This window comes from Semicossyphus pulcher, unplaced genomic scaffold, assembly GCF_022749685.1.
Source record: "Semicossyphus pulcher isolate SPU_LCO1_2020_fin unplaced genomic scaffold, fSemPul1.0.p SCAF_18, whole genome shotgun sequence".
Taxonomy (NCBI): domain Eukaryota; kingdom Metazoa; phylum Chordata; class Actinopteri; order Labriformes; family Labridae; genus Semicossyphus; species Semicossyphus pulcher.
The window spans coordinates 14,969,694-15,040,543 of record NW_027211691.1 but is presented as its reverse complement, the minus strand read 5'-3'; the positions used below and the strand labels follow the sequence as shown (position 1 = coordinate 15,040,543).

General features: G+C 42.3%; 4 protein-coding genes and 2 non-coding genes across 8 annotated transcripts in view; 3 read left to right on the top strand and 3 right to left on the bottom strand.

Moving 5' to 3' along the window:
- Positions 1-20,328: 20,328 nt before the first annotated feature.
- Positions 20,329-29,181, bottom strand: armc1 (armadillo repeat containing 1). Of its 2 annotated transcripts, none has more exons than XM_069667254.1 (7): positions 28,997-29,181; positions 27,161-27,372; positions 26,509-26,600; positions 24,803-24,995; positions 24,168-24,284; positions 23,121-23,195; positions 20,329-22,530 (listed from the first exon to the last, which is right to left on the bottom strand). In XM_069667254.1, exons 2-7 carry the CDS (start codon positions 27,320-27,322, stop codon positions 22,339-22,341), a joined length of 831 nt encoding a protein of 276 aa, XP_069523355.1. In that variant the 5' UTR covers positions 27,323-27,372; positions 28,997-29,181; the 3' UTR covers positions 20,329-22,338. The 2 variants fall into 2 exon arrangements, with proteins under 2 accessions (XP_069523355.1, XP_069523357.1); XM_069667256.1 differs by having other exon boundaries at positions 28,912-29,000.
- Positions 29,182-29,540: 359 nt separating this feature from the next.
- Positions 29,541-34,719, top strand: mtfr1 (mitochondrial fission regulator 1). Its single transcript, XM_069667411.1, has 8 exons — positions 29,541-29,623; positions 30,985-31,093; positions 31,372-31,470; positions 32,214-32,347; positions 32,434-32,663; positions 32,807-33,071; positions 33,165-33,345; positions 33,437-34,719. Exons 2-8 carry the CDS (start codon positions 31,046-31,048, stop codon positions 33,482-33,484), a joined length of 1,005 nt encoding a protein of 334 aa, XP_069523512.1. The 5' UTR covers positions 29,541-29,623; positions 30,985-31,045; the 3' UTR covers positions 33,485-34,719.
- Positions 34,720-35,915: 1,196 nt separating this feature from the next.
- Positions 35,916-54,850, bottom strand: pde7a (phosphodiesterase 7A). Of its 2 annotated transcripts, none has more exons than XM_069667507.1 (12): positions 53,841-54,850; positions 44,044-44,104; positions 40,455-40,544; positions 39,703-39,866; positions 39,547-39,610; positions 38,936-39,132; positions 38,705-38,836; positions 38,524-38,615; positions 38,295-38,439; positions 38,110-38,206; positions 37,917-37,997; positions 35,916-37,827 (listed from the first exon to the last, which is right to left on the bottom strand). In XM_069667507.1, exons 1-12 carry the CDS (start codon positions 53,976-53,978, stop codon positions 37,559-37,561), a joined length of 1,530 nt encoding a protein of 509 aa, XP_069523608.1. In that variant the 5' UTR covers positions 53,979-54,850; the 3' UTR covers positions 35,916-37,558. The 2 variants fall into 2 exon arrangements, with proteins under 2 accessions (XP_069523608.1, XP_069523609.1); XM_069667508.1 differs by having other exon boundaries at positions 40,455-40,541.
- A 7,843-nt stretch (positions 54,851-62,693) lies between these two features.
- trnay-gua (transfer RNA tyrosine (anticodon GUA)) lies at positions 62,694-62,779 on the bottom strand. Its single transcript is given in 2 exon segments — positions 62,694-62,729; positions 62,743-62,779. It is a non-coding gene; the product is annotated as a tRNA-Tyr (tRNA).
- A 560-nt stretch (positions 62,780-63,339) lies between these two features.
- On the top strand, positions 63,340-63,412 carry trnaa-agc (transfer RNA alanine (anticodon AGC)). Its single transcript has one exon. It is a non-coding gene; the product is annotated as a tRNA-Ala (tRNA).
- Positions 63,413-64,413: 1,001 nt separating this feature from the next.
- trim55b (tripartite motif containing 55b) overlaps positions 64,414-70,850 on the top strand; it is a 6,507-nt gene continuing 70 nt past the window's right edge. Inside the window, exons 1-8 of the mRNA XM_069667304.1 lie at positions 64,414-65,151; positions 65,683-65,852; positions 66,237-66,414; positions 67,880-67,975; positions 68,590-68,823; positions 68,913-68,935; positions 69,943-70,067; positions 70,148-70,850. The exon at positions 70,148-70,850 is cut by the window's right edge and continues 70 nt beyond it. Of these exons, the coding sequence (XP_069523405.1) occupies positions 65,023-65,151; positions 65,683-65,852; positions 66,237-66,414; positions 67,880-67,975; positions 68,590-68,823; positions 68,913-68,935; positions 69,943-70,067; positions 70,148-70,320 (1,128 nt within the window). The 5' untranslated portion in view covers positions 64,414-65,022 and the 3' untranslated portion in view covers positions 70,321-70,850. The remainder of the gene's footprint in view (positions 65,152-65,682; positions 65,853-66,236; positions 66,415-67,879; positions 67,976-68,589; positions 68,824-68,912; positions 68,936-69,942; positions 70,068-70,147) is intronic.

The following is a 70,850-nucleotide window of genomic DNA, read 5'->3' as shown; positions in this document are numbered from 1 at the left end:
AAGCCTTGGTGGAACAATGCTGGGATGCTTTTAGTAGGCTAAGGTGAGTTTGATATGGAGTTAATCAGGAAGTAACTTATTGGATCACATTGTTTTGTAAAGGAAGGCCATAAAGAAGGATGTATACAACTCAATAACTATTTAAATTAACAAGTTTAAGTACAAATTTTACAGAAAAGTAGAAAAACAGGCAAAAAAAAACGTAAAAATGTAAGCAAATGGAAAGAAAAAATACAAAAGACAGTCAAACTAATACATGGAGCATCATTTCAAGTAGGTACATATTATAAAATGTGTTGCTCAATCTACTCTAACAGGATTTAAGACAGGCAGCTACAGAGGTCACCCTTCAGTCATGGTGCAGCATTTCAAACCTCCAGGCCTCGCTGACGTGTAAATTTGACATAAAACATCCAATAACAGCCAATTTTATATGAATGAGCTCCAATCAAAGTGAAAATGATGAAATCCACATTCCTCACAATGCATCAAATATCTGTTTTAGAGGGGATTTGGTGGCCAAACCTGCCTGTAATTGAAGAGGCTATGCTAGACCCCACAGGAGAAATAGCATCGGAGCACAGCAGAGCTGAGTTACTTAGATGAAGCTTCCTCTTGTTTGCCTTGGAATTAGCTCGGAGATCACATACACACACACACACACGTTTCAGCACACACATACACTCACTCTCAGCCTTTTTCACCCTTCTGCATCAATCTGTTCCCAAGCTGTTCCCACATTTTGGTGAATTTCCCAGGCTTATTCCTTGGCACAAGTGGATAGTGGGGCTGATTACTTTAGCGTGAACCCATCAAGTCTGTCCAGCGTGTGCACGCGGAAAAACAACCTACCTTCTTCTGTTTGCTTCTCGAAAAAAATCGGAACGCTGTGAGTGCAAGGTCGCAAAACACAACATTAGCATTCGTTTAGTGATCATTAACATAACACGCAGACAGATATAAGTGATAATCGTCTCTTCCCAGATGCACCAAGACACCGCAGCTTCCACGTCGATCTTTGATACGAAACAACCGGCAGCAACAAATCCAAACCTCATTAAAGAATATAAATTCAAACTCCATTCTGGCACTCAATCCGATGCAGATTTTCTCCCTCTTTCTGTCTCATAAATTACAGTTCTGGTGCACTGTGCAAATATTACCAAGCTGTAAGACAGCTGTGGCCCATTAAAATGTGTTATGGTTGCTGATTTCCTACAGCACATGGTCATCTTGCCAAATCTACAGCCAGCAATTAGCGGAGATGAAATGTTTAATTGTGCCTTAATTTTGATAAAATTTATCTGTCACCCGTCCTATAATCAGGCATTATGCTCACAAATCAACGTCAGCTGATTCAGGCGGGGAGACATCCACTATAACCTGACAGACATGTGGAGATGTCACTGCCCTGCCTGCCTGCTCGGAGCCTGAAAACAGGACGATATGCTAATACTGATGAGACTACAGAGAGGGTGAGACAGACAGAAAGAACGATGGTTAACAGTTTCAAACGATCCTGTGTGCTCGGTTTGCCTCCATCTGAACGGACAACAAGATGGCAGCATGTGGGTGATCTTGTCACAATCACAGGACAACAGGAAGAAAGCGTTCTCCGACAGATGGACGACAGGAGCGCAGGAGTGGGAGAAGGTCAAGATGGGAGACACACAAAGCCTTCCACACTGACTGGGAGAGAGTGTGCGATTTTTCTCAGGGTGCTAAACCGCGCAGGCCTGCCAAAGCACGGCCCGGGCAGGCTGAGAGGGGCCGCTGGCTCTCCAGGGGAATACCCAGACTGGAGATGAGGCTGTGGAGAGGGGGCACTTATTAGCTCTGACAACAAGAGGACCACTGAGGCTGGGAGTGATGGGTAATGGTAATAATGCAGATTCATTAAAGGCTGGATTTCTGGGTAAACTGCTATATCAGGTTAGGATCCTTATTCTGCACGAAATCTTGTGCATCCTTGAGTTAGATCATCTGATTTTCAATAACGAGAAATTTGAGTCTCATCTGGTATCAAATGATCAACTTCTGTATCCTTTCAAATATGTGTTTAAGTGTACAGTGAGAGCAACCTTGAACGGAAACAAAGCGTGTTTGTGCAGTAAGGACAGCAGCCGTTTTGCATATTTATGACTAATGTTGTCCCCGAGAGAGGCCGCCCCCCTCCCTCGGGGCATTATGGGTGATTATTGTCATCTCAGTGCAGCCAGTTATTCACCAACATGCACCGCATAAAACACATCATTACAAAGGGCCTCGACAGGAAATGAGATGTGGGGCAGGGCTCCAGGAGCAGCCCTTTTCTAATCACAATGGCCAACTGTCACCTTCTGCATCCTCTCGTCTGCCGAGGCTTTGAGCAGTGTGGAAGGATTTCTCTGCAAACTTTTGAGTGGATCTGCAGTGGTAGGACATCCTGCATAACATGTGGCACCCATGATAATTACGGCAGAATTAACACAGGCGGGTTTATGGCCCTTCTGCCGCCAGGAGCCGGCTGCCAGATAGACACAGGCCTCGTGTTTGATCAGCATACTTGGGTCCAGACGCCCACCCGTCTCTAACACTTCTCACTACAACAACTGTTCTGGAGGAGAGGACCACTTTCTGCAGAGCTGCCTGTCACAAACCCTCTCATCCTCACAGCACAGTCTGAATAAATTGAGGACAGTTCTAGGAAGCTGGCAAATTACAAACACAGAGTGGCCAAATGAATATTGTTAGTGCTAGACTTATAGGCTACATTTCAACTCAATATTGAACCATACCGGGGACGAGGAGGCATTCGTATTTAGGGTCTCAGTGCCAACGCAAATCAAGATGTGAGACACAAAAATGTAAAACTTTTCTTTATACGGATTCTTTTTTATTTCAGAGACAACCTGTGAGACAATTTGGAAAGCAGCCTGACCCTCTGAACAAAGAACAGAGAGGTATCTGCAACAGATGAGTTAGTATCATTAGTTTCATGTATATATGGTGACTGAACTTGATAACCAGGCCCATCAAAGCGTATTCGTATCCCCACATATGGAAACTCTGCTATGAAGCGCCACTACAAGGGAGGAGACATCAATAAAGAAAAGCCGGCCACCCTCTCGTCCTTGATTTCTCGGGGTTTTGTTCTCGGATTAAAGACGAACATTCGCCATTTGCATTTTAAAACATCATGATCAAAAACAATTACCCTCCTCCGTCTGCATCTTCCTCACAACAAATGATTGGGATTACAGGCCTTGGTGAGCACCGGCTTCTTACGGCCTTGTTGCACTGACAATATTTGAAGTTTCCTGCAGTAACTTCATTAGGCGTATTTTGTCCAGAATTAGCGGAGCGTGCTGAAAATTGCTAATGACAGATGTTTCTCCACACTGTCACACTCCTTGTATCATTTGATTTGGAAAGCAACATACGGTGTTCTGCTCCATCAGTATGTCACAGACTGTCTGCAAACAGCTGGTCATAACTCAGTTCAGTGAAAACCATTACTTTCCAATGAAGTGCTGGACACGTTCCAAATTGGGTTTTGGCATGGCCTCAGCAGCACCCATGATGCAGTGCAGCCCAGTGCTGCAGGTACACATGGAGGAGAGGAGGAGGAGGAGGGGTGAAGGGAGCAGGTGAGGAGGTTTTCTGTCTCTGTGCTCTGCAGCCGGACACAGCGCTCTGATAGAGGATGAAAACTGACAAAGAGGAGACAAAAGCTTAATTAGGAGCTAAACGCTGTGAGGTTAAAACATCCTGTGTCTTCTTCCTCCTAAGCAGCATGTGAAGAGCAATCTCTCATTTTATGACAATGTAAATTGTTAAACCCTTGCTGAGCTTATCCAGTTAGCTAAGTGAACATACAGTACGTATTTGTAGCAATTAAGCTAACGTGTGTCAAAATTACATATACTTTATTTTCTTTTAAAAATTACTTTAAAATACATCCACCTTCAGGTACTTAAATGTATATCCTTGAATCAGGATCACGCTAACTTGCCTTATTTCTGTGTTCAGATAGAACATAAGCAAATTTAGAGGTCAAATGCGTCTAAAGACTAATATCACGAATTTAAAACATTGCGTGAGAAATATTTGCATGTGTATGGGGTTTTATGAATCTGGGGAATAAAATAAAATAATATTTTTTAATTAGTTGTGAGATCTTTTGGAGGCTAAGTTGAACAAAAACAAACAGAAAGAGAATGTTGGTGCATCAGTTGCTAGCTAGCTTGCAACTAACATCCATAGAGTCTGTAGGCTACATTGGCTGTTTGCGGTGAATCGACATGAACTGCAAAAACAGGCAAAAAGTTGCGCTGCTTTCTGTTTCAACACAATATTAGATTCATAGGCTACTGCTCTCACATATATAGGTTAAACATTAAGCTGTAGGGTTAGCCTAGTTTAGCGCGAAACAGTAAGCTAGCTCTGCTAGAAGAAAACAAATACTAGCATTAAACCTTCAAAGTTAACTCACTCTAGCCGTTTGTTTAATCCGTAATAACCACTAGTTGTGGTTTTATGTTGGTTAGTTGTCGGACAACTTCTTGAATCAAATTTAACTCTAAATTGAACTAAGGATGTCACTGCACATTTTAACAACCAAGCTAGCTCTGTGTTTTTAAGTCTTAAGGAAAGGTGAGGCTATCTGTTTCCTTCCATTAGTTTCATATTTATCAAATATGACATCTTTATATCTCCTCTCTCTCTGCATGAACATTTTCCTTAAGGTTTTATTTTTGCAGTTCTTCAAGAAATAAGAAACTAAAATGCACAAAAAGTTTAGAGGCTCTCAATAATTCAGTAAGATATAATTAAACCAGTGTCCAGTCTTAAATGGGACAAATTGCATCATATGCTGGCTCTGAATATTCCTGTAATTAAAAGGTAAAGATTCTGGGTGTCTGGCTACAAAGACTGCGCTGTGTGCCAGGACATCTCACAGCTCAGCTGCTGCCTGCATGCAGCAGAAGTGTCATCGACACCTCGCTTCTTCTCTAAAGATAAGGCAGTAATGACGTTCTGTAATCCTGGGCCTGTCGAGTCTGGGTGTTAGTCACTATTTGGCCCGAGTGCTAAAGATCTCAACAGCAAAATAGCACGCTGACAGCATATGCTAAATTAATCTAAAATCATTCATTTCTGACTCGTGCTCCTGTCTTCTAACGTGAAGGTCAAGAAAAAATAGATGGAGGATTGAACCCTTGAGGACATGGGCATTAAAAATAATCCTGAAAGGTTGACTCTTTTAATAAACCGTGTTCTAAATCAATTCCTTCAGCGATCAATCAATAGGTGACTCATTTAATTTAATGTCACTATCATGACAGAATTAGTGTTAAAAGGGTCAGAAACACCAGCACCCGAGGGACCTTCTCTCCTGCAACATGAAGCACTTCTATTTACTGTATCACTTCTGTGACCTCTGGCGATATCTGGTTCCTTTATCTCCCCGCTGACTGCATAACTGTGTAACTGTTTGGTAGCAAAACTGACAAAACAGAACAGAATCGCATTAATGAAGACAAATGTGTGAACTCGGTTGTATGAATGTGGCCTTTCTAGTCCCTTTGGATGGTATTTGTGCTGCAAAGGCCTGTTCTCTCAATCATTGTAATAAGGCTGAGGCCAGTCACAGCTCTGACAGCTCGGAGGCGAGGCTCTGCCCTCGTTCTGCAGCGCTAACAAACACAGATCTGTAGTCGCAAGTGAATGCACCGTAACCGTACACAAGCAGGGTTAAATTTAGGTTGCTATGAGCAGCATCGCCTGAAACAAACACCTAATTTTAGGTTCAAATTTTTAGGAATTTAAGTCAGATTTTTTCTATAATTCCTTATGAGGTCTGAAAAGTAGAACAAATATTTGTGTTGTAGATATTTTAATGAATAATTTGTTGACGAAAAGAGATGACAGTGTGCATTGTTTTCCTCTTACCAAACACATCATTTAAAGAGTGTCATGGCTTTTATGCACAACAGTGTACTCTCATTATTTCCACTCACATTACAAACCACATCAGCAGTACAGTGAAGTACACACAGAGTATTTGTGAGGAATATTGTCCCATTAAGCTGCTCAGATATCCCCCACGAGGCTCAAGCCTTTTACTTCTTGTCTTAACGTCGGCTTCTGTGAAGTGTAGTGTAATGTGTTGTTGTTTATCCAACAGGAAGTGAAAAACGAACCATCCATTGTGTTTTCATGGCTGCATAAGCATCGAGCACACTATCCACGAAGCATGTTACATCCCTGCTTTTAATGGGATGTTGCTTATTTGTAAGGAGTCGCGTCTAATCGAGCTTTACTTCACATTACACCGTGTGTGTGTGTGTGTGTGTGTGTGTGTGTGTGTGTGTGGTGCAGAGATACTGTACCTCCCTTGTTTTATAGGCTTTATGTTAAGTGACAGCACTAATACCGCTAACACAACTAATTACCTTTAATAAAGGAGATATTTTAACGTTTTAGTGTGCCTATCCTCGTCCGCTTTACTCCCTGACCCAAAACTGACAATTGTGTTAATTGGATCTGATGAGGTTAGTTGACACAAATTTACGTTTAACTGCATTAAAGTGAAAGGAGGAAGACATCGCCCTCAGAGTCATCATCTCAATCAGCGCTAATGACTCTAATGCTTCTTTGGGTTTAATACTTATCACACACTTAATCGAGGCTCAGAGGAGGATAGGTGGAGACGCAGGATTATGTGCATCGTTTAGATTTTTATATGTGAGACAGCTTTAGAATAAGTTTTATTTTACAGACATCCTTTCAGAATAAAAGATAAAAAAGAGTGTTTATCTCTTGACCTTTACATCGTCTCATCTAAAGCTTTTACTGATCACATTTCCATGTACAGCATCTCCCCTCTGACTCCTCCTCAAGGATCCTCCATGAAACAAAAAGTCACATTTATCTCTATAATTGGCCTCGGCGTTTAAGTGGATAATGCTGTTATTACTGCATTCTTTGTTTCATCTCTTCCCCTCCACCGCTCCTTCCTTCCTTCCCCACATTCTCCCTCTTTTCCTCTCTGTTATTTTTTTTTCTGAAGCTGTTGAGCTGGTAAGTTCAATGCAGAGGCACGTACGCACTCTGGAAAGGTAATCTAGAAGCCAGTTGAGCCATGACAAATAGGGACAGCTGGCCTAATTGAATCATTTGAGCTAAGACAGCTCAACTTGGTTATCCTCTCTGCAGCCCACACTGATATTAGTGCGGGAATCATTAGCCATGAAATCATGTCTGCTCTCTCTGACTGCATCCTTTATGACATGACAGCCAGCCCAGCCTGTCTCTTTCACTCTCACACCCAAAAGAGCCCTTCATCACAAACAGGCAGAGGTGGAAGTGGGATGTCTTTTGCTGGACACTTGTTCTCGTGAAACGATTTCATCAAACACCGTGTTCAGAGTTCTTTTGGTTACATGAAAGCATTACTGTACTGCTAAATCACAAACATGTACTGCAGCTTTGTTATCCTCTCCAAAAAACAATGTTTCTAAAAATAGACTCAGCTCCAGGATGCACCACATGTGTTGCTTTTGAAGACATTTCCCAGTGCTCCTTTGCAAATATTCAAACCTTTTAATGGCTTCCTGTCACACTTCATAGCCCTTAATGAGACACAATTACATTTATTCCTAAAGACCATTTGTGAATAATGCAATCAGGTGCTCCTGATGGGCTCCAGCAGAGGATCGAGAAGCCTTAAGGTGGAGGAAAAGAGGGGCGCCACATGGTCTGAGACCCCTGGTGCCTTGCAGACTGACTCTCTGCAGGATAACCCAGAGTGCCAGACGGTGACGACTACGTGCGCAACTTATCCAAAGCGTTTTAAGTGGGTTTTATTTGTTTAATAATTCAAATAGTGGCAAAGGAACTCCTTTTATGGAAACGACAGGTTCATTATTCTCTCCTCTGGCCTCAGTGTGCTGATGTAGAGACCATGAGCTCAATGGATGGCCCTGGTGCTCTGCGTAATAATGGACATCCATCCCATAGTAAGGGCCGCCTAGCTTAATGGAGCTCAGACTGGGGATACTGTGCAATGTTCAGGCCCATTTCCTTTTGACTCACATTCCACTGGGGTGGCATGACCCCAATGAGACGCCTGCTTTCCCCAGGTGGCAGTGAGCGATGCTCCTCCACAGCGCCGGGGACGCAGGGGAGCGAGGAGACCCTTCTCTGCCCAATGGGCTGAGCTGGAAAAACAGACGCCCACACACACACTCTTACGCACACATTCACTCACTTGCACCCTTTACACCCCTCGGGGTCCCTGAGCACACTTTCAAGGAAATTTGGACATGAGCAATTATTGAGGGTTAGGGAGTGACAGGTCTATTCCAGGTTTCAACAGGCGCACAGAAGAGGAGCGGGCCGACAATCGTCTGGAATCACCGCTCGGGTCGGACTAAGTGAGCTGCATGTCTGTCTGCCTCTCTCATCCTCCCTCGGGGCTTTTTAGACGAGCGCTCAGCCTCTCCCTGGATGTTTACACATCATTAAGGTTCCTCTGTCTCATCTCTGCTCCGTCTTTTTAAAGAAGAGGGCCGCTTTGGGAGAAAAGACAGTTTCTGGTCAAGCGTGAGAGAATGAAAGGAGAGCTGCAGAGGAGGCCGCAGAATCATGCAGTGAGAAAACACTTGAGTTCATGTCAAGAGGAGCTGTTTCTGGAGTTTTTCACACAAACTTGATCCCCAGACTTTCAAACTATTATTTCATTATATAACCAAAACTATTGTTTGTGCATCATTCCATCATGTATGTGTATTTTTGTGTAATTAATCATATTTGCAGTTTTTGCAAATGCGCATATTAAAGCTAATCAGTTATTATCAAAAGTGAAGTAATCAGCAATTGTTTCCCTGAACGCATCATCAGCACAGCTTTAACAAGAACTTCACAAATCCGACTTCTGCAAGAAAAAAGCAGCAGCAGAAAAAGTGTGCTGTGCGGCAGACACGTTAGACAACACTGGTAATGAAGCATTGGCAGAAAGTGATAATTATTTTAATTAATGATAATGGTTTTAATGATTCAACATTTTGGCTAATTGATTATGATTGATTGCACATTACTAAACAAGGAAAGTGAATCAGGGAGGTAATCAGGGAGATGACAGCACAGGTCAACACTACAGCGTGACGGAACATACACTACACATGCTAATCAGACCCGGAGAGACGCGGAGAGGGAGAGAGGCGGGCAGATGGAGGGATGGAGGAGGAAAAAAGGGAGAGTTTGAGCAGTAAAGAAATAAAATAAAGGATTGGAAAAGATTGTGCAGAGAAAAATGTCATAAAAAGAGCAGGATATTGTTAAAACTAGACTGCTTCATTTGTATGAAGTAAAAATATGCAAATGTAAGATTGCTTTCTGCAAAAAGTGCATGTTTCATTCAGAAAATTGTGAAGTTATTTTGCAAGTTATAAGCAAGAAGTGTCTAAAAAACTGTTTTTTTGCTGCTGTCTTGGCACTTTTAAGTTTAAGACACCATAAAATAACTAACTCATCTGAATTTCACTGTGTGGATAATATTGCCAACCTAATTTCAGAGGCTGAAAAATGACATTAAAAAGGGCCTTGAGCTGCATTCTAGGCGCATTTCCTCGTCTAAGAGGTATCAGTGACACTCCTCAAAGCCTCTTGAAGTGTGTTTGTGTCAGGGGGAAGACATGGCACCCTCTGCATCCTCTTCCTATCACCCTGTGACCCGGGCCGTGATTATCTTTTAAGAAGGGAGTCTGTCTTTCCGCTCTTCTCCTCTCTATCTCCTACTCCTGCACTCGCCCACTCCACCTCCATCATCAGCTGCTATTGTCTCAGCCTCCAGTCGTACCCCACCCAGCGCCCATGACATGCAAATCCGTCCCCTTGATTTCACTTTGGAGAGACGGTGAGTGGAGTGGTGGAGCGTCCTGCCCTCTGCCACCTTCCTCCCCCTTCTCCTCCTCCTCCTCCATCCCAGCCCACCTCCATCTCCAGCCCTCTCTCCCTCTGAATGACTCCTCAGAGTGGATGGATTGGGTTCGAGTTTAATTAATGAAATGTATGATAATGTGATTTCTTTAATAGAATGACATAGTCTAATGGTGTTGTGTGATTATGATTAATATAGTACTTTGGGGGGGAGAGAACAGCAGCCAAAGGCTAAATGAGGAACTTCTCCCTCCAGTTCCAGTGCTGGACACGTTTCAGATCTGCTCTGGACCTCTAAACAGGAAATGTGTCCGTCTCTAAGCTGCGATAAACATTAATAACTTATATTTACAGTTTCTGCATTAAAACACAGAATCTGTTGGTGCAAGACCAGATTTTGATATCTGTTCTAATGCGTTTGTAGTCCATATTGACCAGTTACGTATCTGCAGGCTTTGGTTGCTTTCAGAAAAAAACAGTCCATGTGGAGAGCAAAAGAGGCGAAAATCAATTAGCTGTAATGCTATCCCGGCTCACATCCGTGGTCATTAGCTTGTTATTTATCTCTATAAACAGATATTTGCATGCTAGTACAGCTAACAATCCGTTCTCAGATGTATCTCTATTCTAACTCCGTTCATGTGTCTCAAGTTACGAGTCGGACTGTAAACAATGCAGCGCACGGAACAGGAAGTCTTGGCCGGAAGTCTTTTTTGCTAACCGCTGGCTACACCAAAAGCCCCGTAAAGTTAGCCGTCGCTCCCTATATTGTCGTCATAAGACAGCAGATAGCTTTCAGGGATTGTACTTTGAGTCGAAATATGCTTTATAGTTTCTTGCCAAAAAGTAGACAAGAAGATGAATACCACTTTTACTGTGTAGCTTTACTGTAAATAAGAAGCAGCAAGCAGTAGCTGGTTAGCTTAGCTTAGCCTCAAGAGTACAATGACAAGGAACCTGCTCTCCTTGTCTTTTCAAGAACTAACAGAATTAGCTTACCAAAAAACACATCAACAGCTCGCTAACTAAGGCTGCAATATGAGATTTTTTTGGCTACTCAGGGGCAGTAGAAGTTTACAAATTAAGACCTGGTGAAAATGTTAGCTTATTAAGACACCCAGCAGACACAGATCATTAGCGTTAATTTCAAGTCATGCTTCTAGTCACCTCTCAAATTTTAGTTTCACTGTGTTCACCAGCTAGTTGCTAACTTGTCGTGTGATCGGTTGCTTTAAAGGAAATATTGATTTTAGCCACAATTTGGACAATGTGGGTTAAATCAATACAAAAACAGAAGTTTGAGGTCTTACTGGAGGTCATGTTTAGGGACTACTTCTCGGCCGGGCGCATTCACTTCTTTAAGTCTTTTACAGTGACAGGGATTTTGATACATTGAAGCTCAGCTTGCAGTTTCCCCCTTATTTCCAGTATTTATGCTAGGCTGAGCTAGGCTAATTAGCTTAATATATTAATAAGAGCCTTTTGAGCCCTTTGATCCAACCCCGAGCAGGAAAGCAGAGTATTTCCAAATATTCCTCTTACTATAAACGCATGACTGTGTGAGCTGTAGCGTCGACCTTATAAAAACAAGTTAAAGATTAATGTCTTAAACTGATCACTGATGGCTCTATATGTCTTCTATTTGTAATGATTCCAGGGGTCAAAGGTTACTATTGTCTCTTTCAGATGTAGACTGCTGAAGTGGCAGTCAAGCATGAATCATATTATCCTTGAAGAGATGAATGCAGCAGACTGAATGAAGAGGGTAATGATGTGGACAAAGGCCACTTATTCTCCCTTAACAATGGGAGTTAGTGCTTTGATTCCTGCGAGGTGTTTCCTTTGTTTTCTAAATATTCAGGCTAATTTAACCATATGGCAAGATGGCTTTTCATTAGATGTTGTTCTGTGTGGACGCATGAGAAGTTAACACCCATAACATTTTAGCTCTGAGCGATATAAGTGACACCTTTGGCAGCGAGTTGAAGGAGATAAATGAAGGGAGATGCTTCTCCTTCAGAAACAAAGCCTTCCATCACATCCACCTGTCTGAAGGTTGTTTGAAGGACACAAGTGAAGCCATCGTCTGCAGAAACAGGAGGTTTGAGGGAAGTGCTTCTCTGTAACCGTTTGTCACTCTGATATTTGGTAAATGTGATAATTAATACTGTAATTTGACTAAACCCACTCTGCGAGGCCTGTAATTAAAACTGATGTACCTACTTAGCACACCAAGCATCACAGGTGGGCCCAAATTAATCTGCAAATAGAGCTAAATTGCCTGTGCTTAGCGTTTTCGTCAACGTCACTCACTTTGGGGGGAAATACGTGTAATTAATTCTGATATAACAAAGTCATAAATTTGAGGTTAAACGCAGCCTTGACAACAGACGCGGTGACAGCGAGAGACCTCATCGAGCCGCCCCAGATGGGATCCAAGACTCTGCTTTTCCTCCCAAGAACTTGGCTGAGACTTCCTCTGACAACAAGAGCAGATATTCAAAGATAGACTCGTCTTTTCTCGCACACCCTCGCAGTCTTTTTCAATTCTGAGTAAATCGAAATGAACCGGAGTGAAAGCCGACTTCCAGGCCACAGAACGGAAAATGAAATGATTAGTTCTGGATGGGAGCCAAATGAATGAATGCATTTTTGATTTTGACTCGCAATGAAATGAAGCTGCAGCCGCAAGATGATTTACAAGAGTTTTTTCTCTTCACTATCATTTTTGTGCTCATATAGATCCAAAAATAATAGTTTACTATATGTTTTATACACTCAGTATGCTCTTTTAGTACATCAAAGTGAAATAATATGATGTCAGCAGAGATTTTTTTCCATGTTACGTAGGTTTTAAATACTTAAAAACGACAGTATATTTCAATGACACCAGAAGTTAAAGGAGAAGTTCTATGTTTTTAAACCTGGGCCCTATTTTTACAAATTAAAGTCGAGCTGAAACGGCATTTCGAGAGTATCTAGCTTCCGTATCGTGACGTATTTCCGAGTGAAACATGACGTGCACGTGGGACATATCATTGGAGGGATATGATTTGATCGTTGAGAAGTGGGCGTAGACAGACGATCTCCACAGCGCAGTAGCTAGCTAACTGACCGAACGTTCTTGGTGCTCTGCGGCTAAATGTTGCAGATTGATTGGTTGAAATTGTTTGGTGCTAGCCTGCGTAAGCACACAGGATTTTTTTTTTTTACAGGAAGAAAAAATGATCGGATTTTGATATATTTTGAAGAACACGAAGAAATTGATTTTCTGTATTTCTTTTGGCCTATATTGTCAAATAGATGCACAAAATTACCGGGGATGTGATCTAAAAGGATTAAAATTACATTTTTCATTTCACCTCGACTTTAAGGGTTCGAAATGACTCACAGGAACAAGAACTTTTGGAATCGGTCCAGTAGGTAGCCTCCACTGTAGCCGCGATACAGCTGCAATGGTTGCAACATAATCATCTGGGGCACTGGCTCGAAGTACGTCCACTAAAATTGCTTGTTTTTGCCACTGACAGGCTCAGATTTTTGTGTGTCCGACAACATTACGGAAATGATCCCGACAAAGATCGTCCTTTTTTTAAAGAGTAAGATTCTTTTTGTGTTTCAATTTCCCGAGCTTCGCAGCCTGGCAGCAGCTGGTTCACCCTCCACTGCCTGTTGCCCCCTCTCTCTCTCTCTCTCTCTCTCTCTCCTTGTTCTCTCTTCAATTTCTCACAACCCGCGGGACTTCAGAGCAAGACTTCTCCTTGAGCGAAAGGTTGTCGGACTCCTGGGGTAACAGTCTGAGCCTGTTAGAGGCAAAAACCAACACTTTTAGGGGCTGTACTTTGATCTGGCGTAATTGCACCAGATGATTATATTGCAGCTATTGCGGCCGTATCGCGAAATTTGCGTTTGCGAAAACTTTTTGTTCCTATGAGTCATTTTGACACCCAAATTTGTAAAAATAGGACCCAGGTTTTAAAATATGGAACTTCTCCTTTAAAACCTCTTATTTTGTACATTAAATGCTTTAAACCTCATTCGGATCACAGTTTGACCTTTGACCTTTCCACATATAGAAAGGGTTTAAATCATCAGCGACAACAATAACATTAATAGATGTTAAAAATATCATAGGGATAATATAAAATAGGGTTTAAAAAGAAATACTATGAATGCACAACATTTTGTGCTCTTCTCTCCTGGGTTTGTGAACGCCGGCATGCCGCTATTGTTGAGCAAAGATAGTAGATTAAACCGAACGACTCCAACAGTGGAATGAAAGAAATAATCACATATTTATGAATATTTGATACGGTCGTGGCAAATAAGGCAAGTAATTAGGAGTTTCCATAAATTAGCAAATTGTTATTTCATGTTAATGAGAGATCTTCAGCTTTTCCTCATGAATAATTCATGAATCAACAAAAAAAAAAAAAAAAGTTTAGCAGGGAAGGAATGAGGAAGTGATCACACACGTGCACATGTGCCGAGACACACAAACGCACAGCTTTCCCTCACTTTCTATTGTTTTGCGCGATTTGTCACTTGATATTTATTAGGCTGGAGATGGCAGGTTTTATAAGTGGAATGCAGCCGGGTGTGGAGTTGTTTTTGGAAGGAGAGGTGATACTGGCATTAATAGCAGACACCACAATCGCCTGTTCATGTCCTCTTTAGTAAAAAAAAAGAAGACTATGGGAGCTTTTTATCCCAAAAGGTGGAGAACAAAGAGATTCTGCAAGAGAGGAAATACGAGGAGATGTAAGAAAAAGAGGCACGAAATGTAAAGATTTCTAGAGTTGGAGTTGGAAGAAATATGAGCATAAGCAAACAGTGAAGACCCCGCACGCTGGAGAGCTGGGAGGGGTCTCATAAAGAGGTTAATATGAAGGCGGAGGGGAGGAGTGGGTGGAGCAGGGAGGGCAGCGAGTCAGAAAACAAGAGCAAAACAAATCTGTGATCTGGAACTGGGAGAGCAGCCACTCAGGAGGGATTAATGAGAAGTAGGAGGCTGTGAAATTATGTGGCCTTTGAGTGGTGGAGAATGGCCCTAGCAGAGCATGGCCCTGAAATGAGGTGAGACAAACTTCACCTGATCCACAATTAACGGCGTCATGCGGATGGTGTGACACGGGGTCACAGCAGGGGGGGGGGGGGGGAGGAGGGAGGGAGAGAGAAAAATCACAATTCACTTTGTGGCAAATTATCACCGTTGCAAAAAGGGCAGCCATCAGAAACAGGGACTCAATGAGGGGAGGAGAGGATTTTACACACCTGTGTTTTTTTTAAAGGCAGCGACAGGGATGAGAGGAAAGCTTGTTAGAAAGATTTATGCTTAATAAGGACAGACAGTGGCAGGGGATGGAGACAATTAACAGTACGGAAAAACATAAATAAGAGTGAAGGAGTGAGAAGCAGAGCAGGAAAGCGGGGTAGAGTTGATTGCACAGGGGGTGAGGAGCAATAACAGGAGCACGAATGATTAAGTGGTGTTAGGGACTAAGAACACTTGTTTGCAAGGACAATCTTTGTGTGCTTTTGTTGTCTGCCGGCCGCCTTTATCTTTGTGTAATTCTCCGTCTGATGAAATGTGTTTAAAGAGATGAATTGGGATCGGAGGAGCCGTCCTGACATGATTATGAGGGATTCATCTGCAGCCATCTGCCACCGTTATGAAAGGAGGAGGGGGGGATAGAGAGAGAAAGGGAGAGAGATGGAGGGGAGGAAGGGGAGGGAGGGGAGTGCAGACCTTCTGTTCAGCAACCCTGCCACAAACCCACCATTATTACACAGGCCTCTGGCCTACAGTTTAACATAAAGACACACTCTGCCCCTGTGTGTAAAGTCCAATTAAAGAAGCAGAAATGGTTCATAAAACATGTGCACCTTTTGTTTTACATGCACCAAATCCCATTTAAAAAACATCTAAAAAATACTAATGAAAGCTTTAAAGCAAAGGAATGATAACTGTTCTCCCTTACGGTGCCACAACATGAAACTTTATCATTGAAGGATATTTTCAGGTACCACTGGTTTTATATTGCGACTTGGAAATGGCACCTACACGCTACATCATGTTCACACACCAGTTGGAGGAGAGGGCACAGCAGATGGGTCCGTTGCTCATCACAACGTCCACTTGTTCTAAAGGGGAAAGCGGGGGCCTCAGACAGCATGTCTTAAGTTGTGTAATAGGCTTTTTAGTGTCACATATGAAAGTCACACGTTTTTTTTTTTTTCTCTCAGGTTGTTTGTTCTTCTCCCTCTCTCTCTCTTTTTCTCTCTCTCTTTTGGACTGGAAGATTTGCTCGCACAGCTTTACATCCACGTGGATAAAAATGGAGTATAAGTGAATTGTATAACATAAACCGACATGATCGCGTATACGAGGAACAGACTTTAAGATGCATCACTTTCGGTGGCATTGATGAGAATGATCTCACTCTCTAATCTGTCAGCTTTTCCCATGGCAGCTGGCAGGCAGTTTTTTTCTGTTATAAAATCAGACTCTGTGTTATTTGCCTCTATAGAAGTGGAATTTTACATTGACAGCTGTCTGCTCTTTATGATCACTTGTGTAAAAAATCCCCTCCTGTGTTTTATCAAAGCACCTATTTCATATAAGCCTGAGCCATCACTTCATATTACAGGTCAACGTTACGGTGCTTAATTATGTGCCGGCTGCTTGGGGCTCCTAATAACCTGTCATTGAGGGGAATTTGAATGTCACACCATATTGTTGGGCCCTAATGGCGGCAGGCAGATCCACTGATGAGCCGTTTTGGGACAATTACAGCGGATATTCAAATCACAGGTCTGGGTTAGTGTGGTGGACAGGAGCTCGCGTGCACGCACGCACACACTTGTTGTATCCTGACCCTGCAGGCCTCCTCTCTTGACACAAAAAGAAGACGCGCCCCCTCCCTCCCTTCCTCTCTGCTGAAACAGTTTAACTGCAGCCTGATCGCTTTTATTATCCGCCTAATCCAGATATCAGCGATTTCATCAAGCCGAGGGAAGATATGCATATCATGAATTATTTTGACACTGGGACCTTTTAATTTTCGCCGGCAATATTTCATCCCACCAATCAGCGCCCGGAGTGCTTGTCTGCGGGCGGACGGTGAAGCGGTGTCAGAGGACGAGTCTCCCCCCCCGGCTGGATCCAAATCATCCCGGGGACAATAATGAGCTGTGGCCACAATTATGAGCTGCCTGTGTGTGCCTGCATCTCATCAAGGCCCGCATGCAAGCTGCTGCACGAGGAGTAGCACGCGCAGGGATGCACAATGCAACACTTACAGTATACATCAATGGACTTATTCTTATAAGAAAAGATGGCCCTTATTTAATAACGCAAACGTGTTTTAGTCAGGTGATATCACCTTAAACTGGTGGAGATATGAGTGCTCAATTAAAGCATCTGTTTTCAGAATCATTATTGTATTTGTTGCTCCACTTCATCCTGCAGTAACTTTAAAACACATCTCAAACAGAAGTACACAAAGCAGGCCTACCTTTAGGGAAATGCTGTTTAGCACATTAGCACATTTAGCATGTTACTTGATTATACTCTTGCAGCTCTATATTTAGGATGGAAATATATGCTGAGTCAGTTTGTAGGTAGAAAATCTAAAAAAAATAATGTATAAATTAAAAGAAAATCATCATTATGAATTATTATATGTAAAATGTTACATTTATCATGGGTAAATACAATCATACTGTACTAGGGCTATGCTTCTGCTCTATAATGAGTCTTACTAATACTTCTGTAGGCGTATTGTATTTTTAACATTGTCTTTATTCAGCATAACAATTGGAGTTATTCACCTTGACCTGCTGTATTATGACATGCTACTTACATGTTCCTTAGTGTTGCCTCGTTCCAGCATTTTTCCTGGTGAGTGATTTTTGACCTTTGCTTTTTTGCCCCTTTTGAATTAATGCCTGTGATTACCTGTGTATCAAACCTGGACAGGACTTTAAACTCCGCCTTTAACTTTTACCTGCCTTGTGTGAGTCTATCACTAATTATTCCGTTGGTTGTGTCAACTATTGTAAATTATTAGGTTATTAAATTATTTAGCCCACATTACTGTAGTGAATATTTCAGTACAATATGGCTTTAGGAAGATTTCAGTATAATATATAAAGCTGTAATTAATACCTAACAGATTGAAGAAATACATCCTTGAGATATTTCACCTTAAACAAAACTAGCTTATATTACTAGCTTATAAATGATGTGTGGCTGCCTTACTAAAGCGCATTTACTTGTTCCAGCATGAAGACAATTGTTATAATGTAGTTTTTTACTTGTTTCATGCCAAAGATGTGTCCAGGCTGCAGCAGCATCACGTAAAATTCAGTTCCCTTCCATATAAAATAATAATTTGTACAGGGCCTCACGTGTGTGTGTGATATGTGGACTGTGTGTCTTTACCCAGCTCCCTGCAGAGCGCGTGTTACGTGAGCAAATTGGATCCTCAAACAGTCAGCGCGTGACCTTCCCTCATCCCGGATGTTGACCCCCGTATAAAGAGAGACATTACATCTCGTTACACAACAACACGGCACCGGCGCTCCGCTGCAGATAAAGAAAAATGTCTCAATTAAATGTGCACCGGAGCCCCCTGCAGAAGAGTTATCGTCGCCCCCGTAGCGCTGATCGCTACACTCACACATCCTCAAAAGTTATTTGACATAAATTGCCGGAGTCACATCATTTCCTGCCACACTCTGAGCGGGATTTACTGCTGATCCCATTGACTGGGAGCTGAACCTCCAATAAAATTCCTCAAGAGCCCGCGAGGCCGTGAACGCACCTATCTCCCCCTCGCCATCAGCCCCTCCCCCCTCTGCACGCAGATTAACCATGCAAATACACACAGGTGGGAGGGTGATACCGACGACACATTTATGCACATGTATGCAACCGGGCTGATATGGCCTGCAGGGTTTTATCTGATGGAGGAAATGTAAGAGGGAGAATGGAAAGGTGTCTTATCCGAAGAAGTCAAGGAGGAAAGTGAAATTATCTGAGGCTTTTAATTTGAAATGTTGAAATGTTCTCTGGAGGATATATGCAAAAAGAAGGGCTAATATCATTATAAGGCAGCGTATGAACCCTTGAGGAAGACGTTACAAAATTGAAATTGCTTTTTACAGTAGTGCAAAGGGAATGTAGAGAAAGTGAACACTGTATTAACCACTAAAAACAACCTCTACCTTTAACGTCTGCAGGTATTACAGTCAGAAGTGGGCAAATATTGTTAATATTAATGATTCTTCGTCAGGCAAACACACCAGATGGAAATCTAGTTTCATCATGGCTCTAAATCAAGAATCTTAGGTCATCTCATTACAAACAAGTGTTTATATATTAGATTAGACTCTGGACCCCACACTTGATAATTTGCCGTCCACATGTCAGGCTTAATGTCTCTCTCTAGTGGTGACGAAGGAGAAGTCTGAGCTCGGAGGCCTTTAGACAATATCACTGTAACATTATCTCGTGTACATGCACGCAGCTGGAAGCCCCTTGATGCAGACTTGAACCGTTGAGGTACTATATGAGGTTTTTAAACTTTTTAACCCAACATGATCAAGAAGTCCTCAGGAAAGTGTGTATTAGATTACCTGAAGTCCTGAAGTGGTGAAAATCATGCGATGCAACCAAAAAGTCAGGAAGTGCTGCGAAATGGACCTTAAGGTGAGATTATATTGTCAAGAAATATGAGGTGATCTGCCCTCTTCAGAAGAATGCTTTTATATGCAGCTTAACTTCACAAAGTATCTTGTTTAAGTTAATCCTTAGGTAACAAAAGCACTACAGTTTGCTAAAGTTTGCCAACTTATTCTGTAATGTCAAGGACACATTTTTAATTCATCTTTTGTATCTTAATTTAAAAGTTTTTTCTCAGAGTATAAATAAAGTTTTCATTCAAAATGGCCTGACCAGATTACAACTGTTTTGTCTAAATGGTCATTAAACATGCTCTTTCGTCACCTTCCATCCAGATGATATTACAGCAGGTCAGTGAAGGCCTCCCCTCCAGCTTGGCACAGCGTTTCATTGGAGGCTCAGCAGCAGCAGCAGCAGCATCAGCATCAGCATCAGCAGTGGCTCCGGGGGCTCCAGCTGGGGCTGGCTGCTGCCTCTGCCTGCCTACCAGCACCGGGGCTGGGGGAGGTGGTGGGCAGGCCACAGGATCGCCCTGAGGCACCTCACTTATGCACCAGTGAGAAGACTGAATTTCCCCCCTCTCTCTCTCGCTCTCGCTCTCTCTGCTTAGAATTGTTGCTGCTGTCCGATGAATTTGATTTGATTTGATAAAGTAAAGTCTTGCGAGCAGAGCATCAAGAGGTTACTCAGGATACAAAAATAAAAGCACCAGACAATTTAAGATTTTAAGTTTATCATCATTTGCATTAACAGTGTATGGGAATCTACAGTTTTAGGATCTGCGTTACATTATATTACATCTGATGGCAGACATGTGAAGTCTGTACACACAAAGTTACTTTGTTTTTGTTGACTTTACATGTGTGGTTAATCTAACAGCTGAGGGAAATTTACACTCTGATCAACACATGAGGACAGTTCTCAGAAACAATGTTCAAGTATTTCTTTGCAATATGAGCTGAGACACCAAATATTAAAAATGAAATCACATGACGCAACTTAGAGATTCCTTTTGTGCAAAAATGGACAAAAAAAAAAATATTAATACTGATGATGAACCGAACTTTTAAGTTAAACAATTCAATCAAACATGATTTTGAAGGCAGATGAAGATTAATAAATCACCACATGTAATGTAAAAAGATGTTATTGCTTTCAAGAGAATAGCCACCCTCATTCAGGTCATTCAGGTCGCTCCTCTATCAGTCTGACCCCAACCAACTGTGACGTCTCTGCACCATCCGGACAATAAAAGTCGCCTGGTCAGCAATGTATAGAATAATTATTGATGACACTCACACAAGTCAGAGGAGATAATTAAACCTGGTGCGAGTCAGGGGGAAGGAAGGGGGAAAAGAAAAAGGAGCATCAGCTGCTACGACCTCTTATTGTTAAAAATGCTAATCGGTATTACAAAAACGGAAAACAAAAGTTCCTTCATGTGTAAGGTAGGAGATTTTTTTTAGGGAATCAGGCACAATTTACAAAATGTACATAACCACATGTTCCTGTATGACACTACTGCTCATATGAAAGCACTAGTGAGTCCTCTGTATGAGTGTGTGAGCGTGCAGCAGCATGATGTTTGCTGTAAGGACACTGCCGGCTAAACTAAATAACTAAACCAAACGAGTGGGGCTCCAATACTGTAAAAATGTATGTAAGTCCGGGTAACAAAGCAGGCAGCTAACATGTTTGTACTCGCCATGCAGATTGAATATTTGCACTAAAACTACAGTAATGAAGAGAATGTGAGTTAGAGGGCTGAAAGCAGAGGTAGCCTAAAGTCTGTGCAAATAACACAAGGAGCTGTCGGGTCAGTTCGTCACAACTGCAGAACTCCAATAGGATTTTTTCCTCCCTTTAAGCATCTTTAAAAGGAGTCCTGGTTCGCGACAGAGACAACTAATAAAAGCTAAGCTAACAAGCTAATGAGTTCCTTTGTCTGAACGTAACAAACAGTCTAATGCATCTCTTGCTGGTGTCTAAATTCCTACTGAAGTGACGTCCCCGCGGCTGCTGCTGCAAAGGGCTGCCTGGAAGCACAAACGTTACGACATGCTCGGAGTTCCAGATTGAAGTTGATTGAATGATGAAAAATATATGTTAAAGTAAAATGTCAAAAAAAAAAAGGCACACAAATTAATTAGGATGTAGGCATCAGATTGGCACAAAGACTCATCGCATGCTAATAAAACCAGAAAAAAAAAGGAGGAAATTGGTTTCATTTGGAAATTAAAGAATGAAAATAAAATAAAGTAAAAGGGAGAATGATTTAGAAAAGACACCAGGATGAAAGCAACCATAAAAATATCATGCACAGAAAAATGAACTCCCAATTTCCAACGTTCTCGAAATCAGCCTCAGAACAATTAAATACGCCTGCCACATGTCTGCTATTTGGTTTCGCCTGATGCAAAGTCCTCTGGCTATGTCTCGTGAGATACATATGCAGCGAGTATATAGTTGTGCACGCACAGCCAGTAGTGGGATTTGTAGCTCAATATATACACAAGTTAAAGTTATTGCAGGTTCCACTTGACGGTCCAGCACTTGTTGCACACGTGCAGCCGGAGCTCCGTGTGCTCTGCAGAGGGGAGGCTAGACTAGTGTGGGGGGGCCGAGAGGCAGGGCTTAGTCCGGTTCAAGGCTGAGAGACGCTAAGGCTGTGGCTGGATGGTACCTTAGAGAACACCAGGGAGCGGGTAGAGGAACACAGGAAGTGGTCACCAGTAAAAGGAGCGCGTCAGGAAGTTGGCGGCCGTGCTGAGCCAGCCCATGCCGTCCGTGATGGAGCCGACGCGCGTCACGGCCTTGTCCTGCTCCTGGGACGGACTCTCCTCCTCGGGCAGGTAGTCCGGGATGTCTAAGTTCTCCTCTACCAGCTCCGCTGAGCCCTCCTGGAATGGCACAATCAGCTGCACGAAGACACAAGAGAAATATTTATTAATTCATAAAATAATTAAGACTCACATTAGTGTGTGTATTATTAAAAAAGGGTCAAATTTGTCCAAATAAAAAAAGAGCTGTTTGACTTCAGAGCCACATTATCATCATCTGGAGTCAGATGACATGAATGAGCCAGGTCTGACCCCTGCTGGCCACATTATATATGACAACCAATATCAAACAAATTACTTTCAATTATTTAATTCTCAATTATTATAACAATTATTTTCTTTGCATATTATTGGAAAACAAAAACTTCAGACTCTCACATTTTGCTTAAATTCGCCCTTCCCCCCGCTTAACAGTTTGTGTACGAGTTCCAACTGGGAATACACTGATGTGAATGGTGCAACTGGGATGGTAATGTGTTTGGCGAAAAGCAAGTAGCCTACAGGCTGAGGCAGAGATGTGACTAGCTAATCACGTCAGTGTGAATAAGTCTCAGCTGCAGGCAAGGGCGGCTACACTCCCTGCACAGAGATACACACAGCTTACAGCGAGCACACTGATCTATTAACTAAAGAGCCGTTTTAAGGTAAACAACACAGATCACCCTTACCTCTCCTCCATCCTCCGTCTTCACCACCTGCTGAGCGGTCATTACCTTGGTGGAGTTGATTGCGGTGCCCAACGCCTAAGAGGAAAACAACGTGTTTTATTGTATTGGTACATTTTCATCTATTTTAGGCAAACTGATAAAAGAAGACTTGTCAGTTTTCTCTCTCAAAAAGAAAAACTGTAGAATCCAACTTCTACAATAGTCAAAAACAATGATCACAGCCAGCGTAAAAATGTTTGAACATATAAAAAAAGCTGAAAGTAAAAGGTAAAATACATTTAGTATGTTCTATTTCTTGGATTGCAGGCTGTACAAAAAACAGCATTTTGTTTGATAAAAATATAAGACAGCGTCTGATAAAGTGGTTGCGTATTCCATTCATTGAAACTGGACAAATAAGCCATTTGTATAAAGTAGGGATGCACGATATTGGATTTTTTGCCGATATGCCGATATTTTACGACTCATTTAGCCGATACCGATATTTTTTTCCCCGCACACCTAATGGCAGAGATCATCAACTCTCTTCTGTATTGGAATTAGCGTACAGTATAACATTTGTTACAACGGTCGGGGTGACGGGTCATGAGATGGTTAATCAAGTTTGTAGTGTTGAAAGACTTTGCCTTGGCTCCTCCTCGAATCATTAAAGCTGAGCAGTCATTGCAAATAGCAGTTTTGCTGTCTATTTCGGACACTTTGAAAAACTTCCACACCACGGACATTTTGGACACTCTCTCATGCTGCAGGTAGACACACGTGACGTCATCACGCTGCGCCACGTAGGTCTTTTTCGCGCCGGGGACATTGCGCCGAGGTCGGGCATTTAATCAAGTATGCAGCAGCCCATTATTTTATCGGTTAATTATATCGGCGGATATCGGCATGTTGGCCGATATCCGATAGTTCATTTTTAAGCCAATATCGGCCGATACCGATAACGTGCTGATAATATCGTGCATCCCTAGTATAAAGCAAAATTACAGTTGTTTTCAGACACTGCATCCCAAGGTCCTGCATGACTCTTGCGTTTGGACGGACACTTACTTCAGCTTTAAGGTCGGAGCGGATCCTGACAACACATCTCTTCACAGCCATCTGGAAGGTGAAGCTGATGACCCCTCGAATCTTCAGCAGGGCCTCCTCACAAAGACTCCTTCGAGTCTGACAACAGAAGGGACATAGACTCAGATCATGATCAGGGGCTTAAAAGGAAGTTAGACAGTAAAAGATTGTAGATTTGGACAATGCAGAATCAGCTAGGTCAAATACTGGCGTAAAATATATTAAAAACATTCTAGTTGTACATATAAGTAGGTTTTTCAAAACAACAGGATAAATGACTGTGGTTTCCAGCTGCCTCACTGCCGTGTGTCTCTGCTGTGATGATAGCGCTGCAGCCCACCAGAGGCCGTCTGTCTGCTGTAATGTAATCTGGCTAGGTGAGAGCTTCCTGCAGAGCAGCATTCAGGTTCAATCTCAGCGTCCTGCTGTTCAATGGCTGACATTTACAACCTGACCCCCTCCACCCCCCCCCCTATCCTGTGCCAGATAGACACTGCTAAGTTGCCCTGACAACACTGTCATAATGACAGCAGCGAACACAAAGCCCCCCCAAACAGGAGATTTTTGTGCATCAACAGACGGTCGCTGTGTCCTGAATGCACTCCGAGGACACTTACGGGGTCGTCCAGCCCGTCGATGTGCAGCACCACAGTTTTGGCCCTCTTGTTGTTGGAGCCCAGGAAGAAGTGGGCTTTGCGCTGGCAGGAGGCCGCCGCTGCCTCGGCCTGTTCGGCTTCTTCTACACCAGCTGACTGAAGGATCTCATAGATCTCAGACGCCAGTAGTTTGGTCTCTCCGGGCGACGTGCTCCTTTGGTGAGAGAGGGTAAAAAATATTGGAAATGAGGGAGAGAATCGTGCCAGACTTACACAGTATAAATTCTCAAATGTTCTTAGATAGATAGACAAACCATGTGGGAGAGAGGAAGTGTGAATCGTGAATTTAAATACAATCTCCTGTTTTGTACGATCCTGTGGGTGTGATCTGAATCTGATCGTGTCACTCCTTTGAAGCTGTAGAATTCTCAAACACCATCAACCTTTGAGCCGTTTATCCAAATGATCATTGTACAAAAACGTAATGCAACAATGCTGCAATCCCTCACAACACTCATGCTTATTAAGCCGATTCTGCACTTGTTTTTAATGCCCCTTTAAGGAATGAATTCCAGAGCAGAGCATGGTATTTTAGTGGGCAGCAGGTTTCCCTAAAAAATCCATATAAGGTCAGTTGCAGATATTGTGAGGGATCCTGAGATTTACCTGCAGGCTACTACTGCTATACATGTCACCAAGTCATCACTCTTTCTATAGTAACCACATACGACATCAGCTGTCTGGCCCGGCTGCCCTCTGGGATCCTGGTGCTCCGGCTCCATGAAAGCATGTCAGCCTTTCAGCGAGCCAAACACTCTCCCTAACTGATTTATTTATCACGTCTGTGCGTTGAAAAGAGGCAGCATCTCCTCCAGATTCAGATCTTAACGTGACGAGGGGTTAAAAATGGTATTCACACCTGTTTGGTGCGACTGGGCCGCACGCTCCCCCTAAGCCGTGTGATCCCACTCTGCGCAGCTATGATCGACCTCTAGCCAAAGTCAGAGCAGGGGAAGAGCTGCTGCTGTTGCTGCGGGGCTCGTCTTCATGCCGCCGCTGACTAGCTTACGTGCAGGGCAAGCAGGAGATTTATCGCAGGAACAGAAGGGATAAAATCATACAAGCTACAGCCACTTGAACATAGGTCTATTCCTATCAGGGTGCTAATGATGAACAGCAGCGTAGCAAATCTGCCACGCACCCTCGGGTAAGAGCAGCTATCTGGAGCATAACACCTCCTTAAACCAGACCTGTCTACAACCCTAGATGGCTGACCACAATGTGTCCCTATTAGAAATATAGCTGTGTACAATGATTCTACAAAAACCAAATAATTATGCTGAAGCGACAACATGTGTGCTAATGAGACAAGCGTGCAAAATACCCTGCTAACTCCACAAAAAACCAGAGCAAATATGAGCTCACATCAGTAAAAACACGCTCATCAAGAAATTGCAGAGAGGTGGCAAGATGAATTAAAATCTCTGATGTGCAGAAACAGCAGTTTTAACCGTTTCCCACCCTATTCTTATTCAACTTTAATCACAGTCATCCCGACATGGCAAATAGAGGGCATCACCCCGCCTGGAAAATCTGCAGACTGGCACACATTGTCCGTGCAAAACAAAAGAAAACCTAGGTTAAGGTTTTACGTAAGGAAAGTGCACAGTGAGCATGTGTGTGCGTGTGTGTGAGAGAAAGAGAGATGTGTGATGACAGGGACTTGCTTCTGCATGACATTCTGCAAACTCAGCATCATGCCCAGCTCGCCCTTCATCTTCTCCCGGTTGGCTCGACATTCTGCCAGGTAGCGCACGGCCTGCAAGGACAAGAGCAACCGGTATCCATTTAAAGATTTTAGAGAGAGACAGAGAGAGAGAGAGAGCGCGCTTTTAAAAATGAATGAGCATGTGCTATGGTAAAATATTACATAAGCAATATAAATACACACGCTCTGACCCCGTGTCTACACTTCACGGGTTACCGTTAAGGAGCTACTGTTACATAACTGTTTACTTACAATACAAGTCATGCTCTGTCATAAAAGATAGTGCTGCTGGATGTCGGAAGAGGTTGCTTTAATGTCTTTATTGTGTTTACACTACAAAACAAACAGCAGATGCCACCATTGTCGAGTGTTTTTAAATATGTAGCTGCTTTAATGCCACCACATGTCACCTTTGACAGCGGACTGCGGCGCAGTGGTTGGAGGAATCCCCTTTAGTTATCTCTGCTGGACAGCAGGGGGGGGCAGAACATGACATGAGCACCAAACTGATTATTTAACCACCAATACATACTTATCTAACAGTTATTCTCTATGTTTCTCTTGTATGTGTGAACAAGTAAAGACGATGTAAATATACAAATGCTGCTTACCAATAGTGCAGAGTAGACGACCTGAGGGTTAGGGTGGTCCAAAAACAGGATGAGACCCGGCAGACAGCCTTGGTCTTCTACTATGGCTCTTCTGTTCAAGGGGTCTGCAGCAAGATCTCGCAGCTGGTTCACCACAGTCAGCGCATCCATCTCCGCACTCATGGTGCCTCCTGTCTTGACGCCTCGCACATCAAAACAACCTCGTCCCTTTACTAAAGACAGGAAAGATAAGATAAAACACAGAGCCTTTATTAGACAAATTAGGGTTGTAGATTTGTAGTGAATTAAAGCTGCTGTGAGGAATATTCGGTTTGTTTCAATTTTGGTGCCCCCTGTGGACAAAGCAGTTCCTCTTATCTCTTTGCTGATTTTGTCCTGTACATGCTGAAGGGGTGGTTTTTAACATTTCATTGTGCTTTCTTTAACACTCATATGTATCACTCACTTTAATTTTTTTGCCTGGAAAATGTAAACAAAGGCAGCGTGCAGTTAATCGCTTCGTCCGACACCTACCCCCCGCCAGCGGTTTCAGGCATAAAATAATAACTATAGAGAAATAATCAATCTTGTCGCTGATGGTCTGGTTTGCTCTTGTAGGTCATATAGAGTCATCAGAATAAATTTCAGTCTGTTTCATAACCCGTGAAAAACTCCTCACAGGAGCTTTAAGCTGCAGAGTTTGTCAATTAATTTTTTTAATAAAAATGTCTATCACAATTTCCAAGGTCTAAAGTGAAGTTTGTATTTTTTTTCTTCTACCTGTAAAAAGGCCAAAGATATTCATATTGTAATAATAAAACAGAGTCAACTAGCAAACCTTCCCATATGAGAAACTAGAGCCATGATGGTTTGACCTAGGGCTGGGCAATATGACAATATATATTCATGTTCATGTGTTTTCTATATAGTCTCTATCGTGATGTCACAAAACCAGCGGCTGAACTGCTTTACGGCTATTTTTACATCATTTTACAACGCTTTACGTTCTAATCCTTGCACGTGGGAGTGAACCTGGAGCGAACCATAGAGGGAAGCACGGTTTATTAACATTAACATTAACATGCAGAAAAGGCGAAAATTTATTAATTGGTCAAGTATTTAATTGACCAAGAAAGGATGAAAGGATTGAAAGGATTATCCAAAAAAGGCTTCACCATGTGGTTATTTCAGACTAATTGTATTTGTTAAATTACCTAAAAACATGATATATTGTGATATATATCGTTATCGAGATAGGATTTTGGTCATATCGCCCAGCCCTAGTTTGACCTATCAAATTGATTGTCAAATTTGTTGACAGATCAACTCTGTGAATACTTTAATTAACAAATAGTTGCAGCTTTCAGAAATGCTATTTGTGCGTATAGTAACACGTCAACTCTTTTTTAGGTTGTTTAACTTTGTGCAGAATAACGTGTCAGTGAAATGCACTGACTATGAAACTTTTACAACTACCCCGTTGACTTAAACCACGTTGTGCTCATTTGTTGCAATTTCTGGAGATATATTTAAGAAATAACATCTGAGATGTGGTGCTACACAACACAGCTGATTAGTGAAAGTTAACATACTGATAAGTATTGACAAGACTGTAGCATTCATGTGAAAGAGCAATTAGCTTAGCATGTTTTGAATGTCAAATTAAAAAGTCATGCAGTTTTAGCCCATGCTGTACTGCTAACACAATCCCGTAATTGTCATGAGCCAAAATACAGATACTCAAAGACACTTTCTACGACCCCCAACCTCACCTCAAATCACGCCCTGTGGTACAGAGGCGAATCAGCAGCTAAGCTAAGCTAAGCTAGCTAACGTTACCTCACCATTATAGCATACCTTTAAGTCAGTTCTCAGTAAAATCATAAGACGACCCCAGCTGACTTCAGTTACAACAGATACAAAAAAGACGACGTAAAAAGAAACAGCTGAGTTCCGATGCCTTTAAAAACAAATGTAACAAAAAGATTTCACTATCGCTAGGCTAGGCCTGTGCCTCTTTCTTTACTATGCTTCCTTAGCTAGCAGCTGTGCACAGTGTTTGGGTTTAGTGGCACATCAATGGGTGCAGCTGTTTTGTTATTCAGTACATCCCAGTTTTCCATAAGGATGGTAGCGGTTAAAGCCGGACACAGCCCCGCCGGGTTATGTAGGGAAGAATATCAAACACACATCGAGTTTCTGACATATGATTTGACAGTATAGTATGATTGACATATATGACAACCAATCCTTTGATAGAATTATTCCAAAGGTTAAATATGATTGGTGGTTTTTGTCTGTCAATCAATATTAGTAACCAATAGAGAAGTCCTATGATCACAACCTAGCTATTGTAATCCCTGTAATCTGATTGGCTAAAACTGTATTCCATGAGTCTTCCCACATTATTCACCTCTTGTGGTGGATGTCCGTCAGTTGACAAGTTGGAAAATTTTAGTAAGTTTTCAGGCAGCGTCAGTCGCGGTAAGTTTATTTTAAAGTCATACACAGCCGATCTTCAAAAAGGAAAATAACATATACAAGTGTAGTTTGCGATCATACATTTGAGGTAACTTGAATTATACGTCTATTCGATTTATCCCTGTAAAGCTGTCAGCGGTCGTTTAAGTTGCCTGGAGTTGGCTAACCCGCTGTGGTTGTTAGCGTCAGTTAGCCATTCTGCTCGTTATGTTTTAACCGGTTTAATTTAGCTTAGCTAACACATTAGTGTTTAACACACACAATGTCTGCTAACACCACTGACAAATCCACGAGTGTTTCGCTTTACACTTTGTTTGTGTCCTTCTTTTCGTTATGAACTCTGAAAAACAACAAACAACGGAGAAGATTAGCTTGAAAACGTTAGCCTCCATAATTATCGTGATGTTGTAAGTTGGATAAGTAGGAAACTTTGCTAATTGAAATAAGCTTAGATTGAAATTGGAATTCTTTAAGCACTTTGTTTATCTCAGTCAAAACGCAGTGTTAAAGCTGCCAAGTCACTTCTATCGCTTTATTTATTCCGTCACAAATCTAACAGCACATCTGGTAACGTTACAAGCCTTAAACATGTAGCTACTGTGTTTCCACACTTAGTGATTTGAATTTAGTCTCTCTAAACAACAAGCATTGGATTTTTTTAAAGTGTTATTTATATCACAATAATTTGTATTTACTCAGTTGCTGTTTCAGTCTTGTGACATGCCCACTTGTTAGGGAAATATATGGGAAATCGCCATTCCTTAATTTATGAATTATGAGATTATAGATAGGGATGCACGATATTGGATTTTTGGCTGATATCCGATATGCTGATATTTTTCAACCCTTTTTGCTGATTTCGATATATTAGACATATATTTTTTTCCACCTCACTGCAGAGAACATCAAGTCTCCCCTGTAGTGAAATTGATATCATGCCTACTCTTATTGCAGTGGCCCAGTGGCAGATGCAGAAGTAACATAATACAGTGCTTTTTAAAATGTACACATTCACTATATAAGAAAATTACTTAAAATTAGGGTAAGAACAAAATGCCATATTTATGTGTATGTAACGTTTTCTTTTCTTTTTTTAGGGATTCATCGAGCATTTAGGCAGAATTAAAGCGTTTTATCGACAGAAAATATCGTCGTCATTTTCAAGCCATAATCTGCAGATACCAATAACATTGTTTTTATAAATACCCACTACCACCAATACAGGATGATACAGAACATGTTTACCTGTATTGTGCTTTAAGAATAAACACAGGTATACATTGTGTGGGCATGAAGCTCCTCGAGATATCATTGTTGCTTTAAGATTTCTGTGATCCAATTTCTCGCTCTTCTTTTGCCTCTAGATGGGTGTTTTGTGATGATGACCTTGGTGTTGGGGCACGTGTCCACCTGCCCTTGTGAAACATGTCGATAGAAATGAGTAGAGATCATGCACCGATTGAAATGGACCTGGTATGTGAAAGTCTGTGTTGATGTCTGCCAAACATAGTAAATAAATGCATACAAAAAATAGATTTCATTGTCTCACACAGACTATGAAACACCATCATTCAGTATTATACATTTTTCAGGCTCTGATCTGAAATGTTAGGGTCTCATTGTCACAAGATCTCATAAGTACCAGCCATGGACGAGTAAAATAATGTTTTCCATATAATCAAATCACCTGGCATATAACTTTTTCTTTCAGTTGTGATATAAATAATGTATTCTGTCTTTATGTTTTACAGGCTTTTGGATCAGCCAAGCCCTATGGGTCCTCGAGAAGTATCGTGAGGAGAATAGCCTCAAGTCTTCCTCTGAAGCCCTGCCCCAGGGTTCATTTTCAGGTGAGGGAAAGTTGCCAGGATCCCAGTTTTTATAATGTTCTTGTGTCAGACGTGTCAGTTTTTAAAAAAGAAACATGTCCGGATGATCTTGTAAGCAATAAATGGCATGTTGCCCTTCTTGTGATTTCTTGTTTTTCACAAGAAAGCATCTGATAAAGCCCTGTCGCCTTTTCTCTCTTGACTGTCACAGATACGTGACATGAAATCACACACCCTCAACTTCTGTTTACCTCTGCTTTTCTGACTGTTTTCATTTAAGAACCATAAACAGAGCGGGTGAAGTCGGTACAATAGAGGTGTTTTCTTATCGTCAGAGCTGTGACTGTGCGTTCTGAAGTTTCAAACTGTCAACAAATCAACCTTTCAGATATTTAAATTCAGTGGCATGCTGTTTTAAAAACTGAACTCCTTCTCGTTACCTCTCTGTCTCCTTCAACACTGTGCTTTCTCTTTTCTTCCTCCTCCAGCCTCCCTCCCTAGCTATGAGGAATGCAGTTTTTCTGCTTTAGGTCAGTTTGTTCAGCAACCTTCAACAACCCTGTGCTGATTAAAGACCTCCTGAGCTACCTGAGTTACCTGAGCCTGTCATTAACATCGTATAGATCACCTCCTCCTTCTTTACTGCCCTGCATTCTTCATTTTGACTTTATTACTTCCTTTTTTATAAGTTATTGAGATGCATTGTTGAAGTGTGTGCTTTTCTTCTGCCTACATGTTGATCTCGGCTGTTCTCTTTCTCACAGCTTTATCCTTATTCGGAGGATGCTGGTCTCCTGATTGGCACCAGGAGGCAGAACGGTGTAGTGGCCTCTCTGGCTGATGTCGCCTGGATCGACAGGGATGAGGAGGGTGACAAAGACTTATTTGGCAATCCCAGGTAAGAGTGGGGTAGTGATCTTCTGGCTAACTTCTTCCATTACTTCTTTCTCTAAGTTTTGTCCTAATCTGAATTAAAAAAAACAGGTCAGGGGTTCCGCCAGGTCTCTTGTTTCGAGCCCGCCAGCCTCCTTCTCAGAGCTTAACCCGCCGGAGGTCACTGCCAAGTCTGCATCAGGGGCCTCCGGACCCCCAGGGACCAACAGTCGCCAACGATGTGGCGATTCAGAAGATCAGTGCACTGGAGACAGAGCTCGCCAAACTCAGAGCTCAGATAGCACAAATCGTGCTGGCTCAGGAAAAGAGCGCACAGCCAGGTATCTCTTACACTCTCTCCCTCTCTCCGCTCCCTGTAAATTAGTTTCCTGCTTGGTGTAGTAACAAACATCGCCCCCTAGATGGCAGCAGAATTTCACGTCACAAAGCTTTAACATTTTTCCTTCCTTTGTTTCGGCCTCAGCTGCCTCCACAGGGACACCTCCACCTCCCCCTCCACCCTATGGCACCCTGCCTCCCCCTCCTCCACCACCACCACCTCCTCCTCCACCACCACTACCCCCACCCCCAAGTCTCCAGCGGACATTTTCTGCCATTGACTTGATAAAGGAGCGCAGGGGAAAGAACACAAACAGCCAGACAGCTTTGGAGCCGAGGGCAGCAGAGATCCCCAACATGCTCGACGTACTGAAAGACATCGGCAAAGTCAAGTTGAGATCAGTGAAAAGGTAGGCCACCACTTAAAGACAGGAAGTGTTTCTGGGGTCGTCCCTTGTATCTTATATAATTTGATTGATTGGAAGTTGTAATTGTTTCCGTAGTCGTCCAGCTGAAGGAGATGCCAAAGTGAAATCCAACGACCCGGTGGATGCTGCGTCTCTCATCGCGGAGGCCTTAAAACGCAAGTTTGCCCACCGCTATCGGCACGACAGTGAACGAGACGACAGTGAGGACTTCAAACTTCCTATTCCAGAAGTGAAACCTAAAACCCCAACCCCTCTGGTAAGAGACATTATTCGCTCACTGCTATTATTTTATAACAAGCCACATATGCCTTTTCTAGAGTGTCATGTAGTTTATTCTGTTTTCACAGTTTGGACAGCACATGTTGAAACAAACTGGAAAAAGGAAGATGCTCTGAACGGGTGATTCTGAACTCAAGCTCCAAGGGGTACTGATGACACTTGTGCCCTATGAACCCTTGAATATCAGCTGTGTTTTTGTGGACGGACATGGGAATCTGCCTGTCTTCTTTATAGTGTTGCATTCAGTGATGATTTTGACCATCCGTTTTTGCACTTTTCTAACTTATCTCTTTGTTTCCAAAGGATTTTTCTTTTGAATGTTTTTTTTGTGTGTGTTGGAAAGTCAAAAGTTCTGCTCATCGTTAATGAAAGAGACACTACAGAATAGTCGTTAGTGTTATTGTTAATCATTGTTGCACAAAGCATCATCGGTCAGTTGTTCATTCCCAGTTTTTAGGGGACTGTGAAAGCTGTAGAGTTCTTCTGCCACAGAAAAAAGGGAGCACTTTCTTTCTGGAATATTGTGCTGTATTGTTTATTATATATGTGTGACGACTTGTAGAGTAATTTATGATCGGGATGCTTCTATTTATGTCGTAGTTTAATTATGTTTTAACACGGTATTATGTTGTAGATTTATCCGTTATTAATTCCAGTTTGTTCTTCATCTGTTCAGACTGTAAGTTGCCAGTCTTGCCATACTGGTTTAAATATATACATCCCAGTTTTATTTAACCTTATTTCTATTTCCAAAGAGCCAAAGACATTCCAATGACGCTCTCTGAGATTCTGCCTTAAACTGCCAAATATTACCTTCCGCAGGACGGTGCTCCAGTAGTGAAGAAAACCGGTCCAGTAACAGTTCAGCAGAGTTGTGCAATGCTTTGTTGCTTTACCTCTTCTGCCTTTTATCACAGAGCAATTCTCCCAGAACTGAAGTCTCATAGTAGATAATCATCACTACAGACATTCTGCATTAATGCAGCTAAATCTGTAGCGAGAACATATCTTAGTCATGGGTCCTAAGGCACCCGCTGTTGTAGTATCCCAAAGGTATTCATGCTTTTGTGCCAGGTAATCGTCACATCTTCATGCCTCAGTTTGAAAATGTGTCTCACTCATTTGACATATCAAACCCTCTGGCTCATGTGAGGTTTCAAAGTGACTGAACACTATCCAATTCTGTCCACTGTAAAAGTGTAGTTGCTGCTGCAAGACAACTTTAGTGTTACCTTTTATAAACAAGGGAAGGTGGGCGGGGTATGTCTGTGGTAATAAAGTGATTTAAATTTACTAGTCAAGTTATCTTGTCTTGTCAAATCTTTCAATAAAAGTTTATGGTTTTTCCCGACTTGCTCTGATGTTTATGTGTGTCATTGTTAACCCGTAGAAAGTTGCCTGCCCTCACGTGAAACTGCTCATGATAGTTTGGATCAGTCAAAAGTGAGGGAAAAGTTACCCCACAGAGATTAAAGCTACAGTAGGCAACATTATTTCATAAGAATTTGGTTAAAACAACACATTTTGATCACTGCATTTCCCTGGTTTGTTAAGAAAAAATCTAACCGTCTAAATCAAACAACCAATGTAAATAGCCAATCACAGCGACTCTGTACTAGCGTGATCCGGCTTCCACGGGACTTGTGTCAGCAGCGCACGCAGAGGTTCTGTCGGTCAGGCGCTATGGCAACATGCTCTAAGTTTCCTGTACCTCCTTTGCTGACAACGGCATATACTGTTAACTAAGTAAAAAGAAGGAAGACCTTGGAGGAGAAAAAAAGCTACAAGGGAGCCCTAAATAAAAACAACTTAAGTAGTATTTTAACATTGTGCCAGCATTAAAGTGTACTTATTGGAATAAATAGCATCTCTCGTCTCTCTTCGCCTCGGTGGGTCTGAGAGATGCAGCACAACAGTTGTAAAATGCATGTGCATGTTACGTGTAGCGGAGTAATACAGAAAGGCGGAATGTTTTTAACATTGGTATGTTTATGTTGCTTACTGCCACCTTAAAGGCCCAGTTCGCAGATTTTCAACCTCCATAATATTATGGTAGAAGAAAAATGCAATTTGGCTCTGTTCCTTTAGAGGACGCTATCCGCTTCTCCAATGGGGCCTGGAAAACCAGCCAGAGAGCTTGCTAAACTACACTTCCTTAATCTAGGACGCCCGCCTCCGATGTCATTTGCTTTGAAATGCAGACTGCAGACCTGAAGATTTTTGATCTCGTCTTATTTTGGATTCTGTACCGCTCTGAGCCGTTGCCTGCAGCGAAAACTGTAGTATTTCACTCCAGCATCTCTCGCTGGATCGTTCCTTTCAGAGGGAGGGGCGCAATGCACGCTGGGTATTGTAGGAATGTAGAATGGACGAAACCACAAGCTGTTGGTACAACTTTCTCTACAGCTATGGAGCCAATTTCAAATATTGCTTCTACTGATTACAGAGAACACCAGCTTTGACTGACAGTGGCTTTTTCCGGGGGCGAATTGCTCCTTTAAGAAGAGTATAAACTACATGCTACAAGTCAAAGAAACATTTGTCAGCAACAGGTTTTATTATTCAAATCTTAACTGCAACAGGCATGTATCAAAAAGGTCAATACAGCAAAGCCTTTACAAAATCTGGCTCGACACTTAAGTCATCCCAAAAATGGCTGTCGCAACAAATTGTAAACAGTTTTATCAACAGTCTTACAGCACTTACAGCAAAATACAAATCAGCTAAAGTAAGAAAAGCACCTGTTATCTTTCAAAATGTTCCAACACAAACACAAGTTGTGCCACTATACAGATTCAAAGTAGACAAACCAAACACAAAGAAATGGAATGTTCAAAGTCACTCGACCATTTTGTTTCCGTACAAAAGAGAAGAGAGAGAGAGAGAGAAAAAAAAATGGGACAGCTGGAGTTGTTCCTCACAACAAAAAGGCAAAGGGATTGGACAGTGCATTCAAAGACAAGCACACCATGCACTTGATGGGAACAGGAGCTGGTTTGGTCACTTAGCATAGTTTGTGCATAGTTATAAGGCATCAATCGAGCAGTCCTTTAGGTTGCATGTGGCTGAGAGAGACATTCTGCGGAGAGGGAGAGTCTCCTTCAGTAGATCCGAGCCTGGGAAAAAAACAACAACCTTGCATCGCCTGCAGTCACCTCCTCCCCCTCCTCTCTCTCTTTATAAGAGACTGGCAAAACCCTGAGCGAGTCGAGTTGCGTGGAGTGGAGTTCCAGGTTTAGATGCATGTGCAGCGAGTTACTGATCTCCAGTCTGGGAGGGAAGCTACCCCGAGTTCAACCAGCACTGGAAGATCCATCAGAAAAAAGGACTATATTCTACAATACCTTCGCAGGGTCTCTTGGAGGTGTCGTGGAGAAGAGGCTGCACGTCCAACACCGTCGTTATTTAGGAGTGCAAGAACACATTGTAGCACAGGCGGAGTTACTTATGGCATCTGGTGTGTTTGAATAAGGTTCTGCTCATGGCTTCAACAGTGGGATGACAGTTCAAACGAGTGGTTCTTCACATCTGTGCTTCGAAAGGCAAACCGTGGAGCCGACATGATTCAGTTCAGTTCAAGGGAAAGGAACAACAAACAAACAGGGAGATGCGTAAACAGTCTTCGTAGAGGCAGCAAAAGGACCGGGCTTGTCACATTTTTTTTTTGTTGTTTTTACATGAGGAAGAATCTTCAATACAAATGCAACACGGCTTAAAGTCTTGGGAGGGTCGAAAGTCTGAATACTCCAGTCGTCTCAGTTCATTCTTCAGATCTTTGTTTTTAAATGGCACTTCAAAATACCAGAGAAAAAGTCTTCTTCAGTTCTCATACTGCTTTCCCCTTTAAGGTTCCCCAACAAAAAAAAACAAAGTGGTGTGTTCAGTCAGTAATGCCAAATCTACAGTGGACAAATAAATAAAAGAAAATACAGCAGTAGCCAAATGAGGTATCTATGTATTGCTCTATGCCAAAAAAAGAGGAATTAAAATTAAATAAATTAAATAAAATCAGTGGTTTACCAAGATGGGAGGCAAAAGCAACAAAACATAAACAAGGTGTTAGGATCAGGTGGGGCAGCGGCAGGGCTGCAGGGCGTCACATGCCCCACCCGGCCCCCCAGTGTGTGTCGAGGCCCTGAGGCCCGGGGTCAGGGGTCAGGAGGTTGAGGTGAAAGGGCACACGAGGAGTGTCAGGATTCTCTGCTTCCCTGAGGTATTTCTTTGGAGCTGGTTCCTCCCGCGGTTGTGGCTGTGTTGCTGTTCCTTCGGGCGGCGCCGGCAGCTTCCGTGTTGGCTGCACTCGGCTCGGCCTCCTCGGAGACGGAGGTTTGTTCCTGTTGTAGGCCGCCCCAGCTGGCCTTGTTCAGCCCCATGTGGCCCAGCATGGTCTGGGACAGACGTGTGTCGGAGAAACGGGCCCACTCTGCAAACAGGGGCTCCGCCACGTACGTCATGAAGCCTGAACGGGGGAGAAGAGGCAGAAGACACGTTAGGGTTAAAGCTTTGATACAAGCTAGAAGTGAAAGCTGAACAATCACAACCACTGACCTATTTGAATGTTTCCAACTGTGTTAGCCGCTCTGTCGCAGAGTGGGCTGACTTCAAGTTTGTGCTTCTTCTCAATGTCTCCTAAAAGATATAAAATTAAATATATGGAATTATATGTTCTGCATTTAAATAAAAGAAAAACAAGCCATTGTAATGTAAACAAAGAAAACTAAATAAATAGCTCGAGGAGAACCTTGTTGGAAGAACTCCTCAGTGACTTTCTCGCTCCACTGTTTGCTCAGCTCCCAGGGTCTGCAGGGGTTACAAATGTCCGCACACTTCAGAGCCATCTGCACAGAGGGGGAATAAAAACAAAATAAGAACTCAAAGCTCAAGCGAGATGCATACGTTGTTTGTGTGCAAGAAGAGGAAACTAGCCTGCAGGATGAAGTGCCGGTGGCTGGCGTTGCTTAAGCACAGGTTCTCCTGGTCCAGGTGCAGGCGAAACCTGGACAGGTAGTCATTCTGTCTGCTGATGTCCGTGGCCAGGATTAAGGAGCCCAACTCCCGCTCCATGTTAAGGCTGAAGGGGGCCAGAGAGATAAAATCATCACACTGTGGCACACATTGTGTTAAGAGTCTTCTCATTTTATAGTGTCACACTGACCTGTCCTCAGCAGGCATGTGGGAGAACAGCCCCGTCTCTCTGAGCAGGCCGACTGCTGACTTCCAGTGGTGGTTTTCCAGAACTGAGGTATTCTGCGTATAAAAAGAATAAATCAGATTATGTGTTCCACTACAGCTCATTCATAAATGAGTTCAGACAGGCAACTGTTTGGAGGTGTTACCCTATAGAGTGTAGCTAGATAGTGGTTAGTCTTGATGAGGAAAGGCTGGTTGACCCCAGGATGGTCCAGGTCGTGTGTGGCGGCTGCGAGGAGTCCCAGTAGGATGTCACAGGAGGTCAGAGACTTGGCAAGCTGCAATTGCAAAGTCTCACATTATGATTGTTTCTAAACCATTGAGTAGAAGGTTTCTCAAGACAAAAAGAACTAAAATGCATTGTTGGCATGTCTCACCATGGGTTCCCGCAGGTAGCAGTACATGGCCTGTGTGACGTCTGCAGCATGCACAGCGTTGTGGTAGGGGTTGTCGCTGTGGTAGTCCTCCTGGACCATGACTAGGAACCTCCAGAGTTTGACCATGTCCAGCTGGAAGAGCTCCACCAGGCCGTACTGGTTCAGCAGGTGGAAGGTCAGGGTGATCAGACTGTTTCCTGCAGGAGGACAAACAGAGTTAGCGCTCTGCTAACGACCGATACGTTGCGCTCGGTGCATTGGAGGAGAACTTTCTGTGTTGTGTTTTGCCGGTGCATCAACTTCCTCCAAGCCTTCCTCATATACCCACAATGCAGCTGCTCTCTCTTGCAGTCCCTTTTCATGGAGTTATGGAGTTACACAGCATATATTAAGACAGATGTATGGTGGGAAGATACCCGGTCAGTCATGTCCTTATCTCCACCACATTCTGTGATTCAATTGCAATGAAACCTACTGTATGTGTCGGCTGGCATCCAATAGATGGCACCATTGGTAACGCAATGAATCTAAGGCTGGTTTAATAGTAAATTCTCCTGTCAGCGCTGCCTCTGAATGACTTTAAACCATATTTCAGATCAGGTTTTACCCACCGTTTGTCAACCTATCGAAGAGGAAAATGTCAAAATTCCAAGTCCCGACTTTTTCCAGCATGCACTACAAGAGGGGGAGAAAAAGCACTCAATTAAAGAAGATCGTGTGAAAGTGTTGTTATGCATCGTTAAATATAAATGTGGATGATGTCATACTCTAGCTTGTCCAGTGTAGTCTTCATCCAGGAGGTGGAGGGGGATCTGCTGGGGGATTCCCCGCAGCAGACGGGATGAGTGCAGGTACCTCTGGAAGCTGAGCAGTCTGTGGACCCTCCTCTCGGGAGCAGAGGTCGCTGACGCAGACCCACATCCCAGCCGTGCTACACGCACACACACACACACACACACACACAGGCAGAAAATGTAATATGGGTAATAAATGTACGAGTGATTTTTGGTTAGTGTTTATCCAACAAGCTCATTAGGCTCAGAGGATCATTTGGGTTGCACAAACTCAGTGGGGATCTGACACCAACACAGAGATATACAAACAGTCGCTGCTGACACAGCCGCCCACTCATAAGCCTTTCGTCTGGAATCACACAGCAGACATGCTTTGTCAGTGGTCTCTCTCCCTCTCACACACACACACACACTCACACACTCTCACTCACACAATAGCTCTGTGTCTGAATAAACCGTGACTGCAATCCGGAAACACGTCAGCATGAGATAGGATTACTTTTGGGTCAAAATGTCAACACACACACACACGCATACACACACACACACACAGTCACTCTCTGTAACCGTTTGTTTGCTAAAAAGATTTCAATGAGTGTGAAAGTTATTTTATCACACACGTATTCACAGTTTGCAGACCTTTCTCGTCATGTGTAATATAAACATCTGTTAATGCTGATGGACGGGAACAAACTGTACGCTGAGGTAAAGTGATTTATACTCACTGTGAAGAGTTCGGAAGTCGATGCACAGGTACGGGTGGGAGCTTCTTCGTTCCGGTTCAAATCCAACCTGACTTCTCACTCTCACATCTCCTAGAAGAAATCAACACTTATTTCCTCAAGATTCATGCGGCTTGAAAAGAAAGCTTTTAAACAAAGTATTTACACATAGTTTTAATTGTACTAATATAATGGAATTTATTCGCATAAGAGCAACAGAGATGAGCTTTACCACAGGACGATGAAAGGAGCCTTATCATAAGAAAACTAGTGATGTAATGTGAAATTACCCACATGCCAGATATCCTGCCTTCTTTTAAGCGTCCTCTGTATCCGAGACAAAGCCAGTGTTTTCTCCACAGAGGCTCTTTCATCGCTTATCTAAACACTGAGACAGATTTTGGTTTTCTGGCAATAAAGATAAAAGAGATGGGATTTCCCTCCCACTTGACTTAATACTTATTTTGCTTTATTTGGGTTGTTTTATGTTTGTTGCTATCCTGCCTGTTTGATATTTTATAGTAACTGCTTTTATTGTGACATACCTCTGTGAGGGATCCTTTATAGTGATTGGTTTCTTTTTATTTTTCGCTCTGTCAACACATTTAACGGACTTCTTTAAGCGGATCGATATGATTACAGTTAGTCCTCCATATTGTGTGATTAGAGCCACATCCCTAGCTATGGTCTGTTCTTCATAACAAATGGTCTGTTATTGAGAAATAACAAACCTCGGAATGCTAGGATTAACCAATCAGATTCAAGTACTCAAAGTGATAAGACTTTCATTTAAATAAATGTCTGTTAAGTCACTATCTATCGCTGAATGAGGTAACACAATGGTGATTAAGCCTGTGGCCCACTGATGAAAGCCTTTGCATCTGCAATATTATGGACCGGGTGGCTGTGGTGACAAAATCACAAGCGGCGCCCAGTTAGTGGCGCGTTTTCCATCACCCAGCAGTGGTTGGTCTGCCAGAGAGGGTAGGCGGAGCTAAGCGGCTGCTTTCCGGGTCTCTGCAAGTGTTATGAGTAAACAGTAATCTACTATGGCTGAACAAACAAAGAAAGGATGGATGACTACAGATGCAACTTCAAAAATAAGTGAAAATCCAAAGAAAAAGAAAAAAAATTTGACGCTCAGATGAAGCAAACAGTCTAAAAAGGAAAGCGACCGTCAGCGAGGAAAATCAAGAGTTACAACCGGAGCCAACCGTGGACGTCACACATGCAACACTGTCTGGATATCTGGGAAGTGTGCTCACGCAATTACCGTTTATCGCCATAGGTGCCGCCAATGAGAACGAAACAGAGTTCTTCGAGATTACAACTTTAACAAACAACTGTACAGCTTAGCAAAATACGCGCATCTTCTCATTTTGAAGATGTTATTTTGTTTTGTTTGGTTGAGTTGTAACCAGGATATAGATATTAAAGCCTTCAGGGAATTATTGTTGTTGAATGCCATCAAATTAAATGTTGCAGTAATCAGGCATAATCTCTCATAGTAAATATGGTAGTGGATTTGCATTTCCTGCTGCTCAAAGTATGCACGGGACACGTCACCATCAGCTTTGCGTAACAATTAAGAAATAATCCATCTTATACTAAGCTCTCAAAGTGACGCAGGACCTCACCTCTCCATTCAACATGTCAAATGCGGTAAAGCCCATCGTTCTGGTGCTCAAAGCAAACTAACACAAGCAAAAAAGATGGGATTTTGTAAAAACCATGTGACCCAAATCTGGTGTATATTATCCATGTGCCGGCACAGTCACGCACAAACACACACTCCAACGATCCAGAAGAGGAGAGTCAATCAAACAGCTGAGCATGCAATGCCATGTCAGGACAGTCGGCTCTACTGTTAGTGCTCAGAGTGATTTATAGTCGATGTAGGACTGTTTTTAGTAGTCAGGCAGAAGATCAGGATCAGGCTCCAGACTTGGACCAATAAGAGGGCGGCCGGCCTGCTTCTAGACTGCAGTGAAGGTAAAGTGAGGTGAGAGGATGGTGCTATGACACTGAGGCAGTAAAATGCAAGTGTTTCATTCCAGGCAACTGTCTAAAGGCATTTTAAACGTCAACAGTGATGTGGTAGGATTCCAGCATGGCACTTCTGATTGTTTCTTGTGTGCATTATGATTTAAATCAAAGCAGTCACACGGATGCGTTCCTCCAAACCAGCACGTTACTTACTTGGAAACAGCTGTTTGAAAACTACAGAAGCTCCTATCAAATTACCAAAGAGTTACAATCCAGGCGTGACGATGCTCCACATTATTCTGACAAGCTGTTTGGACAGTTGTTTGTATAAATATGGAGGATCAAACCGTATCTGTGGCATTTCACGTGCACAACTGTGTGTGTGTGCGAACATGCATCTGTCACATCTGCAGATGCATGTGCTACGGCTCAGCACGTGTGTGTGTGTCTTGTGTGATTAGTGTGTTTTCAGAGTCACGGGGTCCATGTTTCCCCTGCGGTGCATTAGCGCTGGTGCTCTGGGGTGGATGTAGGTCATGTCATTATAACTGATGCGGCGAAAAGCTCTGAGTCCTGCTATTTGAAAGCACATCAGCATTAAGTTGGCAGACTGAACCCCCGGCCAGGGCGCACACCAGTCTGCATTAGCGTGCCTCTCCTCACACTCGATTTAATATCAAAATCTAGCGTCACAGATGCTTCATGCCGGTGACGTAGGAGCCTGCAATCATACTCAGCCAAGTAAAATGATTAAAAAGCTAAAACTCCTTCAGTCGGCTCGATAAATCGCCGCTGCTGAGATGAGACGCACGTGGCAGCGGGCGAGTCATGGGTATTATCAGGCTGGAGAGAAACACAGTAAAGCAATATTATGTGAAAGCTACAGTAAACAGGATTTCAACAAAGACACTCAGTAAGCCTGAATGCCCCTGCTGTTTAATGCTCCCTGCCTACTCACTACGCTTCACAGCAGCATCTAATATCTATGAACGGCGCTGACAGGAGAACACTGAGAGCGATTCTACTTTCTTTCTAGCTGCTCACTCGCAGCCGGCGCCATCTGATCTGTGAATTAACGTGGGAAAAGTTGCGAGTGAGGGTGGATCTGTGTGTGTGTGTGACGGACGTAAGGGGTAGAAGCAGGCTCTAATCGCATCATTATCCCCAATAACCTTATTGATTAGGAAGCAAGAGGCTGATCTGGCTGCTACAGGGATGCATCTGCCTGACAGAGCCGTAAGCCCTCCATCCTCTCATTCATTTTCTAAACTGCTTATCCTGTTTGGGGTCGCCGAGGGCAGAGCTGGACGAGTGGACACATAAAAAAACAACACTCTGCATTTTTGGAAAAACCTGATTAAACTTTAAAAAACACAAACCTACTCTGCAGAGAGATTACCAAAAGGACGGGGATTGAGCGGACTCGACTGCGTTTATAATCTCTCCATCCCTCTCTCCATCCATGTCCCATCTCGCTGCTTTTTAAGCCATTGTGTGTTAAGAAAAATGAAAATGACCACAGAGGGGATCAAGCCCCTGATGTCGTATGCGTGTGTCTGTTGTCAGTCCACGTGCTGTTACGTGATGAGAGCTGGGAATTACTTACCTAGCATGCGAATGTACAGCGCTGTCTGGTCGGAGCTGTCGTAGGAGATCGCCCCTCGTCTCTGCACACACAAAAAGGAACAACATCAACAACTCTGCACGTTTAAACCACTATAATGCTGCTGTTTTATCCGTAACACAACCCAAACAGTGAGTTTTATGCCCACATACACACCTCAGAAAAAATATATAGGCATATAAACAGAGCTTGATAAGTGGAAGGTGATGAAATGTTGCTACTGTTGGTTCTAATCTGCCCTCTGCGCGTGTGTGTGTGTGTGTGTGTGTGTGTGTGTGTGTGTGTGTGTGTGTGCGCGCAAAAGCGTTTCACTGATAAACATGTTCCAGCTCCATATCATCAGCCTGATATGGCACTTACACCACAGCTATCAGTCATGTGAGCGGCCCACGTGTTGTGTGGACAAACATGCACACACCCATACACAAAAACACACACACACACAAGTACACAAAGTTTCTCAGAGATAGAGATTCCTGTGGGTCCCATCCAAATAGATACAACCTAACCAAATAAGTGTGATGTGATCTGTGGAAGTTATATGTTCCCTGATATGACGTCAGCCGGGGAACGTAATTTGAATTAATTTGAATTTGTGTTTGAATTAGCTTAAGTAGACGGGATAACCAGGACAGATGCTGCCCACCAACACACACGTCTGATAACAAGTCACCAAGTCACAATCCTTAATACCAGAGTGTTTGATAAAGAATTACATCTTTAAGTTCAAAAACTTGTCTTGTAACATCTTTAAGTATACATTTACTTCCTTGTAGATCAATCTAATCGTAGCTAATCAATTGAGGTAAGATTATGATTAGATTCCAAGAAGCAGCTACAGGTAATTTATGACCACATGTTAGCTGTTTTCTCTCTACAAATATAAAGTTTTACCCTCAACAATGTACGCTGAGGATATACAAATGAGTGCTGTCAAAATGGGCCAAAAATAACGTTCGATTATTCCTTCTAAATAAACACAACTATTCAAATATCTATTTTCGCAGGATATGTCCACGACGGCATACCAATACAACGAGAGACAAACTTACTTGCAAACATTTAAACATAAACACACCTTTTAAAAGATCAACATACACTTCCTGTTGGCAAAATAAACACATAAAATAATGGACACTAGGCACTCCGAGCATGCAGTGCTGTGACAGGTATATTTATTTAAACATAAACATGCCTTTTAAAAAAAAACAACATAACTACCCCCGTCTGTTATGCTGGGAGTGAGAGTCTCTGTGTCTGTGGCCGGGCTGGGATTTGAATTCTCCGCCATCATTGGCCTACCACATGCCACACGGTTGTTGTTTTAGCTCGTTTCAGCTAGGCTAACGTTAATTATTAACGTATCATAGTATAAAGGGACGTTGTGATGCATTCAAAAATTGCTCCATTACCAAGAGAGTGCATACGTGGACATACGAGAACACGCGAGACAGCTGCGGTAGTGCTGATTTTTTAATATTAATTTTAATATCCGTTTATTACAATTCGGTTATATATATATATATATATTTGAATTTAGAATATTTGTTGACAGCCCTAATACGAATACAACAAGACAAAGACAGAGTGGGCTACAGTCCGTATGGGGAGCAAAAAGGCAGAAAGCATTGGTAAAATTTTAATCAGCCATCATCAAAGGCAATTTAGCCTTTACTAATATCCTGACAAAAGTGCACATGCCAGTCCGGTTGTAGATTCTGCCTCTAATTTCCAAGTCCAATCTTTCATCCCAAGTTAGCAGTCGGGTTGTAAATACTGGTAATCAAATAGAAAAGGAAGTCTTGGCCCCAATATCCCTTACACCCCAATAACTGATTTTAAATACCGATATACCAATAATAATGAAATCCTATTACTGTTTTCCTGAAAATAAATGCACAGCAAACATCAGACAGTCGTTTACACTGGCTCAGTGAGCACCAAAAGCTTCCAGTGCTTCATTAAACTCTTCAACATATAAAGCTTAATCGTGGTTTTGGAGCGTAAGCAACAAACAAAACAACATGTTTCTTTCTGTTTCCATGGTTTCTACTATCAAATAAAAATATGCTGTATTTGGTTTCAATAACAGCTCTTTTGTTGACTTTCGAATGGAAACCATTTTTCCTGCAAATAAAGTTGTCGGTCTCATCTTTACTTTGTCTGCAACACCATCCAGTGTGAGCAGTATCTCTCAGCAGGAGGCAGCTGCAGCAGCAGCAGCAGCAGCAGCAGCAGAGTCTCTGCACACTGGTAGTTGTAGCGGGTAGGACTGTGGTAAGTGCATATTTGCTCTGTCGACAGACAGCTGCTCCGGGCTACACTGAGGTGTTGGCTCACCTCTCGATGCACTCAACACATCGTAGCCCCCCTCCAGGCCGGCTCTCCGCTCTGCCTTCTGCAGCTGCCCTTATCTGGTGTCACCCATTCCTCAGGGAGCCTGCCTGACAGGCCCGTCCGCTCTGTGACGGACGCCGTCTATATTCTGGGACCATTTAAAGGCAACCATCAACCGGTCCCACCACAAGCACAAACACAAACAAACACAAATGTACATGCTTGTACACTCTGTTCTTCATATCCTCAGGATCACTGTAGATCTCCTTTACACACACACACACACACAAACACACACACCTGACACTGTCTGTCCTCTAAGCTCATGACAGCCGCCAATCCAAAGCTAATATTTTACCGGCTAGCAAACAGCTTGACTCAGGGTGGGTAATCTACAGAGCTGTATTTTAGTGTCAACAGGCCTCTATGTTTACACACAGCACCGGTGGTTAGTGTGAATATTATAGATTGTGTGTATCCAGCCCGGGCTGTGTGTGTGTGTGTGTGTGTGTGTCAGGAAGTTGGTATCGGCTGTAACATGCGTGGGAACTGTATAGTGCTGGCCGTAGAGCTGGGAATGGAAGGGTGACCAGCCCTGCCAGCACTTGCCCAAACAAACCTTTTGGCCACAGCTTGCTACACACACACACACACACACACACACACACACTCATACGGGGCCAGCCACCAGTTGGCACTTAAGTGGACCCTGGCATGTGCTCCCTTGTGAGCTGGTATGAAGGAGGCGGCGGCGCAAACACTTTATCAATGTCACATTCCCACTGCGAACAGAGGGGAGAGTCACGTTTTACCCTTGAAATGGCCGGCCCACAACACACACCCCTGGCACCCTGCCACGCCTCGCACTGCCAAGTGCCAACACAAAAAAAATTCATAGAGGTCCTGTCGTGGTCGGAGATGAACTCGAGCCCCTTTTTAAGCTCTGTTTTTGACATTCACGCTTCACAGCTGAGGAGAACGGCAAATAAGGGCGCACGAGGGAGAGCGAGATGCAGGGTGTCAAAGTCATATACTCATAATTCATTTATTAAAGCTACCTCACACTTTAGCTCTCTGTGCACAAGCTTATCGTAAGTTTCAATCGCATGAAACATTAGGAATGCGTAGCAGAGTTTAACCTCCTTTGTGAAATGTTTGTTGGTGTAAACAGCCTGCATGATCTACAGTTTTTTCTCTCTATCTTTGCATCTTTGAACATCACAACTTGGAGGGTGAAATAATCCTTTTCTGAGAATCTGTTTGGGGTTTCTTTGCAACTGCATGTTGCGCATGTTGTAATTCTGTTGCATCATCAGAGAATGGGATTACCACATTTTTATTAAGGCTAAACAGAGATTGACAAATTTATGCACGCTTAGTTTGTACTGCAGCACACTGACCGGTTCACTTTGGATCCTGAAGCAGCTGCTGAAGGAAGTGACTTCGAGAAAAGGACGGACTGCTAATTTCTGTTTGATTAAAGTGATGTGCATCTACACCAGAGCAGGGCTTTTTTTTTGTCTGTAGACCAAGCTTTAACTTTACAAAGTACACGAACTGGATAGACAAAGAGGTGCGGTCAATAGGCACAGATGGGGTGTATCTCAACGCTTGGAACGATGAGTGCTACAGTGCTCATATCAATTGTTCTGATCAAGGTGCGTCACAGCAAAGGTATCCAGCTTAGGGGAAATCTGCCAGTTTTTCTTAAGCTGAATGAAGAAACACAATTGGTTTCTACGGCGATATTTGAAGCGTAGGTTTGGTTTCACCATCCCTCACAAATGTTATCAGTTGTAAGAGCCAAACGCTACGCAAATATTAGGCTGAGACATCTTCTAATGAAGACAAGGCATCAAACAGAGCCTTAAAAATGAGACTGAATGTTTCTCAAAATGGCAATACTTGAAATTGAGTCGATCTTGTAGTAAAAAAACCTTCTTTTTTTTTTCATTCAGTCAGAGCTCTTGGTGCCAGCGTCCAGTGAACATAAGAGAAAGAACAGCTTGAGCCATGCTGGTTGCCACTTTGCATTTGACCCACAGCCTGCGGCATCAAACAAAGCCGGGCTAGGATTAAAATTTCTACCAATCTGTTGGACTTTTGCAGCTTTGTCCCCAGGGCAGAGTGTGCAAAATTGGGGCGCAACGGGCAGATCTTGGGCTACTAAAGAACACTAAAGACATCCTCCATTGATCCATTGATTAATCCTGGACAGCGACAACTTTTTGTTCTACGAGAAATACAACAAACTCTTTGGAAAACTTTAGAATACTTGGAGGTGTACGAATCGATATCTAACCACAGAAGTGCCAAATTGGGCATAACTTATTGAAATGTTTTGCACAGGCACATAAGCGACAATGAACTGTTTGACGTTGTCCCACATTTGTAGCCTAGTTTCTTTTCTGTTTACTTGCATGAAGCTGTACAAATGTACTTTAAATGGTATTCTCATGTTTGAAGAACATATTGAAACATGTCTTTAACCAAACATCCTCAGGGTTCCAGACAGTTGGTGTTTGCTCGCAGCAGCCTGAGAACAAGGCAAATCGGGTTTTGTCTGGAGTTTACAGCTAGCATAACAGTCCGCTCATTGTGCTCTCTGCAATTCCATGTGAGCTCGTTTACATTCGGCTCTGTTTCTTATCTCAGCTTAGTCTCTCTGCCTGGGGTCGCCGCGCTCAGGTTTCTGGGGTCGGGAGGTCACATGATGTCAAAACGTCTGACAGTGTGAGTTAGCGCAGGCCTTCAGTGTTTGTCTTCTTCTGGTTCCTACAGTCAAACAGATGCTAACGGCTGCTTTAGGGATGTTTGCTCGATGCAAACAGGTTTGTGGATTGTGTGTGTGCGCGTCAAAAGGGCAGGGGCTCATTTGCAAGAACTCAAATTCGAATGAGTCCGCTGGCGTTTTTCCAAACTTGCTCTCTTGTCATCATAGGATTGTGATGAGCCGATATTGTTGTCTGACGCCCTTTGAATAGCATTCAACGGTCCAGTGCACAGTAAGGCATTCTCACACTTCCTTGTTCCAAACGCAAATATAAAACCTTCTTTTATTGTGTTATTTAGCTTTAAAAAATGGGTTTTTATCAGAGGACGTGACTGTCCAAGTCAGCTAGGGTCAAGCAAATGAGGAAGCAGGCAGTAATCCTATAAACTGACATATCAGAAACAAAACAGCGCACACACGCATGTAAATTCCCGAGATAAAAGCAGCTGGACTCAGCCGCATGGTTTCATAAACTGAAAGCTTCCTTCTGAGTTATGGCCTCTTGCAGCGCTCTGCTGTGTGGGACGTGCACATTCCAGTAACTGAGTGCTAGGCCATAAATGCGGACAGGTTTGGATTGAGTGAGTGTGTGTGTGTGTGTGTGTGTTTGTGTGTTTGTGCTCCAGCCACTGCATACACAAAAGCCCTAGATGGAGTCTACCTGTTGTTAGAGTGTTTTATGAGAACACTGTCCACTCTGACACACTCCAGCTGCAGTGAGTTCTGGAGGAGGAGAGGCCTGGGGTGAATTGGCCCGATGCCTTAGCCGGCGGATGACAGGGTTGTGTCAACGGCGAAGAACAAAGAAGCATGCTTGTCGAGCAGTAATATATCTGCAACCAGTGATTTCTTTTTCTTTTTTACCGGCGGGTAAAGTGTCTTTAAATGATTTAAGGCTTCTTTAGACAGAATTCTTTAACAGGCCTTGTATAAATGCGTTTGTAGCTCTATGAAAGAAGTTAAGGGGTGGGGGAAGGGGGCTTCATACTCTCACAGGCCGTCTACCCTGCGCAGGAATTTCATTTGTTTTTAAACATCATCCCCAGGCTCTAATTGCTTCTCTAGGCCAGCTTAGTGCCTCTCCTCCCTTGAAGTCTTAACCTTCTGAGGAGGGCAAACAAAACGCAAGTCTCCAACCGCTGCGCCCCTGGACGACTATTTGGTGTTTAAAACTAGCAACACTGGCAAATTAACTCTCTCTTCCTGTTTACGCTCATCTCATGTGTCTATAGCATTAGTGTAAATATGATTAATACGCAGCCTGAGCATCCGGCCCTGACATTGTGTCCGTTAGTGTGTTGATGTGTGGAGCCACATTCTCACGGCCGATTGCACTCGACACTGCAGCACAAAAACAAAACGGTCATGTGATAAGAGGGGCCCCTTACAGAGAGAGACAGGCAGAGGAACATGGAGGGTTTCAATGAAGACGGGCTGGAAGGGGCGGCTCCTGTTTATTTACTAAATAATTCACATCCTCGCTTAATAACAAACAGAGCCAGGCATTCCAGCTCATTCATGCAAACTTCGCAGAAAAGCCCTGAGCCCGGCGAGGAGAGAGTTAAAGCTTTTGTGGAAGGTTGTGAAACGCCGAGCTCAGAGTCTGAGCGGCTCCTTCAGCATTCTTACCACATCCTGAAACTACGTCAATCCGATGGCGCTGTGTAGGAAGAAAAAAACAAAACCTTATCGGTTCAGTTAAAATCAACAAAGTAACTCCCTCAGTGAGCAGCACTGTGGTGTGTTTCTCTTATCGGGCTCTGCACAGAAACATCCATAGTGTGGATGAAACAAGCAGTGCTATCTCCCGCCCTTACGCACAGGGCTATCATCATCTCTCTAAACATCTGAAATGAGAAGAAGTCAATCCGGGGTCGGTGGCCAACATGCTTTTGATGATATCTAAGACTGTGATATGATGGACTTAGCTGACAGCAGATCAGTGTTCCCAGTCTAAGCTGCTTTCCTCCCATTATCGCTAAAAGCCATGTGACTGCTCAGAACTCATCAATACCCTGCATCTGTTTATTGATTTGTATATCTCTGCTGGGTTTTTTTGCTTCGTTTTTTGAAAGGGTTGTCAATTACACAGCCCGGTCAGAAACATGTGACTCTTGTCACAGCCAGCATGGCTTAGAAATTTAGCCTCAGTCCAACCTTTCGGAGACGTGTTCAGCAATGAAAAACTTTAGGCGACAATATCTTTTAAGTCTTTGCTGTGACCTCCTCCTTGTCTAGACCTTTTATATTGCACCAGTCTAATCTACCTCAGTCCTGTGTTTACGCTTCACTCACGCCAAGCCAGAGGGGACCAGCATGCATCACTACAAACAAGCAAAATTCAAATCATCTTCCTCACTTTCAGGAATTAGTCAACAAGCGGCCACCGTGCATTGTCCTGAAACAATAGAGGCATTGTAACAGATCAACACGACCATTTAATGCCGTTGCTGTTTTCAACGCCTCTTCAGCAACATATTTACTCCCAATCATAAGCATTCCCCGAGCACACAGTGACATATTCTTCTGAGGCTGCTCGACCCGACTCTTTCGTCCTCTGTTTACAAGAGGAAATGTCTTCATCTGCGAGGGGAGGGGTAGGGGAGAAAGAGACAGAAAGAGAGAGGGAGCTTGGTGAGTGAGCGGAACAAGATAGCCAGAGAAAGAAAAAGAGACTGAGACTCCGGCCATCTGTGAGTCTGGCTGCGGGCCAAACCACTGCCCACAGAGCCCAGGCACATGCCTAACTGCCTCTTTCTGCAATGCTAGTCCAGAACGGCTTCCACAAACAACAGGCCTGCGGAACCACACACAAAAACACAGCAGCCACCAAGGACAAACGCACCCTTATGGTCATAAATAGGGCCCGAAACACAATATTTGTAGAAGTGTAATTACTCTGTGACAAAAGCTGAGTGACACTGCAGTGTGTGTGTGTGTGCATGTTCACCATAAAAAAAATGACATATGACTTTGTCAGCAGGGTTTATGTTGAATTACTGAATCCCTCTCTGTTCGAGCCTCTTTTTTTGCATTAATCATTAGCGTTTGCAAACTTTGTGATTAAGCGATCAAACAATGTCTCCACAAAAACGACTCATTGGAAACTCACTTAAAGTGCACTGCTTGTAGCAAATGACCCCTTTTTTCACGACAAAGAAGCACGACTACAGCACTCACACCTGCTGATTGAAAATGAACTCTGGCCTACTTTGGAAATCAGTCGGTGAACCCGACCAAGAGGCACAATAGATTTACACTTGTGTTTGTATGCAGAGGATGAGGCATCTAGCATTATGCGGAGATGGGTTTTACGGTGAGGTTTTGCGGCCTCTCCGGGGATCCATCCTTTGGGCTGCGTTCTGAAAAACAAGGTCCAAGAAACACCAAGGAGAACGACAGCTTCAGGACGTTGGATTAGTTTTAAAACTCTTCCAACTAAGGCAGAGAGTGGGGTGAATAGATGGATAGAAACATATCTTTGCTTTATTTCCGCCAACAATGCTAATAACCCTACAAAATAAAAGACCGCTGAGGATGAGCACCATCGCGGGTCTTTGATAGCCAAGGGTCTGCATTAGCCTTTGAGGGAGCTTCCTGCGCTGGTGTGGCAGGTTCAAAGCGGACACACATGGGTGGTTATGTGGAGCGGCGGCTCGCACAAAGCACTAATGGACGGCCCATTGAAGAGGACGCTCACACAGTCAAAGACAGTGACTTAATGCTTAGCTAATGTGTTGGGAGATGCCATGCAGCGCTGTGGGAGTTTCTGTTCATGACCAAACAAGCGGGACGTGACCCGAAGAGATGAGAATACACCCTGCAGCTTTTGTGCAAAACAACTGAAGCAAGAATGTTTTTTTTTTCAATTTAAAAAGTGTAACATTGTGGGAATGAGTTCATCGACTCATGACTGGATGTGCTGATAAGAAGTTGCAGGCACACGTGTGTTAAGCAAGTGTACTGGACAGAGGCCCGAACGCACAGCGCATCATCCGATATACATGCTTACACACAACAGTGACTCTGTTTCACTAAAGCATTGGACATGCACTGTACAGCTGTTCCACTTCTTCGGTGTACATGAGAATAAAGCAAAACATGAGCCAACAACACGAGCAGTTTGTGTTGGCAGCCTTTTCTCTTCTTTCACCGCAGAGTAGAAACACAGAGTCAGGCTTCGAGAGACTCATTTTCAAGAGTTCAAGACTCTGAGAAAGCAGGAAGTTCAAGTATGACTCAATGATTTATGTTTCTCCTGTCAATGTGTCAAGGGATGTTAACATAAATAACAGCGTGACACGTTCCCTCTGACAAATGTAGCAAGTCCCAGGAGTAAGCTGGTTTACTTTACACACGGTCAGTGCTGGCTAAAGTGTAAGCCAGGAGGGGGGTTTATCTGGGGGCAACATGCACAAATGCAAAGTGGTCTGAGGGGAAGGCTCGTTGGTGTGTGTGTTTAAGGTGTAAGAGATGAGAAAATGTGTGCATCTATGCAAGTGAGTGTTAGGGCCTAGAAATCCAACAACCACCTGCAAGATTCCTGTGGATAATCATATATTTGTTTAAAAAACAAGAGCTGCTTTTAAGGCCTGTGGGATTCCCAGAGCTTAACCAGTAGTTTCAAGATGATATTAAGAAGGAGATCATTCTTTTTTTAATCATTTACCTGTGACAGCTGTCTTGGATCAGGAGCCCCGAAGAGAGAAGAGCTGGAGCTGAAACTAATGGCTCCCCTCCGGCTGAGGACATGCTTGGGAACCGGCCTGTCAAGAGGCAAAACCGGCAGCTGATAACATACTTCCATTGAATTATCAGGGCTGGATCCGGATCAAAAATATAAAAAAATCAAACATAGAATGAAAAGGACAATAAATGCAATGCAAAAATAGATGACTGGTGAATGAGAAAATCTCCCAAAGCCGAAAAAAATCTTTCAATATTGTGTTAACGATCTGCTATCGAGCTGCAAAGTATTTCTGTTCATTATGAGCGACTCAAAACTTGTCCAGATCGCCTTCATTGATGCTGCGTCTCGACTGCCTCCACCGTTTTACCTCCTTTGGTGTCATTCTGTAGGAAAAAAATCATGCTTCTGTTGCATTTGCTTCTTTCTTTCTCATTTTACTCAAATCCGGGCCCACGGACGACGAGACCTTCTTGCCATTTTCTGGGTCTTTATGAAAACGCTTCCTCATTTTCGGAGCAGAAAAAAACGTCCGCTCATTTGCGTTTCGTTGCCTTTACGGATCCGCATATCCCGAAATGAAAACAAAAGGCACGACCACTTCCAAAAAATGTCATCAACATATCATACTGAACGCAACACCGGCGGATGAGGTGAGGCAGCTCCAGGATGTGAGTCCTTGTCAGCCGTGGCAGGGGAGGATTTCTCTCATTCAGACTTACACCGGTGGCGAAATATAATCAACATGTAGGGCTTTTCCGTCTTTTTTCACCAGCTGCATAATGATGAAGGAGCTGTTGTCTAATTCACCGCTGACCGTAAAGCACAAAGTGTCTGGCTTGGAGAGGGAAATCCCGACGTTCATCCCATTCACTGCGATTCCGGTGGCTTTAAAGGAAACGTAATGGCACGTGACGCAAAACTATCAACCAAAAAACGACAAATTAAGAACCTAAAGAGTGTATATCCTCCTATAACTACCTACCTATCGTCCTAAACATTAGCCTACTGTATGGTTTTTAAAGCACACACCACCTGCCAGAGATGGTGCTGTTGGAGCTAGCATAAAAAACGCCCTTGTCTACAATTGACCAATCGCGTGAAGGCAGCTATTGTAACGTCAATGCTGATTGGGCAAAAGCGCGTATGGCATATACATAGAGTTGTTTGATTGGCTACGCGACCAGGGCGATCCCAAGACCTATATGAGCAGTCGTTTGCAGACGGCGTGGACTTTCTCAAGGGTATTCCTTCACAACGGGGCTTGCCCTGCAGCGGTTCACATCATTGCCTGTGATTACCTTCCTCTCATGACTCATACTACTTGGGAGCTGAGACTCACCGGGAGTTTGAAATACAGCCGAGGAAATACAGCAAAATGTTGCAGCCGTGCAAGGCAGAAGTAATTTTCTCCATATGACTACTTGGGGTGACTCGAATCAAAAGCAGATTGTATTGTAGAGTAGACATTTATTATCTTCATGCATTGTTTGAGTTAATCTGTATGCCCCAAAGATACTGGACCATTGAGTTTGGACCACAGCTCCATCATGATAAGGTGCAGCTGACCTCATGCTGCAGCCCAGTGAATCAAATAACTCCCCAAGATAAACATACAGCACTGAGAGGACAAAAACATGGACATTTTCACTGGAGGTTTCTGCGCCATGCCCATGTGCTGGGGGACAATAAAGGTGCCATGGCAACAGTCAGGCCCAGTGCCAGTGGAGGCATAGTCCCCACTCCTCCCCATGTCCACGAGTCTGAATGTAGTTCCCCACATTCATACCCCCCACTAAGAGGTCCTGCATCTTTTCCAGGCAACTAAGGCAACACTGCAAAACACAACAAATGAGTTGCAGACAGACAGAAGCAGGACTGGAAACAGTAAGTATAGCCAGCTCAAGTGGAGTTGACTTTGACTATTTAAAGTTTGAAACTACAAAAAGAAAACGAGAACAGAAGTTATTTTGACGGATGAACAGTTTGGAGTTTGACTTGATACATTTCATGATTTATGGCCGAGCAGACAAACCCTCACTATTTTCTGAAACATTTTTAATGACATTTTGATTTGTTCTGAGGGAAAAAAGGACAAGTAACACGTATATATCTGATATTGTAGGGATGTAACAATCAATCTATATGGATAAATGCACTGATCAACCATTTAATGTCATTTTGACAAATAATGTCAAATTCCCATGTCATGTTTGTATCACTGAACATAAAATGGTCTATTTTACTTTCTTTCATTTTATTAAAAGGAGACTTTGTTTTGAATTTAAATTTTAAAAGAGTTCAGTAATAATATAATCAAATTGAGTTGTATTTTTATTAGTTTAAATAAATGTGACTGTATTAAATCGGCCTACGACATCATTTGATATTGATCGCAGGCCGCTGAATTTAACTGAATCAAAATGATATCTTGCCAGACTTTGTGATATCAGCAAATATTGTATTGTTCTCTAAAGAATCAATATGAAATTGTAATACAAAATCGTACTTAGCTGTAGCTCAACTTTTTTCTCTGCAGACCTGATTAGACATTTATTTTACATTATGAAGTAAGTAAGTAAAAGCCTAATAGCTTAATACCTTGTGTAACTCTTAACCATTTAAATTGATGTTAACAAATTGATTGCCTGAAGTGTAAATATAAAAGACTAATATGCAAATCTTCTTAAAGGTATTTGCTGCAAACAGAGAGAAGAAAGTCAAACACACATATGGGAACATGGTAGGTACTTTATGTGCATTTACAGTTTACATACCTGTTGTTGCCAGACAACTCTGAAACCGCCCGATCTGGCACATGACTACGTCAATGACATGTCGAGTGTGCATGCACAGGACAGCACATATTTTACACTCACTCCTCTAAGTGTACACGTGGGAAAAGGATTTGTTAATTAATTTCTTCCATAGCCATCTTTTTTTTTTTTTGCCACATTCACATATACACAAAAACTAACACACACCTTTGTAGCATGGCAGGTGTGTTAAACTGCTCTAGCGTCAGCCTCAGGAGCTTTAGCAAGACAGGTGAGCTGCATACCTGCTGATTCCCCTTGAGGCCGCAGGTACAGTATCTGCTCGCGAGGCCCCCAACGCCCCCGCTCCTCTCTCTGGAGACACACCGCAATCCACCATGGTGCCCCTAATTGATTTACCTGTTACCCTTTGACAACACTGTGAGCGTCACAGGAGACGTTATCTATTGCTTCACTGCACACGCAGCAGTTCAAAGCCTATCGTGCTCTTTACATGGAGATTCTCTATGATAAGATAAGATCATCTAAGATAATGCTTTATTGATCTCCAGAGGGGAAATTCTGGATGACTCTTATTTTTTCCTAGACTCATTAATTAAAGTTTAATCACATTGTATAATTACATTTTGCATGTCTAAATTGAGTTCTGTAATAATCAGGTGAAATAGGATTCTATATTTACTGTTGTATTCTTTTGTATCAAATGCTATTACAACCACCTACAAATCTATTGTTGTGTGTATGTAGAGCCATCTTGTGGTGAAAAAGAGCGCTTACAAGGACAGGGTTCAAAACTGCATCAAATAAAATGGGATCAAAAAATTAATGAAGAAACCTACTGTATATGTTAATAACAGCATATACTCTTTTAAAGTGTACTATGTAGTCTTAGTGTGAAACAGCAAGTCCACAAGTGCTGAGTCCTAAATAGCATCTCTTTGTGACAGCTGAATGTGTGACAAAGGTGATAATTCTCTTGTTTTATCCACATTATTCAATAAAGATAAAAAAGGAGCATGAATCATAAGGTGTACAACCACAGGTACGACGTAAGCCACATTTGGTGACGACAGCGATGATGTCAGTATGCAGAAGCAGACACTGGACATAACTTGCCCTCTTCCTACCACTAGATAGCACTCTTTTATTATATTTAAGACCAACAGGCTTCATGGACACAGCTCCTCTAGAGAAACTACAGACTGACACTCATATGATCAACATTAACCTCTTTGCATTAACATTTTGATTATTTGACGAAGAATTTGATGGCAAGCTAAATAAAATAGTGGCAGCCGTAAAAGAATCTGTTCTGTAATATGAAGCTCATTAGATAGCACTGCAGGGGGCCGTTGTTACATCTCCCTCATGTGGTAATTGGCTGATCCCAGAGGGTCATACAACTGACTTCAAACATCCATGCGAGTGAATGTGAATGAAGGATTCATAACAATGCCAGCATTCTGCATGTTTACTGTACCCTCAGTGTAACCTGTGTAATGCAGGCAGGCTGATGCTATGTAAATTGTTAAAATTACCTTGCTTCAGTGCACTTTTAATTAAAGTGTTAAACATGAGACAATGCGAGCTGTACATGCTGTGCATGGTGCAGAGGGTGTGAGGTTTAAGCCAGGCGGGGAGAATCACTTGAATGCTGAGCGCATCTCAGTTTCCCATGACCATGAGGTGCAGCGGCGCCTGTTAAAACAGACTGACGTCTCTTTTACGTCACTGTATGGGAGAGGATGTTACATAAAAGTCCGTGTGGAAATCTGGCTCTTTTATTTTCATCTTTCTTATCGTCAAGTGACTATAGGTCAAAAATGATCTTATAAATCTGAGGGTCCACAAATTATCATGCAAATCCTCTATTGGTATCCCTGCTTATGCTTACACCAGCTTATCCAAGACAGAGTGGAAGATTATGAATATGGAGAGTACAACGTATAGTGATTATTTTTAAATTAGTTGTATTTTATTTAAAATGTCAAGATTTCATGGGTATATGGTTTATGTGACAAGAATAAGCATACATCTGTCTCATTTGATGCCTTGTAAAATATAAGTATGTGGCTGTAGTGTAAATATGCACTCATTCTTTCTTCAAAACATCACTATTTGAGATCTTGTACTGTGTGTGTAGTTTGTTTTTTATAGTAGCCATTAATGATTAAACTAAAGGTCTTTCCTAAGTTCACAAATGTTGATAAAAACACATTATCAACTTAATGTTGGTTAATAAAAAGCTGGCTTATAAATTGTTGTCACCAATGTCAGGAGTCAAATTCCTTGTATGTGTACACATGCTTAGTCAACAAGGCTTATTCTGGTAATAATCTAAGCAGTTGCTGCCAAAAAAATGATGTTCTAAAAAAGATTCTATGTATTGGAATAAACTATAAGATCTACAGGAGGCTTAAAATTAAGGTGAGTCATATGTGTTGGTAAAGGCATGAATGAAACCTATGGTGCACCATATGAAAACCTATGGTGATACGAGACAAAGCCGGTCTGAAAGAAGGTGTAGTAATTATGACTTGTACGTTACATTTAAATGTGGTCCTTTTTTTTTTTTTTTTACTGGAGAGAGTAACAAAGGTCCCCTGGAAGTAATGATTCAGACGGATGTGAGAACCGAAGGGAGGGACGCTGCGTACCTCAGGAGAAAATCTCTGTTCTCGATCTATAGAAGTCCTGCACACAAGACGCCATTGGGAAGCCTTTCAGGCACACGTGGGATTTGAAACCACGTCAGAAGATGCTCAGATGTACACCATCTGAAAAGTCAGAAAAAGAAAACATCAAAAGAACATCGCTGTCTACCATATTATCAGAAATTCTGTACAATAGTCTGCCCGCCTTGACTTGCTTTACGTTTACTGGGAAGATCATTTCGTGCATTCAAAATTAGAGATTACATTTACTGCTGTTGCTGCTCTATTTAAAAAGCTTTGTTGTGTACTTGTACCCTTTAAACTCAGGAATTTAACCTGTTCGCCTGTGTTTTTGCACTTTGCTACACTTAACATTATAATATTCATCACTGATTAAACAGCCTAAACTGTCCATTATCTTTACAAACAAGTTCAAGCATCAATTACCTTTTTTAAATTAGATTATTCTGTTAATGTACAGAAATAAGTTTCATTTCTAAAATACCTTTAATTATAATAATAATCCTGTTCTCTGCATACATTTTAACCATTACTTTTCATAACTACCTGAACGTACTTGTCTACAAGTCTTCAATGACTTCCTGTTAACTTTGCTGTCACTAGAAGATTTGTATTCATTACAAGCTGTATTTTTACGTACTGAAATTTGCAGCACAGTGATGGTATGTACACTTAATAACAGTGTTTGTACTTTTCCCATTCCTAAACGCATCCTGTTTTTAGGTGACAGAATGTTATTTCAGAGGGACAACGGTGGAGATGCAGAAATAGACAACCTTATCTGAGAATGCTTACCAAGACATTTTCAATCATGAGCAGTGACGTCTTACCATCTGTATGAATACAATATGACTCCGACCTAACTGAAATATTCATACAGGAGAACAGATGGCACCCTTTGCTCTGCTCCCTATTCTGGTCTCATGTACACCTATATCCTGCTTACGAGCCGGTAGACCTTTATGCGTGCGGTTGTGTGTGTGACACCTTCTGTTGTGTATTTTCTTGCTTTGGCACAACCTGCAGACCCTTTTACAATCAAATCCTTTTATAATCAAAACACTGCAAAGAAACCATGTAGCCAAAAAAAGGAAAAGGAGCGTCACACCAAGCTCTTAAACCTTGCATCTTCTGGCCTTAAAACGCAGAGCGGCGTCTGTCTGGCATTCAGATTGGCCTTTTATCATCCAGCAATCTTCATGCGGCTCTTAATTTGTCAATCTTCAATCTCATTTGTGCCAACAGGCGCCGCAATATTAAGAGTCAGACAGTAATGGCTTGAAAATTATGAATTCACTTCAATCACAAAGACGTAACCCAGAACATCCTCTTAATTGATCTCATTAGAATTCACTTTAAGAGGCAATCTAAATGCTGAGCATTTGAGCACTCCTTTCTTGTTATTAATGAATATGTAATCGTACTAGTTCGGCTTTTTAAAGACTTCTAATTAATACTGAATGAAGTGGTGCACCCACAGCAACACATAATAAGGAGAAAACATCATTTGTAGTAGATCACATGAAAAATATATGAACAGAAATCAGGAGTTGAGTGAAAGATGCTCACTTACATTTACTTAGAATGGCAAAGGCAATACGTATGCTTATTAGCATTTTACAGATTCACAAACCAAAGAACCTTTACAGTGAATAGTAATATATGGAGGTGTTGCTTTTTTACTCTATTTCTATTTGTTATTCTCTATGTTTAAGACACAATTCTCACCTTTGAGGTGTTTCTTTACAGCTATTGCTCCCACCTATGGTCTGCTGTCCCTGAAAGAGCTATTCAGACAAAGAGGAACAGGTTAGAACAACATTCATTTGTTTTTAGCGCTCTCCACAACACTTGAATATGACACACTGATACTGACGTGCCTGTGTGAAAAGCATCGTATGCACGTGACCTTATTACGCATGAAGGGGGTGAAAGGAATGCAGATGTTGAAGATTGTATGAGTCAGAAAAAAAACTCTTATTAGGGATTGCTTACACGGGTTAAAGGCTCCCAGAACTTTAAGGAATCTCTGTGCTTCTTGCTTTAATCTGAATAAAGTTAAACTGAACTACTTACTGAACTCTATGTACTCTGAATTTAGGTATCAGAAGCTTTTTTGTTAGATAATAAATTAATCATATCTTAATCAATACTATTAATGTGCAAAAATACACCTTATGTTGGAAGTTTCAAAGTTTCAATGGTCTTTATAAGCCTGCTCATTGCTGTGAGATCCTTGAATGAGAATAAAATTGACAAATTTAGTTCCCTTGGCCTCAATGTAGCTGAATACGAATAGTATAGGGAGAAAAACACTCTATGCTTTATGATAAGTGGGTAAAAATATAATTTCAGGTGAAAAGAGTTGGGGAAGAAAAAAAGTTTGAAGTCAGTCAACATACCTTCATACTTTGTACCTCTGATCTGGAGAGGAGCAAAATACCTCCGGTTCCTTCATTTGTCCATCCTTGAGGGGACATTCAGACCTCATAAATGTAAGAAAGAAAAAAAACTCTTTTGTTATACTACGCATTCCATTTCTAGAATGCAGATATTTCATTTCATAGTTTAATTATTAAACAGCTGGCAAAAACCTGGGAAAAGTATAGCATCTGAGCAACAACACACAAAAATGTCAGCCATTACAAACAAAAACACTTAAATAGTGCGTGAGGTTTCTGCAGTCCTCACCACAACTGCTAATTATGTTTCTGAGTCATGCATCTAAATGTGTTTGCAGCATATTTGTAAGCCAAGGCAAATGAGAATGTTCCACTTCATCACTGGTTGCATCCAAATCTGACGCTCAACATCACCTCTAAACTCACCTTTGAACAGAATTCCAGGTGGGATTATTTTCCATTTCACATGCTGAACCACCTCAACCTCCTCTAAGCGTTGCCACATAGTCACAATATTTCCATAACATACCTTAATATCTGTAAAAATCAGAAGAACAGAAAATAGCAACATGTTAGATGCAAACTCTCTCACTCACGCTTGTTACTTGCTTTGTATACACAAGTAGAAATTTGAAGAAAATGGACTGTACTGTGTAGCTTACTTAGAAAGCCATCAAATGGTACCCAGCTACAAGCAGCTATAAAACTGTTATATTATTATAAAATGTTTAAGTAAAACCATTTGTCATATTATTTTCCATTTTCCCTTTATTGCTAATTCATTAGTGAATTTTCAGATGTGAACTGCTTTTATCATGATTTAATGAATAAAAGTGTATGAAAAGCAAGCGTTTGGCTTATTTTCAGAAACTGCTCCATTATGCATCTTCTTGTGCGGCACGCCCCCACCTGTCAATCAACGCAGTCCACCTACCGTAGTAGCGGTTCGGTAGCGTGTTGCATTTTGGGAAAAAGAACCACTCCTTCGAGCCGGATTCGAACCAGCGACCTAAGGATTACCATGTATCCACTACAGTCCTCCGCTCTACCAACTGAGCTATCGAAGGGAGCTGCACCTACTCGCGGAACGATCTTTTTTATTAAATCATAACAAATATGGTTTATTTCATAGCGAAAGTGTTCACACGAAGTCACGTGACCGCAGTGAGCACGGAGCGGCGGCCATGAGCACGTAGCGGTGGAAGTTCGCTTCCGCTCCAGGTGTAAATATTTCGACTTTGGCGATTGTTTAAGGTTAAACCGAGTTCACAAAGTCGTTGACGTTACTTTATAGAGATAACAACAAAATGAGCTTTAAAACACAACAGATGTCAACACTATTAAATTCTCCCACACAACGCTAGCTTAACTACTTTAGCATCAAAGCGACCTAGCTGCTAATTTGCAGCTAGTTCGCCCTCATGCTAAAGTAGTCAAGCTAATGTTAGCTGCTGCTACGCGTAGCTAAAGTATGCTTCCTACCTTTACGTAGCTAAAACTAGCTTAGCTTTAAGTGTCAAATATTACACTGTTCTTGCAACAAGAGGTCTTACAACTTCTACACCACTAAGATAACTGCATGAGAGTGTAATTACAAATTAACGGGCTGCTACATGTGTATGTTCAAGGGGAATTAGCTCAAATGGTAGAGCGCTCGCTTAGCATGCGAGAGGTAGCGGGATCGATGCCCGCATTCTCCAACGCGAACATTTTTCGTCCATGAATATTTAGCTTACATTGCTTTTTTTAACATATGTAATCATATATAGCGATGTTTTACACAACCCGGACTTTCCATTCGATGCAGTTTTGCTTGAAGTTGGTAGTAACTGAGATGAAAATAAGACAGTTTGGCCTCAAATCTCCAGCTAGTGCGAACTAGCTTAAATTCCGTAAGCTAGTTCGCACGAGCTAGCTTGCTATGTAAGTGCAAATAACTATTAGCAACTGAATAAAAACTCGGTAAATACTAACGCCATAGACCGTACAAGTTGTCACATTTTAAACAAAATAGTTTTCTGTCATTTATGTCGTTGACTAATGTTGTAACATACCTTTAAGGTTGGCATTATGATCGTTTAATGGATGTACACGTGTCGCCGCTTCGAGGTGAACCAATGTCGCGTGCGAGCGAGCGAGCGTCGTTATACACTTAGCATAAACGTCATGCTACAAGTTTAGGATTGAGCGAGGATAAAATTCAAGCAATTTAATATCTGTTTATGTCTTAGTTACAAACAGCTCTTGATTTTGTATTATATATATATTTTAGTTCTAAGAATTAATAAAACAGATTAGAATAGAAATATTTCTTAATCCCAAAGGAAATTCTTGTGCCAGGTTGCTCCAAAGTTATAGTTCAAAAACGAGAAATACAAAATAACTAAAACATAAGTGAAATATACGTGTAAAGACGTTAAATGCCGAGAGACAGTGCCTAGTAAAATAACAATAGTACAACAAGATATTTACAAAATAAAGTTTAGTAAAAAGTAATGGTGGCAGTTACATTGACAGTTGTATTTACAGTAAAAATAAGAAGTCATGAAACTAATATTAGATAAATATGTAATAGCGCATGGTAATTTAAAAAAGTTATATTGCAAGGATGCTTTATAGAACATTATAGTATTAATTAGATTACAAAGTGAATCATAACTGATCATGCATATATTTTTACTTAAAGCTCCTGTAAAGAGTTTTTCGCTGGTTATGAAACAGACTGAAATGAATTCTTATTACTCTATATTACCTACAAAAGCAAACCAGACCATCAGCGACAATAATTATTATTTCTATCTAGTTATTTTTAATGCCTGAAACTGCTGGCAGGCAGTAGGTGCCAGACGAAGTGATTAACTGCACGCTGTCTTTGTTTACATTTTCCAGGGCAAACACTGAGGTGAGTGATACATGTGACTGTTAAAGAAAGCAGTATGCAATTTTCTGTTAAAAACCACCAATCGCATGTACAGGGCAAAACCACTTCCCCGAAAGCACACTAGCCTGGGCTAGACTGCAGAGACACCCGGTCACCTCTGACAGCAGTGTTGAGGAGGGCAGCTGTTCAGTACTGCCCTGCTCAGTTTCAAATATGGGCAGGGTAAAACTGGCAACCTTTGACGTGACAGCAATAGCTGCTAAAAACAGAACTGACACCAGCAAGATAGGAGCCCACCACACGCTAGGACAAGAGCAGCAGGCCTACTCCTTAGCCTGACTCTTTACTTTATTGAAACTTTACCAGCTTTTGTGCCTGTATCTTACGTTTTGTCAGTGTTTTATGTCTTGCTAAAAGTGTTTGTCAAAAATGAATAGCATGGACAACTTGGAGAAACAGCTGATATGTCCCATATGCCTGGAAATGTTTACCAAGCCTGTGGTTATTCTACCCTGCCAGCACAACCTCTGTAGAAAATGTGCCAATGATGTTTTCCAGGTAAGAAACTGGACGAAATGCTGCTGTTTTGTTTTAATTATTAAGGAATAAGTGTTTATTAACTTAAGGGGGACTGTTGTTTTGTACATATTGGAGTGTCTGGGCTAACGATCTATGTCAGCTGGACTGTTGATGTTCTTATGAACTTGCCCAACATTTGTGATGCACTGAAGGCCCAGTTAGTCTATGTTTGGATGACATCAGTTTCAGGTATAGCTTCTCAACTGTAACAAAGATTTTTGGTGATCACAGATTAACGTTTAAGTCTGTGTATACAAACAATATTATTGTGATACATCAATAACATCAGAAAACATTCAGCTCTGGATTTAGTTGACTGCTGAGTAATAGCAGAGCAATTCAGTGTTTTCGTGACTGGGTTACACTTGTTATTATCGACCTTAATCTATTGGATTAATGTGTCATAGCTGTTGACTAAAATTAAGTTAATGTTTGCAACTAGTACTAATCAATCAGTCAAATCCTAAATCATTGCTCTAAATTTAGGCCCTGCATTGTGACTGATTACAGGCCTCAAATCCATACCTTCCGACGAGAGGAGGCTCAGTGACGTCTGGCGGCCGCTTCCGATGCCCATCCTGCAGACATGAGGTGGTTTTGGACAGACACGGTGTGTACGGGCTGCAGAGGAACCTGCTGGTTGAGAATATCATCGACATGTTCAAGCAAGAGTCCAGCAGGTGAGACTGATCAGGGACACATATGTACCGTTCAGTTATAGATAGGAGAGAGCAGGAGATGTTGGTTTGTGTGGCTTTATTGCTTGTCGCTTCTGAGTCAGAGAGGGTAAATAGTAAGTAAGAGTTATCTTTTAAAAGATAGAAATAAACCGAAATCAAACTGAAAGCCATGCGACTGCAGCCACACCTGTATGCTCTTAAGTATAATGGTGATTTATTGATCCAAGCGCTGACAGTCTACGTGCATGTCCCCGCAAGACTGATGGATGATCAATAAACAAGTGCGATGTTTACCTGTGACATTATCAGACTGACATTACATGTCACATCAATATGCACCCAAATGACAGAAAGATACCACCGTTGTCTCTTACACCTCAACAGCAGCAAACCAGCGCCAGAGAGGAAGGAAGAGACGCCCATGTGCGATGTCCACGAGGACGAGAAGATCAATATTTACTGTGTGACCCACGGCGTGCCCACATGCTCCATGTGTAAGGTGTTCGGAGCTCACAAAGACTGCGAGGTGGCGCCCATCACCAGCATCTTCCAGACGAAGAAGGTGAGGCCTGAAATACTCACGGTGGACATTAATAGTGTCGTTCAATGGGTGGTGAGATAGATATATTTTATAATATGATAATAGGTGAAATCTGTCAAGTGTAAACATTAAAATTTCAATCTGACCTTGTTTCACCATGAAGGTGGGGAGAGTTGTTATAGTTGTTACACCTGAGAAATATGAAGAGGTTTGTCCTGGAATTGTTGCTGGAAAACAGTTTGACTACAAATGAAGTAAAACAATAATATCCAGGGTTATGAAATATAAAGTTGTGTATGTTTAGAAATAGGGATGCCACGTTGGGGAAATTTTCCCACCGGTTAATTACCTCGTGACACCACTGGTGTTACCGATTACACCGGACATAAAAAAACAAAGTCATTGATGACACTCAATACCTGAAGAGTGCTTGCTGTGATCTTGTCTTTATGTTTGAACAAAACAAATGCTTAGAAGATTGGTTCATTTCTACTTATGAAACACAACAACAATAAAACAATATTAAACTTTTAAATAGGCTAGAACTTTCATGAACAAAACGAACAAGGCCAATGACAGCTTGGCAGCAGCGCATGGCGCACATACCTGTGCTGTAAAATACACAAACAAATTAGATCTGTAAAGTTAAATAATATAGTTATTTATACAATGTAAAAAATATGACATTGGCAAACACTCTGGAACCAAATACATTATGGGAAACGAATTCAGATAGGAACCAAAGAAAACTTAAATCCTAAACTCCAGGTTGTAGGTGACGATAAACAAAAATCCACAGGTTTAAAAGCCTAATAATAATAATAATAATATAGAGAGTAGAAAATTGATATTAGCAAACACTATTGAACCAAACAAATATAGGAAACAAATTCATACATGAATCAAATAAATACTGGAATTAAAAGAAAACAAACCTGCTGCTACTCTCTGTCCTGCGAATCTGCGCTGCTGTTGCGATAAAGCGGATACTGCAGTTTCTAATTGTAGCAAGAATATACACCATAGTATCTTAAAAAAATAGTTTCTTTTTTCGATGAATGTGGGAGCTGCGCTGATACGTGATAATGAAACCTATGGGTTTTATTTCTATACGCCCAAAAAAGGCAAACCGACGATGGGCGAGGGGGAGGGTGCCTGAACACCGTTTTACACCGGTAACACAGACTACCGCGGCAAGCCTAGTTCAGGAGCTCAAATTCACACATTTGTTTGCATGTATTTGTTCTCTATCAGTTGGCATGATTTCACATGTCATATATGCTAGCTCTTAAGGAATGTCAAAGCATGGGCAAAACAAGACGCTCATTCGTAACAAAGAATGTTTAAATCTTCCAAATTAAAGCAGTTAAAGAAACTGCCTTAATTATGGCTACTCTCCCCTACATTCACATGCAGTATAGCTTTGTCCCAGATTTGAGCCACAGTTGATCTCAGGTATTAACTCTGCTGTGTCCTTGCCCCACAGACCGAGCTGAGTGACGGGATCGCCATGATGGTCGGTAACAACGACAGGATGCAAGGCATCATCAGTCAGCTGGAGGAAGCCTGTCGTGCCATAGAGGTCAGTATCCGACTGCTTCAAAGCATGTCCGCTCGCTCACGCAGCAAGCCTCTCTCTGCACACAAATGCACCTGCACTCACCTGCACAGACGTACAAGCAGACGTAATGTGTCCTTGTTGCTGCCACTCTCTGAGGTGGAGAGAGAATAATTCATGTTTTGGTGCCTCAGTCTGTTTTTGCACATTCTTCTACATGCTGCTTCTTGCCTACTGACATTTAAAACAAGCAGTGTAACTGATGGAGGGGGAACAGACAGCTTTCCTGTGGTTCCCATGCCACAGTCGGACAGTAGAGAGGAAGCTGGAGCGGCTCCAGGTCCGGTGGTGTCACCCTCAGTGGCGTCACTCAGGACAGACATTCAGAGCTTCACCATCCTCCCTGCACATATGGTGCCACCGGAAGAGCGGAAGACTGGGAGCATTTGTAGTTTACAGTGTTTACATGTTCTTACATAGAAAGCAGCAACTTTTACTTCTTTGTCTCTGGTCTCTTTGCTTTTGAATATTCTAAACTCTACATTTACATACATTTCCCACCCACAAGACTGTGATGAATGATTAAAATAGACGGACTTTCAGAACGTACTTCCTTCTGCTAATTAATGCATGTACAGGAGAACGGTCGGAGGCAGAAGACTCTGGTGTGCGAGAAGTTCGACCAGCTGTACTCCATCCTGGAGGAGAAGAAGAAGCAGATGAGTCAGAAGGTGACGGCCGAACAGGAAGAGAAGGTGAACTACATACGGGGCCTGACCAGGCAGTACGGAGACCATCTGGAGGAGAGCTGTAAGATCGTGGAGAAGGGCATCCAGACTATGGAGGAGCCGGAAATGGCCCTGTTTCTTGAGGTCAGAGTCAACACAGTATAGAGATTCAAACCTTACAATTAGCAGTATTTTATGTACAAGGTTAATGATTTTTTTTTTGTCTTTTTCAGAACACAAAACCTCTCCTCAAAAAGTGAGTACACATCGTTATGCATCAATACTTACACTTATAACAGGTGAGGGGAAATACTGTATGCTTGCTATATAAAAAAGATATAAGATGTTCAGACCATAGACTGTATAAAATGATGGACGACATGACAGCTCCCTAAAAGTGAAGCCAAAACATTTCGGGCGCCCCCTGCTGGCTGGCTGCAGTATAGGTCATAAAGCCCGCCTCCTCCATGTTAACAGTTGGGACATGAGTCAAACTATAAAATCAAAATACACGCCAAATAAATGTTTCTCAAACATGGTTTCTGTCATTATAGTTAGTTATTATCGTGCTGATTGACGTCCAAGTGTTCATTTTTCTGACATGTTTATTTTTAATTAGTTATTTGAAGCTGTAAAAAGGATGATTGACAGCTCTGTTGACAAATACGGCTCCTGCAGCAGATCTGATCTGGATTAGCAGAGTGGAGGAGGAACGGCAAGAGGAGACGTAACTAAAACAATCACTACAGTCATTGAAGTTTCCATATCTGTGAACGTCTGCTTCAGACCGACACAAGAAGCTGCTCTGCCGTTAAATACGGCGATGTGCAGGATCAGCTTGCTGTAAGTTAAGTGTGTGTTTTGGTTAGCGGAAGTGACTACGGCAGCTCCCCCCATCGATCTCTACTGCGCAACTCTGGCTCCAAATGACGTCACCATCGCAAGATGGCAGCGCCCGTCAAGGGGGGTGTTTTGGCATCAATTTCGTACAATGAGAGCAGATGGAGACACGTCTTCCATCTATATAAACTGTCTTTGGTTCAGAGCTGTTACAGACCTTGCCTCTCTACATCTGCACCTACACATCGAACCACCAGCCTAATTCAGTGTCACACCTGCTCTCTGTGAAATGTAGCAAATTCCACCTTCAGCTGCGGATACCTGAAATAACTTATAATAACAGATTGATGAACAGGTGTTATATTGAATTTCTGAGGTGTTTTTTTTTACCCAAAACGATGCAAATTTGACCCTTGTTCCCAGGATTGCAGAAGCATCGAGTATAGCACACTTGGACAAAGTTGAGCGTGGCTATGAGGAAATGGATCATTACAAAACTGACTTCAAGAACGAGGCGAAGGCCCTGCGCAGCATCAACTTCATCCTAGGTGAAGGAGCAGAGATGGTGATTACAGCATTTTCAGCCTTAAGCTCCATTTTGTTCTGATCTCCGTTTTTATCCTTTCAGATGATGACGAAGAGGACGAAGAGGATGACGACGGAGAAACAGGCGCAGAGGAAGGGGAGGGAGCACAGACTGTTTCGGGAGGCAGCGCTGTCACAGCCGCCTCCGTCCAACCTTCTGCCCCCCAGCAGACGAACTCCTCCCCGAGCGCAGCCAAGAGCGCTGCTTCCACCTAGCTGTCAGCCGCCGGCCCAGACTGCACCTCAAACCAGGAGCAGGATAAGTTTCGCTCCTACTTAGATGTTGATTTCAGGTCAGTTGTGATACGTGTGCTCCCAGATCGGGGGAACACTGAGACAGATTTAGATCTGTGCCGAAGGGAAAGTTTGAGTTGCCGAGGTAGATCTAAAGAAAGAGACAGGAGTTTCAGTTCTCTTCTGTTTTTTATTTTGACATTGTGTTAGCGTGCATCACTGCACACTGAAGTTGTCTGGTTAAATACACATTTTGGTTCTTCCATTAGTTGTTTTTTTGGTACGTCTAAAGCTTATTTCCAGACTTGAGATGTGTTCATACATTTTTTATGTCGCTGACCTTTTGCAAATCACTGCTTAAACTACATCATTAGACATCATGGCGAGGGTTTCCTGCCTGTCGTATACTTTTTTATGAGCGATATAACATTACGAGGAGCGGAGCAGAGTACAAAGCTATCACTGTGACATTTCAGTAATTCATACACGCAGCAGCCTGTATTACGTGTTCT

Bases quoted from the DNA above. Each gene is read 5' to 3' on its own strand.
- mtfr1 (XM_069667411.1), top strand. From the start codon at position 31,046: ATGTCGATAGAAATGAGTAGAGATCATGCACCGATTGAAATGGACCTG. The intron at 31,094-31,371 runs GTATGTGAAAGT...TATGTTTTACAG, and splicing joins CACCGATTGAAATGGACCTG to GCTTTTGGATCAGCCAAGCC. The intron at 32,664-32,806 runs GTATCTCTTACA...TTTCGGCCTCAG, and splicing joins GGAAAAGAGCGCACAGCCAG to CTGCCTCCACAGGGACACCT.
- armc1 (XM_069667254.1), bottom strand. From the start codon at position 27,322: ATGAGTGCGGAGATGGATGCGCTGACTGTGGTGAACCAGCTGCGAGAT. The intron at 24,285-24,802 runs GTAAGTGTCCTC...TTCTGTTGTCAG, and splicing joins TCGACGGGCTGGACGACCCC to ACTCGAAGGAGTCTTTGTGA. The intron at 22,531-23,120 runs GTAAGGGTGATC...GTCTTCGTGCAG, and splicing joins AGACGGAGGATGGAGGAGAG to CTGATTGTGCCATTCCAGGA.
- pde7a (XM_069667507.1), bottom strand. From the start codon at position 53,978: ATGGAAGTATGTTATCAGCTGCCGGTTTTGCCTCTTGACAGGCCGGTT. The intron at 44,105-53,840 runs GTAAATGATTAA...TTGTGTGTGCAG, and splicing joins ATCCAAGACAGCTGTCACAG to AGACGAGGGGCGATCTCCTA. The intron at 39,611-39,702 runs GTATGACATCAT...CCCCTCTTGTAG, and splicing joins ACTACACTGGACAAGCTAGA to TGCATGCTGGAAAAAGTCGG.